We start from the raw sequence: 71199 nt of genomic DNA, 5'->3' as shown, positions 1-71199 counted from the left end.
TTTGTTCTTTCAGCATTGTAGGTCTTTCGAACTCTCTTTCCCGCAGACCAATGGAGGCAGAGATATTGAATATTTTTGAGGCACAGACAGAAGTTTCATAAATAACAACGGAGTCGAGGATTATCGGGGATTGGCAGGAATGTGCGGTGTGGGGGGAAATGTAGACAATGGTACCAAATGACACGGCTCTAGAAAATTCATTAATAAAGTGCAAAACGAAATTAAAATGCTGATAAAATTTTAAAGGGGAATCCAAGATGGCCACGATCCAGAAGGTCTGCTTTGCTGGGCTTTGCATCACAGAACGGGCAAAGTGGTACTCTAACCCACTCCATCCCAGCCATTTACTTAAAATTAAACAATAAAAGAACTATAGAATCTTTATTAATCCCGGTTTATCAAGTAGAAATGACAAAACATGGGAGAGAATCGAGTAAGTCCCAACACACGGTGCACCCATCAGAAGCATCGAGCATGCCTGAGGCTGTCGCTGCAACCCAGTCTGCTCGTTCCATGGACCCAGTTACTCACCAGACCTTGGTCACTGAATTCACCAAGTTATGTGAAATTATTGAAGGCATGATTAAAGAAAAGTTCAGCAGTATCCTCGAGCCATTCTCAGCCGTGCTCCAAAAACATGACTTGAAAGCCTTGGAAACAGAATGGATGAGTTTGAGCGCCGAACTGCAGTGGCAGAGACTACAACTGATTTCTCCAAGGAGCGATGCTCGCCCTTGAAAAACAGGTCTGCACCTGAACGAAACACGACGTTGAGAACAGGGGCAGGATGAAAAATGTTCACATCGTCGGTCTGCTGGACCAGACGGCAGGTGGTCAGCCAGTGAGGATTTTCGAGAACTGGCTGCAGCGATTCCTTCACTTCGAAGCTGAAGAGAGACGGGTGAAGAGTGAGACAGTTCATCGGGTTATGGCGTGGAGGTCAGGCTCAGACCAGTACCCTCGCTCTGTCCTTGAGCGATTACATAGTTATGGGGACAAACAAAGACTGATGGAAACTTCCAGAACACAGGGGAATGATCCAATGGTTTTAATTTACGAGAGCTCCAGGATTATGATCTTTCAGGACATTTCAGCAGCGTTCATTCAAGAAAGAAAATCTTTTGATGATATCAAGAGAAGAGTAAGGGAACTCAGGATTCAGTATTCCTTATGGTTCCCAGTGGTGCTCTGTATTGCTTTGAATGGATCCGTGAACCCGTCTGACTCTCCAGAGTAAGCGAAAACTTTGTGGATATTTTAAAGTAAGCTGGATGTTTAGACAATCATGTTTCTCTCTTAAAGACATTTTCTTGGATTTTTCTGGTAGTAACCAGTGTTTAATTATAGTCGGGGATGGGTAGAGTAGTCACTTCTAACTTCTTCATTCGTATTACTACTCACTTTCTCTTTATTTGCTCAGTGCCCACAGGCAGTTCAAGCTGGATTTTTGTTGTTAATTGCCCTGGATGCCATATTGGTAATGGGCAGAAGATAAAGTTTTGTGATATGTCAACGTCCCCGGTGGGCAGGGGTGGTGTGACAGTAAATTACCCTATCAAGTGTCATTGGCACTTTGGTCTTTGTTTCGTTCTTTGGTTTTTTTATGTGTTTAGCTTTGGAAAGTTTTGAGAGCTGGTTATGTGTAGTAGTTTTAGTTTGTACAGTTTTTAGGCTCTATGAGTCTTTTTTCATTAATGATCAGTGATGTGTAATTCGATGTGAAACTCGAGAGTTGAAATGTTGTTACATTGTGTTATAGATAATGATGTGCTTAAATGGCATACCTGGAACATTAAGGGGAGCCATCTGCCAGTCAAGAGGAAAAATATACTTTCTAGTCTTAAAAAGGAGAGGGTGAATGTTGTCCTATTGCAGGAGGTGCATCTTGATGACAAGGAACATTTGACGTTACAGCAGGGCAGGTTTGATTGGGTTTATTTCTCATCTTTTAATACCAGGAGCAGGGGAGAAGCCATACTGGACAGGAAGAATCTACCATTTAAATTATTAGATTGTTTTGGACACTCACGGGAGGATCATAATCCCTAAAGCCTTGAACTATGGGAAATAATACAGTATTTTGAATGTTTATTCCCCTCCCCCCCCCCCCCGCCCCGCCCAGCGCACCCTCTTAAAATCCTGGTAATTGCATTTGCCAAATTAAGTTATCTTGCAACGTGGCACATTATTGTAGAAGGAGATTTCAACTGTGTTATGGACCTCATGATGGGCAGAATGTTCAAACGGCCCCCAAAATCCCCGTTATAATGTAAGCAATTAGTGGATGTGTGTGCAGAACTAGATGTCTGGAGGCAGATCTACCTCACAAGTAGGGATTTTATTTTCTTCTTTAACCCGCAGAAATACTACACGAGGGTTGATCTCTTCCCCATCACTACAACAATCTTAAATTCGGTGGCATCCTGCACAATTGGGAATGTTACCCCAACATGCCTGGTCCAGAAGTGAGATAGATGCCACATAATATTATGTTGGAAACAGGTGAGGATCTTATGTTTCTGTCAAATCCCACAATTTCAGCCGTGATGTAATGCATTAATTCGCTTGTCGCCTTTTCGGGCTATAAGATTAATTTTACAACGTTGGCGGCCATGCCTATGGGAGGCCTGAGGGAAATACCTGATGAGGGCAAATCCTGGTTTCCTTTTAAATGATCATGGTGGGGGCGGGGGTTTCTCTATTTCGGTATATTCATTACATCTGTCTTTGATAATGTATTTAACGTGAACTATGTCCATGTGTTTAACAAAATTAAACAAGACCTTCAAAGATGGGAGGCACTTCCAATATCCTGGCTAGGTCGAATAGCTCTTATTAAAATGAATGTCCCTCCTCATTTACTATACCCCATGTGAATGCTTCATTTGGTGTTTCCCAGACAGATATTTAGGAGACATAATGGCTGGTTTAGCTCTTTTATTTGGCACCATAAGCAACTCTTTATCAACCTAACCAAATTGTAACTTCCCCCAGATTGTGGGGATTAGATCTCCCAGATTAAAAGCTATCAATTGAGCTCTTTTTATCATACATTAGTGCTCAGCGTCAATACGGTTAGATATTGAACCCTCTCAGACAAAATGAACTCTTATTGCTAGATTATTACAGTGTGGAAACAGGCCCTTCAGCCCAACAAGCCCACACCGACCCGCCACCCACCCAGGCCCATTCGCCTACATTTACCTCATCACCTAACACTACGGGCAATTTAACAAGGCCAATTCACCTGACCTGCATATTTTTTGGACTGTGGGAGGAAACCGGAGCACCCGGAGAAGACCCATGCAGACACGGGGAGAATGTGCAAACTCCACACAGTCAATCGACTGAGGCGGGAATTGAACTCGGGTCTGGTGCTGTGAGGCAGCAGTGCTAACCACTGTGCCACTGTGCGGCCCATGGTTGTTCTTAGGCAAAATGATAACATTTATGGAGTATTGTCATAACCCAATAATTATCAATACTGTTAAAGCATGAGTGACAATGCATCAGATCGAGGGCAATACAACCAAAATCATGTTTCTTACCCCTGTAATTGGTACACTGTGTTGTCATCCGGGGATAATGGATTCCAGGTTTAAACTGTGGGCAGCAAGGGCTGTACCTTGCTTGAGTGATTTAGAATTAGTAGAATCCCTACAGTGTGGATGCAAGACGTTGGGCCCAGCAAGACCACTTCGACCTTTTAAAGAGAAACCCACCCAGACCCAATCCCCTACCATCCTATATTTACCCTGATTAATGCCCAAACCTACACATCCCTAAACACTATGGGTGATTTATCAATGACCAATTCATCTAACATGTGCATTTTTGTACTGTGGAAGGAAACGCACACAGACACGGCGAGAATATGTTAACTCAACACAGCCAGTCATCCAAGGCCAGAACCAAAGCCAAGACCCTGGTGCTGTGAGGCAGCAATGCTCACCACTGAGCCACCACGTGTTATTTGATGGAGAAACAATGATGTCATTTGATCAAATAACTCGTACGTATGGACTACCTAGTAGAGACCTCTTCTGTATTTTTTCCAGATCAGAGATTCGATTGAAAAAAAAACACACTTTTACCACACTCATACAGATCCGATAAAGGGAAGTGGGCGCTTATTGCTTCGAATACACTCTCTGTCAGTACCCTTTATCATTAGTTGGAGAGTGTCCCCTCAGACGAGACTGTGCAGCTTTGTGTTGTCTGCGAGAGAGTTGGGGGTTCAGAACACTTCCGAGACATGGGAGGATATTTGTGAAAATGCTTGAAGGATTTTGCTCTGTAAGAGGACCCATTCCATGCAGTTGAAAATTCTCCGTAGGATCTATCTGACCCCAAATTGTCTCTCAAAATTCAAAGTGGGATTATCTTCAGCATGTCCTAAATGCAGAATGACTACAGGCACTCTTACTCATTGCTTGTGGTTCTGCTGCAGACTTCATCTATATTGGAGCACTGTGTCAGATGTGATAGAGTGGGTAATTGGGACTGAATTGGAGATGGACTTGGTTTCTGTTTTCCTGGGCCTGCCCAAGGTACTTTCCACAGATGAATATGGGAAAAAATATATATCCTTACAATCCGTACTTTCTGTGCTAGGAAAAATATTCTATTGTTTTGGATGTCTGAACTCCCCCACCCCCAGAGAGGAAGAACTGTGAACATAAAAATGTGTATCAGTTAATGCTCTTGATGAACGAGAGCTATCCTTTTGTTATGCTAAGCTGTATTATTTATTCCTTATTTATTGTTTAGTTTTGTTTTTTTCTTCTGTCTGTGTAGTTTTTTAACTTGTTTTGCATGTACATGCAATTGGATGTAATTTTTTTCAGATATTTGAGTTGTGTTGTTATTGGTTTATTATAATATTAAAAATCTCTTTTTAATTTTTTTTAATTAAAATGCTAACATTGATAGAATACAGTCCCAAAAACTCTCATTAGAGAGCCCACTCATGGTGGTTTATCCTGAGGATCCCCACATCTCGGGTGATGGGGTGAGGCTGAGAGAGTGTCCCCTTCATGGTAATCTCTGTCAGTGTAAGGAACTGAACCTGCGCTGTTGCCCTGCCTCAACATCACAAACCGGCCGTCCTGCCAACTGAGTGGGAGACTGCGTAACTGTTACAGACAGAAACAGTCACAGACAAAGGGTAAGAGAAACGTTCATAATAAGGAAAGTGTTACAGTTCAGATAACAGTCAAGATAACACCTGTGGGTAAAAATGTTCTCTGCTCGAAATTGTGTTTATAACATGACGTGTTTAGAAGTTATTTTTGGTTTAATATCATTAAGGTGAGTCAAGTGAATCTTTTGTGTTACACACTGGGACGCTACCATTTTCCTGAAACTGGAAAATAATTGGAACATTTTCTGGAACATTCTATAATCGGCATTCTCCAGAATATTTTATGACTGTGTGGGAGGTATTTCAAAGGAGAGAGAGAGAGAGAGAAGGTGTTGCATGCAGTAGTGAGAGTGGGGGACCATGAGCCTTTTTCGGCAGTAGTTGCAATCACAGATATACAGTGTTTGTGAGGGAGCAGACAGAATACGGTGACCCTTATCCTGACAGAGCGGGGAAGGATATTGATGCTTGTCCTGTATTGCTGGACATTTCTTCAGACATCAAATACTGCACTGAACTCGGTAGTGAGCACAGACCATGCTCGGTGGGTCTGGTGGTGTGGCACCCTCTGGGATGGGAATCTTCCCCCTCTGTACTCACCCGTCCAATACGTCCACCGTGCTCCGTCAACAAACCATGGTGTAATTGCCCCTTATCTACCAATCTGCCATTTCCCTGCCTTTGCTCTGTATCCATCTAATCCTTTCCTATCTGTGTATTTGTCCAATTGCCTTTTCAATGTTGTTAGTGTGCCCACTTCAACCACTTCCACGGGCAGCTCAGTCTAATTTGTCAGTTCACCTTGGATTCCATGCGATCTAACCTTCTAGAGAGACCTACTATGTGGAACCTTAGCAAAGGCCTTACTGAAATCCATATAGAATATGTCTACAACCCTGCTCTCATCGACCTTCCTCGTCACTTCCTGAAAAATCTCTAACAAAATTTGTAAGGCATGATCCACCAGGCACAAAGCCATGCTGACTGCTCCAAGTCAAACTCTGTCTTTCCACATGCATGCACATCTTATCTCTCAGAACCTTCTCAAGTGGTTTACCGAAAACAGGGGTGAAGCTTACTGGTCTATATTTCCTAGGCTTTTCTTTGCAGCCCTTCTTGAATAAGGGCACAACATTTGCTACCGCCAAGTCTTCCGGGATCTTGGTCCCTAAGCTTTTTCTCTCGCCTCTTACAGTGCTCTTAGATATATCTGGTCAGGACCAAGACATTTGTCTGATTTTGTGCATTCTAATATGTCCAACAACAACTCTACTGTGATATGGACAGTACCAAGATATGACAACTAACCAACAAAGGTCACAGGTCTTCATGTCTTTCTTCATGATAAACACAGAGGGGAAATTGAGGACTTCATCCATCTCTTGAGGTTTTACACATGCATGCCGGTTTTGGATTTTAAAGCATCCTATTCTCTCTCTCTAGTTGTTCTTTATCTTTCCTATACTGAATTTGGATTCACTCTAATCTTCTCAGCCAAGACTACCTCATACCCCCTTATGGCCTTGCTGATATCCTTCTTCAGTAAACTCCTCTATCCCCTGTATATACCTCCAGGGATTCCCTTGATATGAGCTGCCTGAACATGAGCCACGCCTCCTTTTTTCTGGTCAAAGCCTCAATATCTCTTGACATCCAGAGTTCTCTCTTCCAGTCTCACATAACCTTCACCCTCACAGGAAAATGGAAACCTTGAAGTCGAGCTATCTCACTTTTAAAGCCCTCCCACTTGCCCGGGATCCTTTAACCTGGAATCAAACTACTCCAATCATCCCCTGCAATCCACTGTCTAATTCCATCAACATACGCCTTGTCCCAATTTAGAACTTGAATCTGTGGACCAATTTTGTCCCTCCCATACCTATTTTAACATTAATACAGCTCTGGTCACTTTTCCCAAAATGCTCCCCCCACTTTATCTCCTTCACCTATCTTGCCCTATTTCCCAACAGTAGGTCGTGTTTGTCCCTTCCCGAGTACGATACTCTATATATTGATTGTGGAAACTTCGCTGAACACACTTAACAAATTACGTTCCATCTAAGTTCCTTACCATCTGGAAACCCCAATCTATGTTAGGAAGATTAAAATCACCTATTATAACAACCCTATTGTTCCTGCAAGTCTCCTCAGTCCCCCTGCATATTTGTTCCTCTAATTCGCATTGTTGATTATAATGCAACCACTATAGCATTACCATCCCCCTCGAAGTATTTTGCACCATTCACGAAACCTCATTGGATATTATCTCAGGTATTTCAAATTTAAATACTGGTGTGATACTCGCCTTAATCAGAACTATTGGTATTTAAACTGTTTCCATTTACATCTCTACATCGCTGTGATGTTCACATCCATGGCACGCCTTGTCAAGGTACAGTGGAGTTATGGAGCTGTAAATGGATGGGAGCTGCACATCTTGTCACTTCCAACATTGGCTGCAAGTTTCCCCACACTGGGCAGTGATCTAACACAGTCTTACTGAACAATGCAACAATCTGTGTTTATATATGAATGAACCAGTGCGGTCTGCACAGCCCCCCATGCTGGACATTTAGCCCAGGATTATAGATCCAGCATTGGTGTGGGCTGCACAGAGTTCCATTCTGGACATTGCTGGGTTGTATCCTGCAGTACGCTCGCCATATCAACACAGTGTTCCATCCTGAAAGTATAATGGACGGGCTGGTTATGTGAGTTGGATTGTGAATGTGAGAGAACTAAACATTTGCCATACCTTTATTTTGTGTTTTCATTCTTGTGATTGGACCCTTCAAATCCAGACTCATCCGGTTTGACCCGACCCTCTGGATGAGTCATGGTGACTGTTGTTACAGTATCTGTGTCGGCAACATGACCAACAAATGGAGCAGGAGCTGCAGAGAGGACAGTCTCCGGAAAATGGAATGAGGGAATCACAATCAGATCAGCCGTGGTCTTAGTGAATGTTGGGGCAGGATTGTGTGGACCTCGAATGCAACTTATTCATATATTTGCGTTTATTCCAAGCAAACTCCCCTTCTCTCCCAGTGTCCCATACTGGTGGCGACTTAGTCCCCTCCTCCTGTTCCTGCGTAACAGGATCTTTGGGCCTCACTAGCCTCCAGATTTCCCTGTGTCCCAGTTTCGAGCAGTTGAGTGACTCCCTCCTGTCCCTGTGTCCCAGCCTCAAGCAGTTAAATGACTCCCTCCTGATCTTGTGTCCCAGTCTCGAGCAGTTGAGTGACTCCCTCCTGATCTTGTGTCCCAGTCTTCAGCAGCTGAGTGACTGTCTCCTGTTCCTGTGTCCCAGTCTCGAGCAGTTGAGTGACTCCCTCCTGTTCCTGTGTCCCAGTCTTCAGCAGCTGAGTGACTGTCTCCTGTTCCTGTGTCACAGTCTCGAGCAGTTGAGTGACTCCCTCCTGTTCCTGTGTCCCAGTCTTCAGCAGCTGAGTGACGCCCTCCTGTTCCTGTGTCCCAGTCGCGAGCAGTTGAATGACTCCCTCCTGTTCCTGTGTCCCAGTCTTCAGCAGCTGAGTGACTGTCCCCTGTTCCTGTGTCCCAGTCTTCAGCAGCTGAGTGACTCCCTCCTGTTCCTGTGTCCCAGTCTTCAGCAGCTGAGTGACTGTCTCCTGTTCCTGTGTCCCAGTCTTCAGCAGCTGAGTGACTCCCTCCTGTTCCTGTGTCCCAGTCACGAGCAGTTGAGTGACTGCCTCCTAATTGAAGTTTTGTGAAAGTAGATGTCCTCCTCCTGCTCCTGAGTAACAGGCTCCAATAGCTCTGTGCTCACCTGCTGCTCCTGTGGAATGGAGGTGAGGGACTGAATGGCCTCTTCACATTCTTTACAGCTTTTCTTGACTGAAAGCCTTTCTCCTGTTTCTGTAAAACACCATCAAAATCTGAATGATGTATTTTTGTATTTGACTCTCAGTAATTGAGCAAACAAGCCGATTGGCAAAATTCAGATGCTGAATAGCCTCCTCCTGTTCCCGTGTTAAACACTGCAGAGTCAATAGACTCTCAGAGATGTATAGCCTGGAAAAAGATCCTTCGGTCTGGTCATCCATACCAACCAAATATCCTAAATTGATCTTGTCTCCCTTGCCAGCACTTGGCCCATCTCAATCTAAACCCTTCCCATGCACATACCCATCCAAATGCCTTTTAAATGGTGTAACTGTGCCTGCCTCCACCACCTCTTTTGGCTGTTCAATCCATACACACAGCGGTCCCTGTGTGAAAATGTTGTCCCTCACGTCCCTTTATAAATCTTTCTCCTCTCACCTTAAGCCTTTATATTCTATATTTGGAATTGTCTATCCTGGGAACATACATTGACTGTTTACTTCTTCTATGCCCCTCCTGATTCTATAAACTTATTTAAGGTCCACCCTCAGCCTCAACACTTGAAAATACTCCCAGCCTATTCAAACTCTCCCTGTAACTCCAACCCTCCAACATCTGCAACCTTCTTTTAAATCTCTTCTGCACCCTTTCAAGTGTTTGACAACATCTTTCCAACAGCAGGTTGACCAGAATTAAAGGCAATATTACAAAAGTGGCCAAACCAATGACCTGTACAGATGAAACATGTCATGCAAATGCTTCTACTCAAAGCATGCACCAATAAAGGGAAGATCACCAAGTGCCTTCTTCACTGCGCTGTCTACGTGTGACAGCACTTTCAAGGAATGGAGAACCTGCACCACAAGATGCCTCACAGGGCAGCGATTGGGGTTTAATTCCATCCTTGAATGACTGGCTGTGTGGAGTTTGCACATTCTCCCCGTGTCTGTGTAAGTTTCCTCCGGGTGCTATGTTTCCCTCCGACAGTATAAAGATATACAGATAAGGGTAGGTTGGCCATCCTAAATTGTGCATAGTATGCTTGGATGTGAGGGCAAGGTGCATGAGCCATGGAAAATGCAGGCTTAGAGGGATAGGGGAGGGGTTTGTCCAGTGGGATACTGTTTAGAGGGACGGTGTGGCCTCAATCGGCCAAAAATCCTGTTTCCTAACTGTAGGGATTCTATAATTTCTATGGAGCTCTCCTTGATTGGCAACTTTCGACAGGATCCTACCTATATGTCTGGCCCTGATTTGTCTTGCCAAAATGCAACACCTCACATTCATCTAAAATAAACTCCATCTGACACTCCTCAGTTCACCTAATGAAGTTCCCATTATATTCTGAGAGATCATTCTTCACTGTCGACTACACCACCAAATTTGGAATTATCTATAAACTTACTGACCATACTTCATACATTCAAGTGCAAACGATTTGTATAAGTAACAAAAGGCAGTGGACCCACTATTAATCTTTGCGAGCAGCGCCACTGGTCACAGGTCTCCAAGTTTAATGAACAAATGACAACTGTCACACCCTGTCTCCGATATTCAAGAAAAGTTTGGACCTAAATGGCGAGCTTTCCCTGGATCGCAGGCAGCCTAACCTTGCTAACCAGTCTACTATGTAGAACATTTTGGTTTTCTTACTGAGTTCCATGAAGACAACATCCACTGTCCTGCCTTCATCAATCATCTTCTTCACTTCCTCAAAACATTCCACCCAGTCAGTGAGACGTGATCTCCAATGTACAAAGCCGTCTTCTGTCCTTGTTTTTCCAAATGCATTTACATCGTTTCCCTCAAAATCCCCTCCAACAATTTAGTCACCATTGATGTCAGAGTCACCAATCTATAGTTACCTGGGTTTTCCTTAATTTCTGAAATAATGACACTATGTTAGCAACCCTCCACTCTTATGCCACCTCACCTGTGGAAATCAATGTTACAGGAATATCAGCAAAAGGCTGAGCAATGTCTTTCCTAGCTTCCCACAATATTCTGGGATCCAACTGATTCGGTCCCAGGGATTCGTTCACCTTCATATGTTTTAAAATGTCCAACATCTCCTTGTACTATAGATACTTTTCAAGATATCACTATGTATTTCTTCATTCGCTCGCTCTTGTAACCTCTTCTAATTAAATACTAGGATAAATACTTGTTTAGTATCCCTTCCACCTCCTATGGTTCCACACATACATAGCCTTACTGATCTTTAAGGTGCCCTATTCTCTCCCTAGTTAATATTTTGCTATTAAAGAATGTGTAGAGCTGCTTCAATGCCTCGTTAATCCTATTTCTAAAGCCATCTCATGTCCACATTTTTCTGGCCCGAATTCCCCGTTGACTATACACTTATTGCCCTTATACACCTCTCGGGATTCACTTGATCTCAACTCTGTTTACCTGAAATATGCCTCCTTCCTTACCTTGACCATAACATCAATATATCTAACCATCCAGCACTCCCTGCACCCACCAGCCTTGCCCATCTCACTAACAGGAACATGTTGGCTCTGGACTCTCTGAAGCCAGGATTTGATGGCCTTGCATTTTCCAACCATCCCTTTACCTGTGAATAGGGTATTCCAATCAGCCTTTCACAGGGCTCGCCTAACACTTTCAAAATCGGCCTTGTTCAAAGTTAGAACTTTAATGTTGACATCAGGTCTTTCCTATTCCACAACTAATTTAAAACTAATATTTACGTGTAACAGACTTGAATGTTAAATAAACATTTCCTCCCCTCTGTAACAGGTTCGAGAGGCTGAATAGGCTCCTCCTGTCCCTCTGTAATAGACTGGAGAGGTTTCATGGCCTCCTCTTGTCCCTCTGAAATAGAATCAAGAGGCTTCATGGCCTCCTCCTGTCCCTGTGTAACAAGTCTGAGACATTAACTGACACAGCAACCCGTGGATTACGAGCAGCCGTTAAACTATATCTGATGGAGGTCCATCCTTTCTCAGTTACAGAAACACAACTAACACAATGTACTCCAGGTGCCCTCTCAGTAACACCTCATACAGCTGCAGCGACACATACCTTTGTTCTGAATGATTCTGTTGACAAAATGTGCCAATATTCCAGCTTTACACCTTTTCAAGTAGCAACAGGCTAATATGGGCTGAATGGCCTTCTCCTATCCCTCTGTAAGAGTCCCATTGGGATAGAATTGCTTCGGCCTGTTCCTGAGCAGCAGTCTCAATGCTCTGTCTCAAGGTTATGAAAGGATTTGATAACAGGGCATTAAAACCAGGAGTGGCCGCACACTGGTCAATAAGTACTGTACTTTGTGTTCAGGTATCGAGAAACTTACCCACCCGACGTTTTTTATGCAGCCGATCTGTTATTTTATAATTGCCTCCTTTCATAAACAGACTGGAACATATATAGACGCATGCAGTGTCCTGTTATTACTCTCATATACAAGTTAATAAAAAGATATAAAGGATTTAAAGATTTATGATCCATTCCTCAGCAACCCTCATCCATTCCATCCAAAACCAGGAAATGAAAAGTGATGTTTTGAACAGGTTAATTGAGTCTATTTGTTGAGTGACTGCGATTAATGCCAATCTCCATGGATTCCAATTATCCCAGTGGAGGGTTTCCATCTTTTAATGATAAATGGGCTCCGTTCAATGTGTCAACCCATAACATGAGCGGAACCATCACCGACAGCACTGACAGGGATCAGCAGATCCAGAGAGAGGGGGAGGAGAGATCAGAATCTGAGAACATTAGACTGGAATGTTCCAGCAATATACAGGAGCTTATCCGATTATGTTTGGAATCTTTCTGCATTTTATTGTTGGTCATTATCATCGTAGATCTATTACACTTTTCTCATTATTCAATATTTTTATTATCCCTTCCTGGCTGTCATTGGTGTTCCTGGTGATTGTCACTGTCCAGATTTTGTTTTCTATAAACCAGTTATGACTGTATTATTGTTTTTTCATATAGTCTACACATCTTGTCACTGTTATTTTTTTCCTGTTGAATCTCTCAATCCAGATATTCACTCTACAGACCACTACTAACTACATTAATGAACGTGTTCAATTACTTCTTGCTCTCTGCTCTGACAGTGCTACTCACGGGTCTCTATGTTGAACTATTCAGTTTCATGGGAGAACCACAATGCATCGTAACATTGCCTTTGCTGTTAAGAGCATGGAGGTCACCGTCTACTGCTCTGGTTACAAACTCCACTTCCTTCCACTGTTTCCATCCCATCCCTGGCCAATATCTGCAGCTGAAGCAGACAAGTCACAACTGTGGGAGATCCCTTTGACAATGAGCTGATTCTTGACACCATGCCCTGACCATTTCTAACTTGAAATACTCACCACCCCAGAATATATCTCACTGGTTTATTCCATCTGCTGTTTGAACCTTGAGCTATGAAATACTGTCTTAATGAAGTTAATAATCTGCTGCTGACGCTCCGGCTTCAAACCTGCCGAAGCAAATCTGATTCAAACTCACACCAAACTCCCATCCCTCTGTCATTCATGTGCACACTGATTTATATTGCTGTTGAGTCTGGCAATGACTTTATTTTAACATTCTCAAACACTTTATCTCATCTATCCTTGATATTCCCCTCGTTCTCTGTGTTGATTAACAAAAAGCTTGCCAGTTGTTCGTATTTAAAATAGTTTCCTCCATCTGCGTTCGTTCTCAAACAATGAGTTTCGCATTCAAACACACACACACGCACACACACACACACACACACACACACGTGTTTTGGTGATGTTAATAGATTGAACAGTTCATTTGTAGAACGTACTGTATCCATTATTCGGTTAAGGTTTCCAATAGTTACGTTATTCTAAATTCCTCTTCATTTTGTATGGATTTTCATTCGACGATAGTGAGGTAGAGCAACCCTATGGCAGCCAAAGGCCTGATCAGGATCTGTTTAAATACATCCAGGCATTATCTAAATTTGATGAGAATGATGGGGTAGCCTTTTTAATTTCATTTCAGAAAGTGGCTAAACAAGTGCAGTGGCCAGAGAACATGTGGATTTAGTTTATCCAAACAAAGCTGATAGGTATTTGCATCCCTATCGGAGGAGGTGAAGAAAGCCATCTGAAGTGCATATGAGCTTGTGCCAGAAGCCGACAGTGTTTCAGGAATCTAAAATAGCGTCCGTGGTTAAACACATATTGTGTTTGAAAGAATAAAACAAAGTAATTTTGAAAGGTGGGTAAGGGTATTAAAAACAGAGCAAACCTATGACACACTGAGAGAGACTCTAATTTTGGAGAAGTTCAACAATTCACTTCCTGCAGTCATGAGAACTCATGTGGAAGAGCAGAGAGTTACAATGGCAAGGTTAGAAGCTGAAATGGATGATGATGATTGGGTTCAGAAATCAAAGTTTGGTTTCTGTGAAGGATTGAGAAGAACGTGTGAGATCTTCTTAAAACTTATACCCGTGAGAGTAAGGTTTACTGGTATAGGCCAGGAGTAGCAGGTGAAGAGGTTATAGCATTAAGAGTAAAGAAGGATGTAATTCTTTTATGCTGAGACATGAGGAGCTATGCCATTCAGAGGGACTATTGGAGAGATGAGAAGTGCTCCGTTACGTAACGTGTGGTTGGAGTGTCCAGTTGAAACACCAACAGATTTATTCCACAATGGGGAAGGAGGCCTTGAGCTTGGTGTTGGCGTTACAACACTTTGGCATTTAAATTACGAATAACGTACATGAGACAAATCTTTCTCACTGATCATGACCCCTTAAAGTTTTTGGAGAAATTTAGGGAGAAAAGTACCAGTCTGTTTCGACTGAGCTCATTCCTGCGGCCATTCAATTTGAAATTATAAAGTTGACAGGGCGAGGAAACTTAAGTTTTGACACGTTGAGGAGACTTGGATGAAGAAAGACAAAGGCATTCTGTGGCAGGAGTAAAATGACTGAAATCTAAACTAGTTGTGAACATTTGTATGCTCACAGTCAATGTAATGTATATGCATTTCAGTCTACTAATAGTGGAAGATTAGGAGATCGAAAATGAATCCATCTTTGCATATTGATGTATTATTTTATTACAGATGGAGTTGTGAGGATACTATCACTGTAAAAAGGTTATTTTCTCTTCGATGTTTCTTTGAAGAGAGATTTTAAAGGCAGAGGTGCAGAACTACTGTCTAAACACATTTTAAGTACATAACTGAGAAAGCCTTTAGGTTTTATTAAAACGGTGGTAACAATGGAAGGGCAGTGGCCAGCTCTCCCAGACCAGGTTTCCTCGTTTTGTTTTTAGCTGCAGCATTCAGAAGCTGTTCGGGTCCCAGAATGGTTGGAAGTCTCAATACATGATCCCTCACTGCCTTTTTCTCTGAGATCTCTGTTGATGTTCATTTCTCCTGGATAAGAAATTTGCATGTAAGAATCTGTATTTGAATATATCTTTCTGCCAAGCAGTGTATACCAAGAAGGTACTGTATCTATTGTTTGTGTAAGTGTTCCACATATAAGCCATCCTGAAATGTTCTTTTCTTTGATTGCATATTAACTAAAGCATTTAAATAGATTATACTTTGCTTAATGTCGAGTGGTTTGACCAGTCACAACATATCTGGAAAGCACACTTCACATCTATATTCGAATTAAGGAAAGGTTTGGGTCTAAGCGGCCTTCTTAAAATATTTTGCAGGAATCTGGTCTGGTCCACAACACTTATAGACGAGGGGTTTCTGACTGACTCCTGTTATTGAAAAGTTAGTGCAGCAGCAGGGGATGGTTTGCTGGAGGTTGTGCTGTGAGCTGCCTCAAACATTCAGGGAGACCTGAGGATTTGGTGACCGAACTTTGGATGGAGCATGGGGACTGTAGTTACAACATCTGGGTCTGCAACATGAACAACAAATGGAGCAGAGGCTGCAGAGAGGGGAAGCTTTGAAACCACACAGTGAGTGTTTGTGGGGAAAGGGATCTGCTGTGTCCACCACGGATTTTCCAGGAACAGTTTCCCAAGCTCCACTAGACCCAGGAGCAGAGTGTAAGGGATAACTGATTGAACAGGGAGTTGGTCACAGAGCGGTGTCACCTCCTACAACACGACCTGCAGCTTCACACCAGGGGGAGGATGGTGCTGCCAGTGGCTGTTCGGGTCACAGTTTCATTCAGCTTCTATGTTCTGGAACTTTTCAAACAGAACTGGGTGACATATCCATCATCTGCCAGTATGTTGCCATCAATGTAACCATTCAGTGACAGAGGATATATATGGGGGATGAGGTAAATACATTGTTTCACCCTCAGCAGGTGTATCCATAATAGTAGGATTCCCAATGGTGTACATGGCATCTGCGGAGTCGCCATGTCAATGGGGAGAGGTAGAGGAACTGAAGGAGCACTCTCTGTATTAATCTTGCAGCATGCCCATCACAGTACATAATGTTGGAGAATACCCCTGTCCAGACAGCAACCACAGCCTCTTCATTCACAAGCAGGCAGCCATTCCCATCGTCTTCGCGTCTCCATGTAGGAAGGAGTGAATGTATCTTGGATAAAGGCCAACCCCTTGATACACGTTTGAAAACAGCATCCCCCATCACCAACCAAACACTTCAAAACATTCCATGTGTATGGAGAGCAATGGGGTCACTTGGAGCATCAAGGAGCAGATGATCAGGGATAGAGCAAAACCTCCCATGTCTGAACGGGTCTGAGTGAACCCCCCCAGTACACAGGATCATTAATCCCCGTAATCCCTCTCCATTTCAGTAACATACTGCCTTCCATTATTCCTGTAAATGAAATGACAGATTATATCATGTTATATTGCAGCTGCCAAATTATTCTCCATTGCCTTTCCCTCTCTGCATCGATCTGTAGACCCTCCACTCTCTCTTGATAATTTAATCTCTTGCTTATCACAGCAACATGACCAAACTCAGCATCTGTATATCTGTTCCATCCTCCTGATCATTGATATAGATTGTAAATAGTTGAGGACTCGGCACTGGTCACTGTGTGACTCCACTGGTGACGTTCTGTCAAACTGATTAAGACTGATTTATCCGGAGTACCTGCTTCCTGTTTGATACATAATCCTCCCCCATTACTGTGTAACACAGTCGTAAAGCTGAATATGAACAAGGAACATCTGTCAGGAATCCAACCCTTCGAACCTGCTCCGCCATGGAATACAATCATGGCTGATGTCATCGTGGCCTCTGTTCCACATCCCTGCTATCTCTCAATTCTCAAACTGTCGTCTGTTATTGTAGACTGCGCCACATGAAAAAATATCCACTCCACAGCTACACTTTCAATGATTTTTAGCATTTTACAGACCTCAATGAGCTCTCCTATGGTTCTTATAAACTCGACAGTACAGGCCTAAACTGCTCAATGTCTCTTCATAAGACAAACACTTCAAATATGGAATCAATCTAATGAAGCTCTTCTGAATTGCCTCCAATGGAAATACCTCATTCTGCAGGACACCCAAACTGTACTCCAGTTGCAGCCTCACTAATGCCTTACATAGCTACAGTAACACTCCCTACCTTTCTACTCTATCCTTTTACAAATAAATGATGAAGTTATACTTGTATTCCTCATTACTTCAAGTACCCGCAAGCAAGTTTTCTGTGATATGCATGCAGGCACCCAGCTCCCTCTGCACCTAACCATATTGAAGTTTCTCTCCATTTAGATAATCATTTGCCTTTTTATTAGACTGGCCAACTTGAATAACCCCATATTTATCCACTTTAATTTTCATTGCCAAATGTTGGCCCATTCACCCAGCCTATCCATATAGTTTTTAAATCTCTTGCATAATCATTCCGAGGTAATTTCCCACCAATGTTAGTGTCATCTGAAAATGTGACTATAGTATTTTCTGGAGCTCAAAACGTGATGCTGGAAAAGTGCAGCAGGTCAGCCAGCATCAAAGGAACAGGAGAATCGACGTTTCGGGCATCAGCCCTCCTGTTCCTTGGATGCTGCCTGACCTGCTGCGCTTTTCCAGCAACACATTTTCAGCTCTGATCTGCAGCATCTGCAGTCCTCACTTTCTCCTCCCTATAGTATTTTCTATCCCGTCAACCGAGTAATAATGTCGATCACAAATGGTTGAAGCATGAGAACTGAAATCTATGGCATCCAACAAATTGCATTTTCCAATAGAAAATGACACAGCTAATTCATCTGACTGCATTTTGTTGGTTAACCAATCCTCCATCCAAGCCAATAAATTACTCCTAAACTGATGCTGTCTGATCTTACCACTCACTCTTTGGAGAAGGGACGTATCTGAATCCTTCACGAAGACCAGATATATTCCATTTCCAGGATTCCCACCATCCACCTTGTTTGTCACATCTTTAAATAACTCAACAAAACACTTCAATCATAATTTATCTTTTGTAAAACCATATTGATTCAGATGAATTGTGGTTTATGTTTGCAAATGTCCACAACAATGGATTCTAATAATTTGCCTTAAATTACAATACTTTATTGTTCCATTTTACTCCCTGATGTATTAAGTTATGATAAATTCTTCCCTTTCTAAAACATTTACGTTTTCTTTGAATTCCTGTTTGATGGACAAAAGGGTTTTAAGAGATGTGCTCCAATTGCTGTATAAGTGGTATGTGTGGCTGACTGGACTCATCATCCTGCTGGTGTACAAAATCGATGGGATGAAGTCTTTCTGGTCTTTCCATGTTGTCATCTCCGAGGCCAGAATGACCACCTCCTGTTGATGCGTTAGAGGGGTGGGGGATTATGGAATCTTCCCGTTACTGTGTAACATTTTGAGGGGCTGATGGGTCTTCTCATATTTCTCCATAATCGGTGGAGATACTGAACGGTCTCCTCATGTATCCCAGAGATGGGACCAAGGGAGCGATTGGTCTTCTCTTGTTCCCACACAACAGACACGTGTCTGAATTACCTCCTCCTTTCTCATGAAATAAGTCTCAGATAGTTTTTATCCTTATCCAATTCTCTTGCAACAGACTGGGTGGGTCTGAATGGCCTCCTGTTATCCCAGTGTAACAAATCTACAGTCACTGTGTGACCGCTTTTAGTTCCTATGTCACCGACTTGAGGTGGCTGAATGGACTGATCCAGTTGCTGTGTAATAGGATACAGGTGCTGCATGGCCAACTCTGGGGCCAGTGTTCTCGATTCAAGGGGCTGATTGGCCTCCTCCTGTAAATATACATTCAGCTCCAGGGGCTGAACAGCCTCGTCCTCTTCTAGTGTAATCGGGTCAAAGGCCTGAATATCCTTGTGTTGTTCCTGTGTAACAGGCTGGAGAACGGAATGGATTCCTCCATTATCTGTGTAATTCTCTTCAGTTGATGACTCCTTCCTGTCATCTATGTTGAAATAAGATCTTCTTTCATTTTTGTAAACTCCAATGGCTATTGGATCAACCATCTCTGAGCTGCTTCCAATATAACAACATCCTTTCTTCATTGAAGAGATTAAATCTGTACACCCTACTCCAGATGTGATTTCACTAAGATCCTGTACAGCAGCAGCAACACTTTATCAGCCTGCTGTAAGGTTCCCAACCAGGTTAGAGCTGTCTCAGCTCTCTGGGGGAAAACAGAGCATTTATGAACGATCATTGTTCTCTACTCCACTAGCATAACGGGAGATCAGGAGAAAATGTCACAATGGGGCTGAAGAAGATCATAAATGATGTGGCAAGATGATCTTTAACATTAATCTCAGCAAATCCCACGTCACTCAGATTCTACAGAATCTTGTAATGTAGAGCGTAAAAACAGCAAGGAGGAGCAAACATTGATGAGAGTTATATATCAAAGTGAAAGCTGCAATACAAATGCTGGACATGTTATAAAACAGGAAAATGAGATATACACATTTGTGGCTACTGCTGTAATAAGGTCCTGTTTACATTATATCTAAACTGTGTTAACCCAACTGAATGCTAATGCTGGGAAAAATGGATTTCATGAGCATGTGTTAGATAGCTGGCATTAACATTTTGTCGAGCACGGAGCGAGAGATCAGGTTATTTAGGAATTGGTGTTGGATGATCAGAAAAGCTAATTGGAAACTTTGCTGTAATGGACCTTTTGGGAACAGTGACCACAATGCATTGGTTTTCTTTTATGCTGTTTGAGTACACGGTAGTGTTTGTTTTATTTGAAGTCACTGTTATAAATCTGAATCATGCAAGCCCTGAAGGTGTGAGGAGAAAGTGGGCACTGCAGCTGCTGGTGATCAGTGGCGCTGGAAAAGCACAGTCAGGCAGCGTACTAGGAGCAGGAGCATTGTCGTTTCGGGCACAACCCTTTATCAGGAATGAGGCTTCTGGGTCAAGGGAGCTGAGAGATAAATGAGAAGGCGGTGTGGCAGGAGGGAGGGAGCTGGGAATGCGATAGGTAGATGAAGGTGGTGTTGAAAGTGATAGGTGATGAAGGAAGGCCTCATCTACTGCATCCTTTAAACTCACGGTGGTCTTCTCTACATTGGCGAAACATACGTGGATCATTTCAGAGAACATCGCTGGAACAGCCACATTGACCAACTCCACCACCTTTTGGCTAAACACTTGAACTCTCCTTTCCACTCTGCCAAGGACATGAGAGTCCTGGGCCTCCTCCATCGCCAAACCCGAACTACCCGAAGCATGGATGAAGAAAGCTTCCTCTTCTACCTTGGGACCCTCCAACCACAGGGGATTAATGTAGATTTCACCAGTTTCCCCATTTCCCCTAACTCCACCTTATCCCAGTCCAATCTTCCAACTCAGCACACTCCCCCTTTTGAACGTTCGTGTGTGTTCATCTTCCTTCCCATCAATCTGGCCCACCCTCCTCTCCGACCTAACCCTTTCAGCCTCACCTTTAACCACCTATTAGGTCAAAGGAAGCAGCTTAGAAAAGTGCCAAGTGTTGTAGTAAGGTAGTGGATTCGGAGAAATGTAGGACCCAGCAACGGATGACCAAGAAACTGAGAAGGAAATCAAAAAGCGAAACAGCATGCAAACAAAATAAAAACATAAAGACTGCTTAAAAGAAACCATAAAGACTGCTAAAAAAACATAAAGACTGCTTAAAATAAAACGTACATCAGTGTATGAAACAAAAGTAAAAACAAGGTCAAATGTGGAACAGTGGGTGTGAGGACAGGGTAATTTATTGTAGAGAACAGAGAAATCACAGGGTAAAGAAACTGTTTCTTTGGGTCTATCTTCAAGGCAGAATATCCAGAAATTCTCCCAGAAATACCAAGTAACCATGGGACTTGTGTATTTAAGGTCTAAGATCATTCTTATCAATGTTGAGGTCATCTTTGAAAAGAATGCTGGATTGAGTATTTATAAATCTGACAGATCAGATGTACTTCATACAAGAATTTCAGAGGAAGCAGCAATAGAGGTATTGATTGCATCGCAGATTTTCATGTTATTTTCCAATACATTCCGGAAAGATATTTAGCCAATCTGGATATGGCAAAAGTCATAAATTTTATCCAATAGTTTAAGAAAGGATGAAGATGGAGAGTGGTGAACTACAGACCAGTAACTTGTCATCCGCGGTCGGGTGTCTCTTGGGCTGAATTACAAAGAACGCGTTCCTGGATATATAGAAGGTAATTGGAAAACTGGGGAGGATGATAATGCATCATTTAATGAAAACCATAAGTGGCAAACATTTTTTGGAATGGTTTGAAGATGATTCTTGTGGACGTAGGCAACGAGGAACTAATGGATAACATATCGTTGGATGTTCAGGAGGATCTTTTTTTTAAGAACTCTCTCACTATCATCATAAGAAAAGTTAAAGTGAAAGGAATTGGGAAGAACGCATGTTGCTGGGACATACCTCTGCAACAGGCAGGACTTGAATCCAGTCCTACTAGTCCAGAGCTAGGAACACTCCCACACAAGTTCAGGAATTGAAATCAAATCCAGAGCTCTGGCTCAGAGGCAGGGACACTACCCACCACACTATCAGACCCAGATTTTGGGTCATATTTTAGTGCCCACTTTCAGTTCAGTGTGGATTTATTATAATCAGGTTACCATTGCTATAAACATCTTTAATCACTATTATCTGTAGTCTGCAATATTAAGGAAAGAAATCCTGCAGACACACTCTGCCCAATGAAGAGTCTCAAACAGATATTTATTACTGAACACCAGAGACGAAGGTAGAGCTTAATTTCTGGTCCCAAAACACCGATCATTCTTACCCACCTCTAACGTGCGACTGCCCTCTTCCTAAAACCATGAAGCGACACCATGCCGCTGATTACTGTCCTGCCTCTCCTCCCCACTGACTGTGTCTGTAATCTGTCCCTCCTCCCCCTAACCACACAAGACAACCCAAGCTCAGGGTCTTTGTGAAAATCAAGGCTGGCGTGTGCAGGCCTCCTGGACAGGGATGGGCGTTTTAAAATTGAAGGGGGAGGGGGAGGTGGCAGTAATATCACACACTGGGCTGGGGGGTGGCAGATGGAGTTCAGTTTGGATTAATGCGAGGCATTGGATTTGGTAAATCAAACAACAGCAGGACCTATACAATTAAAAGTAGGGTCTTTGGCAGTGTTGTGGAACAGAGACCTAGGCCGTCAGGTATAATTCTTTAAAATTTTCATCTCATATAGATAGTGCGATTAAGGAGGTGTTTAAAACACTTGTCTTCATTGGTCAGACCTTTGAGTATCGGAATTGGGACGTCAAATCTTGTGGTTGTACAGGACATTAGTGAGACCTCTTCTGGAATACTGTGTCCAGTCTGGTCATCCTGCCCGCCCATTCCATAGGCATACCTCCCTCTGGGTGAAAAAGCTGCCCCTAAGATCACTTTTAAATGTTTCCCCTCTCACCTTAAGTCTATGTCCTCTAATTTTGGACTCCCTGTGCCCTAAGAAAATACCTTGACTCTTCACTTTAATATTACTGACCTTGATATTATTAAACTGGAGAGGTTTCAGAAGAGTTTAACCTGGATGTTGCTGGGAAAGGAGGGATTGAGCTATAAGGAGAGGCTGTATAGGCTGGGATTTTTTCACTGAAGAATATGAAATTAAGCGGTAACTTTACAGAGGTTTATAAAATATTGAGGGGTACAGATAAGCCGAAGGGCTGATGTCTTTTCCCTAGAGTTGGGGATTCAAAACTGAGGGATATTTTAAGGTGCGAGGAAAAAGATTTACAAAAGTCAGGAGAGGTAATTATGTAAGACAGAATCTGGCTTGTGTGTGGAATGAACTTCCAGATGAAGTGGTGAAAGCAGGAACAGTTACAACGTTTAAAGGACATTTAGATCAGTCCATGGATAATACATCAGTTTGGATGGTGCTGTGAGCAGCTGCCCTCTCCCTCCCCCTCTCTGAAAGTATCCCTGTTGGTTTTCACCCTCTGCAAATGCCTGTGCAGTGGCGTGGGGAGGCCAGCAGAGGGTGGCATTGCATCACTTTAGGCACCACAGAGACTGGCAGACCTGCCCCACACAGAGACACACAGATACACACAGCAATTGTTAGGACACAACAGTGAGTTCATCTGGTAATATAAACTAAACATAAAGAAATGCTCAATTTGTCTTGTAAACTGTTAAAATATGAGTGACAGAAAACTCCCAAATTCCACTGTTTAAACAAAAATATCAATTTATTTTTTAACTCTGAAAGTTAACATTTTACATCAACTGTTCACAACTCTGAGACCCTATTTCTCTAAACTGCTTAATACCCTACTCCAACTCTACAGTAATGTACTGTTTCAAAAATACACTTATTAAAATTACATAAATGTAATTTCAAAACCACACAGCAGCGGTTGTTTCATCTGACCTCACACCAAAATCCTTTTTTCCCATCTTTCCTGGGAAGACAGGCTCATGTTACAGGATGCTATCGAAGTGTCTACATTTCAGCATTCTGCAACCTGGGAACACATCTTTCCATGACACTGTGTCTCAGTGTCCCCATCTTTGTCTATACACCAAACCCGTCCCATGTGGTGATATTTAAACTGATTCCCCCGCCGTGTCTCTGTGGCAGTGATGTTCACACCCACAGCACCCCCTTGTCAGGGCAACAATGGAGAGTTCGAGCTGTAAATGGGAGGGAGCTGCACATCCTGTCACTTCCAGCCCGGGCTGCAAGTTTCCCCACACTGGTCAGGAATCTCACACAGTGTTACTGAGGAATGCACTGGGGTGGTATACACAGTCCTACATGCTGGGACGGTAACTGCTCCTGGGTTACAGATCAATGCACTGGGGTGGTATACACAGTCCTACATGCTGGGACGGTAACTGCTCCTGGGTTACAGATCAATGTACTGGGGTGGTGTACACAGTCCTATATGCTGGGAGGGTAACTGCTCCTGGGTTACAGATCAATGCACTGGGGTGGTATACACAGTCCTACATGCTGGGACGGTAACTGCTCCTGGGTTACAGATCAATGCACTGGGGTGGGGTACACAGTCCTACATGCTGGGAGGGTAACTGCTCCTGGTTTATAGATCAATGCACTGCTGTGGTCTGCACAGCTCCCCATCCTGGACAGATATCTAGTCCGAGTTTATATATCAATGCACTGCTGTGGTTTACACAGCTTTCGTCCTGGACAGATAGCCGGTTGCTGAAAAGGGCTTATGCCCGAAACGTCGATTCTCCTGTTCCTTGGATGCTGCCTGACCTGCTGCGCTTTTCCAGCAACACATTTTCAGCTCTGGACAGATATCTAGTCTGGGCTTATAGATCAATGCACTGCTGTGGTCTGCACAGCTCCCTGTCCTGGACAGATAACTAGTCTGGACTTATGGATCAATGCACTGCTGTGGTCTGCACAGCTCCCCGTCCTGGACAGATATCTAGTCCGGGTTTATAGATCAATGCACTGCTGTGGTCTGCACAGCTCCCCGTCCTGGACAGATATCTAGTCCGGGTTTATAGATCAATGCACTGCTGTGGTCTGCACAGCTCCCCGTCCTGGACAGATATCTAGTCCAGGGTTATAGATCAATGCACTGCTGTGGTCTGCACAGCTCCCCGTCCTGGACAGATATCTAGTCTGCGTTTATAGATCAATGCACTGCTGTGGTCTGCACAGCTCCCCGTCCTGGACAGATATCTAGTCTGCGTTTATAGATCAATGCACTGCTGTGGTCTGCACAGCTCCCCGTGCTGGACAGATATCTAGTCCAGGGTTATAGATCAATGCACTGCTGTGGTCTGCACACCTCCCCGTGCTGGACAGATATGTAGTCTGGGTTTATAGATCAATGCACTGCTGTGGTCTGCACAGCTCCCCGTCCTTGACAGATATCTAGTCTGGGGTTATAGATCAATGCAATGCTGTGGTCTGCACAGCTCCCCGCCCTGGACAGATATCTAGGCCGGGTTTATAGATCAATGCACTGCTGTAGTCTCCACAGCTCCCCGCCCTGGACAGATATCTAGTCCGGGTTTATAGATCAATTCACTGCTGTGGTCTGCACAGCTCCCTGTCCTGGACAGATATCTAGTCCGGGTTTATAGATCAATGCACTGCTGTGGTCTGCACACCTCCCCGTCCTGTACAGATATCTAGTCTGGGGTTATAGATCAATGCACTGCTGTGGTCTGCACAGCTCCCCGTCCTGGACAGATATCTAGTCCGGGTTTATAGATCAATGCACTGCTGTGGTCTGCACAGCTCCCCGTCCTGGACAGATATCTAGTCTGGGTTTATAGATCAATGCACTGCTGTGGTCTGCACAGCTCCCCGTCCTGGACAGATATCTAGTCCGGGTTTATAGATCAATGCACTGCTGTGGTCTGCACAGCTCCCCGTCCTGGACAGATATCTAGTCCGGGTTTATAGATCAATGCACTGCTGTGGTCTGCACAGCTCCCCGTCCTGTACAGATATCTAGTCCGGGTTTATAGATCAATGCACTGCTGTGGTCTGCACAGCTCCCCGTCCTGTACAGATATCTAGTCCGGGTTTACAGATCAATGCACTGCCGTGGTCTGCACAGCTCCCCGTCCTGGACAGATATCTAGTCTGGGTTTATAGATCAATGCACTGCTGTGGTCTGCACAGCTCCCCGTCCTGGACAGATATCGAGTCTGGGTTTATAGATCAATGCACTGCTGTGGTCTACACAGCTCCCCGTCCTGGACAGATATCGAGTCTGGGCTTATAGATCAATGCACTGCTGTGGTCTGCACAGCTCCCCGTCCTGGACAGATATCGAGTCTGGGTTTATAGATCAATGCACTGCTGTGGTCTGCGTTGCTTCCCATGCTGAATACTTGCTGGAGGAACACAGCAATCCAGGCAGCATCAGAAGGTATAGAATTTGATGTTTCAGGTGTAACCCTCCTTCAGGATTCTTACAGAATGGTTCCACCTCCTGATGCTGTCAGCATTGCTGTGTTCTCCCACCTTCCTGCCTGTCTACTTTGGACTCTAGCATCTGCAGCTTTTCTGTCTCTATCACAGCTTCCAAAACTGGACAGATGTCTAGCCTGCGTTTGAAGATAAGTGCCCTGACATGATCTGTGTGCAGTGTTCCACTCTGGCCAGATTGCTGGATTGTATTGACCAGTGTAATGGATGAATCTGGACAGATTGCTGGGTTGTACTGAGCAGGACACTGGCCTGGTCTGTACAGTGTTCCACGGTGAACAGATATCTCCTCTGGGTGTATGGTGTCTGGGCTGGTTCTGGGAGGTGGATTGAGAATGTGGTATATCTCACCATTTCAGCTGATCTGGCAATGCCTTTCGTTCCCGTTCCTGTGATTGGACCCTCCGTCTCACACCCCATTAATGTTACAGTGTGTCCAGGCACAGGACAACATGTTGGTGGGGTGGGTAGGGGGGAAAGGTCATGGATAGGTCAAGGGGTTACCCGGAACGTTCTGTCCCCAACATTCTGTAACTGCCATTCCCCGGAACGTTCTGTCCCTGACATTCTATAACTGACATTCCCCGGAACGTTCTGTCCCTGACATTCTATAACTGCCATTCCCCGGAATGTTCTGTCCCTGACATTCTATAACTGACATTCCCCGGAATGTTCTGTCCCTGACATTCTATAACCGACATTCCCCGGAATGTTCTGTCCCTGACATTCTATAACTGACATTCCCCGGAACGTTCTGTCCCCGACATTCTATAACTGACATTCCCCGGAACGTTCTGTCCCTGACATTCTATAACTGACATTCCCCGGAACGTTCTGTCCATGACATTGTTTGTGAACGGCAGGACGTCAGTGAATTGAACAAACGATAAGATCCCGAGGGAAGAGATCCCGTTCCAGGGAGAAGGAGACACTGTTCCGAAGGCCCCTCAGGCAGTTAAAGGGGTGAATACGTTTTCCCTGCATTGACATTTCTTCCCGACACAGAATCGACCACAATTTAGACCAAAATACAGAAATTCCCAAACTCCGTTTGTCTTCAGGAAACTGGGAGAGAATCCTTCAGGACAGCAACGTTTCCACCCTCTGTATTAGGAACTGGGAAGGAGTGACCTGTGTCTGCTCTCGAGTGATCGAGTGTGTGGGAATGTTCTAGAAACCATCTGTCCTTATGGATGTGTCTCTGTGTGTTTGGGGAGGGAGGGTTTCTTGTGGCTTATGTCACATTTTCGTCAATAATTCAGACCTTCCCATTTGTTATTCCAGCTCCAATTATTTTAATAAAGCCCTGAATACAGGGACACATTTGAAAATCTCATTGGGTCCCCGATCAAACGGGTCCCTTTGCCTCCAGGCTGATGGATAATGGGTTTGTTTTCCTTCCTCACAGTTAACGTAGTGACCATCTACGTCCTGCTTTATAAAGATTGTGGATTATCTCCATGTGTCAGACGTTACCTGGGGGCCATGGCAGTGGCGGATCTCCTGGTCATTATCCTCGACCTGATCCTGAGACACATTCCCATTGTTTATCGGGAACAGTTTTATTTCCTGTACTCCGTCCAGGTGTGTAATATCCACGCCGTCCTACTTTATGCAGCCACTGACTGCTCTGTCTGGTTCACCGTCACTTTCACCTTTGATCGGTTTGTGGCCATTTGTTGCCAGAAGCTGAAAAGTAAATATTGCAGTGAGAAAACGGCGGCTGTGGTTCTGGGAGCAGTGACTGTGCTGAGCTGTTTAAAGAACATTTCCCGGTATTTTATGCTCGAGGCTCGGTACTGGCTGGGGAACACCCCCTGGTTTTGTGATGTAACATACGCTGTTGTATTCTCCAGTGTCTGGGCCACAATCGAGTTCCTCCACTACATTCTAACCCCGTGTGTCCCATTTCTCCTGATTCTGCTGCTCAATGTTCTCACCGTCAGACACATTTTAGTGACCAGCAGAGCCCGCAGGAGACTCCGCGCTCACACCAATGGGGACGCTCAGTCTGACACTGAAATGAGAAACCGAAAAAAATCCATCATTTTACTGTTTGTGATCTCGGCCAATTTCATCCTGTTATGGTCAACGTTCATGCTGTTTTCTATATGGAACCGGATGGATGATATTGGGTATTACTCTGTGTATCTCGATCCCTTTGTGCAGGATTTGGGCTTCATGCTGCAGCTCCTCAGTTGCTGCACAAACACCGCGATTTATGCCGTGACCCAGACTAAGTTCAGGCAGCAGCTGAAGAATGTGCTGAAATATCCCTTCACCCAAATCCATCCATCCATCAAATTCCCTCATTAATCAATCCATCCGGGATTTTCTCATTTCAGTTCAGTGTTTCAGCGATGGAGCAGCCTGTCGCTATGGTAACAGACTGAGGGTAGCGCTGGTTTCTCCATCCTTATCCCACAGGGGGGTTACAGGGAAACATTTCAATGTTTCTCACAACTCAGGGGCCAGTGAGAAAAGGCACCATCCCACTGACTGTAGCCATCACTTCCATTTGTAACCAATAAAAATGTTGATTAAAGCGTGCCGAGCAGCAGAGTGACCGATGTTGTTGTGTGTCTTTGTGTTGGAGAAGCTGAGCTGGAGAGAGACAGACTCAGCCCCAAGTCCTGGGCCTCAGGGAAGGGGAGGGCACCGCGCCCTGAGCTCAGGCGCTGGGTTTAACTCCCTCTGTACCCCCCCTCCAACCTGGACTCCCCATTTCCTCTCCCCTACCCTTTCTCCTTATTGCTCTCCCTCTCTATCTCTGCATACTCTTTCCTTCTCAACACCTCTCCTTTTCACTCTCACTCATTCCCCCGTCTCTATCACACACACCCCCAATCCCGGTTTCTCCACCTGCCTCCACTCTTCCCTCTCTCCCTCCTTGAGAGAGAGAGAGAGGAGATAGGAATGGAGTTGAGAGAGGGAACGAGAGAGGGGCAAACAGAGGGGGCAAGAGAGGGAGGGAGATGGCAGCAAGAGAAAGAGAGAGAGAGACAGGGGCGAGAACGAGAGAGAGGGGGAGGAGAGAAAGGGAGATGAGGCGACAGTGATTCGAGAGATTGTGAAAGAGCAGGGAGAGACAGGGTGGGGGGACGAGAGACAGGGGGGTGAGAGAGAGGGGCAAGAGAGAGAGAGGAGGCAGGCGAGAGAGAGAGGGGGACAGACAAAAGGGTTGGGAGAAACAGGGGGTGCGAGAGAGAGAGGGGCGCGATAGAGGGGAGACCGAGAGAGGGGGGGGCGAGAGAGGAGGCAAGAGAGACAGGGGTGCGAGAGAGGGGGGATGAGAGAGAGGGGGCAAGAGAGAGAGGCGCTAGAGAGACAGAGTGGTGAGAGAGAGAGGGGGGCGACGAGAGACTGGAGGTGAGAGAGAGAGGTTGACGAGAGACCGGGGGTGACGAGCGAGACTGGGGGTGAGAGAGACCGGGAGTGATAAGAGAGACTGGGGGTTGAGAGAGACCGGGAGCGAGAGAGAACAGTGGCGAGAGAGAGACCTGGGGTGAGAGAGAGGGGTTGACATGAGTAGACCGGGGGCAAGAGAGACTGGGGGCAAGTGAGACTGGGCGTAAATGAGACCAGGAATGACGAGAGACCGGTGGAGAGAGAGACCGGGGGTGACGAGGGATACCAGGGGTGAAGAGAGAGACCGGGGGGTGAGAGAGACTGGGGCGATAGACCGAGGGCAGAGAGAGACTTGGGGGGGATGAGTGACCGAGGGCGAGAGAGACCGGGGGGAGGTGAGCGAGAACAGAGGCGAGAGAGAGTTGGTGGGGGGGTGGGGGGGAGGGTGCAGCGAGAGACAAGGGAATGTGAGAGAGATCAGGGGTGAGAGACGCGGGGGGTGCAAGAGAGACCAGGGGCGATGAGAAAGACTGGGGCGAGAGGAACCGGAGGATGAGAGAGAGACCAGGGGAGAGAGAGAACAGAGGCAAGAGAGACCGGGGTGGGGGGGGGTGTGAGAGAGACAGTGGGGGGGGGGGGGGGAGGGTGAGACAGTCCTGGGGCGAAAGAGAGACAAAAGGCGAGAGAGAACAGGAACAAGAGAGACCCGGGGGGCGAGAGCGATCAAGAGGAGAGAGAGACCCGGGGAGATGAGAGACCAGAGGTGAGAGAGACCGGGGCGAGAGAGACCGGGGAGAATTAGAGACAGGGGGCGAGAAGAGAGACCGGGGGGTGACCAAGACAGGAGCCAACGAGACAGACAAGGAGCAAGAGAGACTGGGGGCGAGAGAGGCCGGGAGCAAGAGAGAGGGGCTGATGAGTGACCGGGGATGACAAGAGAGACTGGGGGTGAGAGAGACTGGGGGCGAGAGAGAACAAGGACAAGAGAGACCCAGGGGGTGAGAGAGATCGAGGGGAGAGAGAGACCGGGGCGATGAGAGACCGGGGAGAGTTAGAGACAGGTGGCGAGAGAGACCGGGGAGAGTTAGAGACCGGGGGTGAGAGAGACTGGGGAGGGTTAGAGACAGGGGGCGAGAGAGACTGGGGAGAGTTAGAGAGAGGGGGCGAGAGAGACTGGGGAGAGTTAGAGACAGGTGGCGAGAGAGACTGGGGAGAGTTAGAGACCGGGCGCGAGAGAGACCGGGGAGAGTTAGAGATAGGTGGTGAGAGAGACCAGGGAGAGTTAGAGACAGGTGGCAAGAGAGACTGGGGAGAGTTAGAGACCGGGCGCGAGAGAGACCGATGAGAGTTAGAGACCGGGGCCGAGAGAGACGGGGGAGAGTTAGAGACCGGGGGCGAGGAGAAACCGGGGAGAGTTAGAGACCGGGGGAGAGAGAGACCGGGGAGAGTTAGAGACAGGTGGTGAGAGAGACCGGGGAGAGTTAGAGACCAGGGGCGAGATAGACCGGGGAGATTTAGAGATCGGGGGAGAGAGAGCCCGGGGAGAGTTAGAGACGAGGGGAGAGAGAGACCGGGGAGAGTTAGAGACAGGGGGCGAGAGATACTGGGGAGAGTTAGAGACTGGGGGCGAGAGAGACCGGGGAGAGTTAGAGACTGGGGGCGAGAGAGACCGGGGAGAGTTAGAGACAGGGGTCGAGAGAGACCGGGGAAGAGTTAGAGAACGGGGGCAAGGAGAAACCGGGGAGAGTTAGAGACCGGGGGCGAGAGAGACCAGGGAGAGTTAGAGACCAGGGGAGAGAGAGACCGGGGAGAGTTAGAGACCGGGGGCGAGGGAGACCGGGGAGAGGTAGAGACCAGGGGAGAGAGAGACCGGGGAGAGTTAGAGACCGGGGGCAGAGATACCGGGGAGATTTAGAGACCGGGGGAGAGAGAGACCGGGGAGAGTTAGAGACCGGGGGAGAGAGAGACCGGGGAGAGTTAGAGACCGGGGGCGAGAGAGACCGGGGAGAGTTAGAGACAGGGGTCGAGAGAGACCGGGGAAGAGTTAGAGACCGGGGGCAAGGAGAAACCGGGGAGAGTTAGAGACCGGGGGCGAGAGAGACCGGGGAGAGTTAGAGACCAGGGGAGAGAGAGACCGGGGAGAGTTAGAGACCGGGGGCGAGGGAGACCGGGGAGAGTTAGAGACCAGGGGAGAGAGAGACCGGGGAGAGTTAGAGACCAGGGGAGAGAGAGACCGGGGAGAGTTCGAGACCAGGGGAGAGAGAGACCGGGGAGAGTTAGAGACCGGGGGCAGAGAGACCGGGGAGATTTAGAGACCGGGGGAGAGAGAGACCGGGGAGAGTTTGAGATATTGGGCGAGAGAGAGACAGGGGAGAGTTAGAGACAGGGTGCGAGAGAGAGACCGGGGAAAGTTAGAGACCAGGGGCGAGGAGAAACTGGGGAGAGTTAGAGACCGGGGGCGAGAGAGACCGGGGAGAGTTAGAGACCGGGGGTGAGAGAGACCGGGGAGAGTTAGAGACAGGGGGTGAGAGAGACCGGGGAGAGTTAGAGACCGGGGGCGAGAGAGACCGGGGAGAGTTAGAAACCAGGGGAGAGAGAGACCGGGGAGAGTTAGAGACCGGGGGCGAGAGAGACTGGGGAGATTTAGAGACCGGGGGAGAGAGAGACCGGGGAGAGTTAGAGATCGGGGGCGAGAGAGACTGGAGAGAGATAGAGACAGGGGTCGAGGAGAAACCGGGGAGAGTTAGAGAGCGGGGGAGAGCGAGACCGGGGAGTGTTAAGGACCAGGGGCAAGAGAGACCAGGGGAGTTAGAGACCGGTGGCGAGAGAGACTAGAGAGAGATAGAGACAGGGGGCGATGAGAAACCGGGGAGAGTTAGAGACAGGGGGCGAGAGAGACCGGGGAGAGTTAGAGACCGGGGGGCGAGAGAGACCAGAGGAGAGTTAGAGACAGGGCGCGAGAGAGACCGTGGAGAGTTAGAGACCGGGGCCGAGAGAGACCGGGGAGAGTTAGAGACCGGGGGCGAGGAGAAACCGGGGAGATAGAGACTAGGGGAGAGGGAGACCGGGGAGAGTTAGAGACAGGTGGTGAGAGAGACCGGGGAGAGTTAGAGACAGGTGGCGAGAGAGACCGGGGAGAGGTAGAGACCAGGGGCGAGATAGACCGGGGAGATTTAGAGACCGGGGGAAAGAGAGACCGGGGAGAGTTAGAGACCAGGGGAGAGAGAGACCGGGGAGAGTTAGAGACAGGGGGCGAGGAGAAACCGGGGAGAGTTAGAGACCGGGGGTGAGAGAGACCGGGGAGAGTTAGAGACGAGGGGAGAGAGAGACCGGGGAGAGTTAGAGACAGGGGGTGAGAGAGACCGGGGAGAGTTAGAGACGAGGGGAGAGAGAGACCGGGGAGAGTTAGAGACAGGGGGCGAGAGAGACTGGGGAGAGTTGGAGACCGGGCGCGAGAGAGACCGGGGAGAGTGAGAGACCGGGGGCGAGAGAGACCAGGGAGAATTAGAGACAGGGGGCGAGGAGAAACCCGGGAGCGTTAGAGACCGGGGGCGAGAGAGACCGGGGAGAGTTAGAGACAGGGGTCGAGAGAGACCGGGGAAGAGTTAGAGACCGGGGGCAAGGACAAACCAGGGAGAGTTAGAGACAGGGGGCGAGGAGAAACCGGGGAGAGTTATAGACATGGGGCGAGAGAGACCGGGGAGAGTTAGAGACCAGGGGAGAGAGAGACCGGGGAGAGTTAGAGACCGGGGGCGAGAGAGACCGGGGAGATTTAGAGACCGGGGGAGAGAGAGACCGGGGAGAGTTAGAGACCGGGGGCGAGAGAGACTGGAGAGAGATAGAGACAGGGGTCGAGGAGAAACCGGGGAGAGTTAGAGACCGGGGGAGAGCGAGACTGGGGAGAGTTAAAGAACAGGGGCGAGAGAGACCAAGGGAGAGTTAAAGACCGGTGGCGAGGGAGACTGGAGAGAGATAGAGACAGGGGGCGATGAGAAACCGGGGAGAGTTAGAGACCGGGGGCGAGAGAGACCAGGGGAGAGTTAGAGACTAGGGGTGAGAGAGACCGGGGAGAGTTAGAGACCGGGCGCGAGAGAGACCGGGGAGAGTTAGAGACAGGTGGTGAGAGAGACCAGGGAGAGTTAGAGACAGGTGGCAAGAGAGACTGGGGAGAGTTAGAGACCGGGCGCGAGAGAGACCGATGAGAGTTAGAGACCGGGGCCGAGAGAGACCGGGGAGAGTTAGAGACCGGGGGCGAGGAGAAACCGGGGAGAGTTAGAGACCGGGGGAGAGAGAGACTGGGGAGAGTTAGAGACAGGTGGTGAGAGAGACCGGGGAGAGTTAGAGACCAGGGGCGAGATAGACCGGGGAGATTTAGAGACCGGGGGCGAGGGAGACCGGGGAGAGTTAGAGACCAGGGGAGAGAGAGACCCGGGAGAGTTAGAGACCAGGGGAGAGAGAGACCGGGGAGATTTAGAGACCAGGGGAGAGAGAGACCGGGGAGATTTAGAGACCGGGGGAGAGAGAGACCGGTGAGAGTTTGAGACAGTGGGCGAGAGAGGGACAGGGGAGAGTTAGAGACAGGGTGCGAGAGAGAGACCGGGGAGAGTTAGAGACCAGGGGCGAGGAGAAACTGGGGAGAGTTAGAGGCCGGGGGTGAGAGAGACCGGGGAGATTTAGAGACCAGGGGAGAGAGAGACCGGGGAGATTTAGAGACCGGGGGAGAGAGAGACCGGTGAGAGTTTGAGACCGGGGGAGAGAGAGACCGGTGAGAGTTTGAGACAGTGGGCGAGAGAGGGACAGGGGAGAGTTAGAGACCGGGGGCAAGGACAAACCGGGGAGAGTTAGAGACCGGGGGCGAGAGAGACCGGGGAGAGTTAGAGACCGGGGGAGAGGGAGACCGGGTAGAGTTAGAGACCAGGGGAGAGAGAGACTGGGGAGAGTTAGAGACCAGGGGAGGGAGAGACCGGGGAGAGTTAGAGACCAGGGGAGAGAGAGACCAGGGAGAGTTCGAGACCAGGGGAGAGAGAGACCGGGGAGATTTAGAGACCGGGGGAGAGAGAGACCAGGGAGAGTTAGAGACAGGGGGCGATAGAGAGACGGGGGAGAGATAGAGACAGGGTGCGAGAGAGAGACCGGGGAGAGTTAGAGACCAGGGGCGAGGAGAAACTGGGGAGAGTTAGAGACCGGGGGCGAGAGAGACCGGGGAGAGTTAGAGACAGGGGGTGAGAGAGACCGGGGAGAGTTAGAGACAGGGGGTGAGAGAGACCGGGGAGCGTTAGAGACAGGGGGCGAGGAGAAAGCGGGGAGAGTTAGAGACCGGGGGCGAGAGAGACTGGAGAGAGATAGAGACAGGGGTCGAGGAGAAACCGGGGAGAGTTAGTGACAGGGGGCGAGAGAGACTGGGGAGAGTTCGTGACCGGGGGCGAGAGAGACCGGGGAGAGTTAGAGACTGGGGGTGAGAGAGACCGGGGAGTGTTAGAGACAGGGGGTGAGAGAGACCGGGGAGCGTTAGAGACAGGGGGCGAGGAGAAAGCGGGGAGAGTTAGAGACCGGGGGCGAGAGAGACTGGAGAGAGATAGAGACAGGGGTCGAGGAGAAACCGGGGAGAGTTAGTGACAGGGGGCGAGAGAGACCGGGGAGAGTTCGTGACTGGGGGCGAGAGAGACCAGGGGAGAGTTAGAGACTGGGGGTGAGAGAGACCGGGGAGTGTTAGAGACCGGGGGTGAGAGAGACCGGGGAGAGTTAGAGACCGGGGGCGAGAGAGACCGGGAAGAGTTAGAGACCGGTGGCGAGCGAGACCGGGGAGCGTTAGAGACAGGGGTCGAGAGAGACCGGGGAGAGATAGAGGCAGGGGGCGAGGAGAAACCGGGGAGTTAGAGACCGGGGGCGAGAGAGACCGGGGAGAGTTAGAGACCGGGGCTGAGAGAGACCGGGGAGAGTTAGAGACAGGGGGCGAGGAGAAACCGGGGAGATTTAGCGACCGGGGGAGAGAGAGACCGGGGAGAGTTAGAGATCAGGGGAGAGAGAGACCGGGGAGAGTTAGAGACCGGGGGCGAGAGAGACCGGGCAGAGTTAGAGACCGGGGGGTGAGAGAGACCAGGGAGAGTTAGAGACAGGGGGCGAGGAGAAACCGGGGAGAGTTACAGACCGGGGGAGAGAGAGACCGGGGAGAGTTAGAGACGGGGGCGAGGAGAAACCGGGGAGAGTTAGAGACCGGGGGCGAGAGAGACCGGGGAGAGTTAGAGACCGGGGGAGAGAGAGACCGGGTCGAGAGACTGCGTGTGATGAGAGACTGGGTCGATGAGAGGCTGACGGCGATGAGACACCGGGGTTGAGAGAGACCGTCGGCGAGAGAGACCGGGGTGTGAGAGAGACCGTGGGCAAGAGAGACACGGGGGGTCAGAGAGACTGGGGGCGAGAGAGACCGGGAGCAAGAGAGGTGGGTGTCAAGAGAGACGGGGGACGAGAGAGACCCGGGGAGAGAGAGACTGGGAATGGGAGAGAGAGACCGGGGGGGCAAAGAGAGAGAGACTGGGGGCGAGAGAGAGACTGAGGGTGAAGAGAGACCAGGGGCGTTGAGAGAGAGTGTTGGCGAGAGTGACCAGGGGGCGATAGACCGAGGGCAAAGAGAGAGACCGGAGGTGAGAGAGACCGGGGGTGAGAGAGACCGGGGGTGAGAGAGAAGAGAGACCGGGTGTGAGAGAGAGAGACTGGGGGTGAGACAGACCGGGGGTGAGAGAGACCGGGGGTGAGAGAGACCGGGGGTGAGAGAGAGAGACTGGGGGTGAGAGAGACCGGGGGTGAGAGAGACAGGGGGTGAGAGAGACCGGGGGTGAGAGAGACTGGGGGTGAGAGAGACCGGGGGTGAGAGAGACGGGGAGGGTGGGGGCGAAGAGAGATTGGGTGCAAGACACCGGGGGCGGCAACAGAGAACGGGGGGGTGAGAGAGATGCAGGCAAGAGAGAGGGGGTGACAAGAGAGACTGTGGGCAAGAGAGAGATGGGGAGAAGAGAGACTGGGGGCAAAACACCGGGTGGGACGACAGACCGGGGGCAACAAGAGAGACAGGGGGTGAGAGAGACCGGGGGCAACGAGAGAGACCTGGTGCGTGTGAGACCGGGAGGCGAGAGAGAGACTGGGGCGAGAGAGAGTGGGGGGGTGAGAGAGAGACCAGGGGTGAGAGCCCGTGGCGAGAGTGACCAGGGGGTGACGGGGCGGTGAGAGAGACCGGGGGCAATGAGAGAGACCTGGTGCGAGAGAGACCGGGAGGTGAGAGCAAGAGAGAGTGGGGGGCGAGAGAGAGAGATCGGGGGGGGGGGAGGTGAGAGAGACCGGGTACGAGAGAGACTGGGAGGTGAGAGAGAGACTGGGGCGAGAGAGACCAGAGGGCGAGAGAGAGACTGGGGGCTAGAGAAAGGGGATGACGAGAGAGACCTGCGGGGTGAGAGATTACCGGGGGGTGGCATGAGACTGGGGGCGAGAGAGACTGGTGGGGGAGCCAAAAGAGAAAGGCGGCAAGAGAGACTGGGGGGCTTGAGACTAGGGGGGGTCGGGGGGGTGGGAAGCGAGAGAGCACTGGGGCGAGAGACACTGGGAGCGAGAGAGGCCGGAGGTGACGAGAGACAGGGGGCAACAAGAGAGACCGGGGGTGAGAGAGACTGGGGGCGAAAGTGACTGGGGACAAGAGAGACCAGGGACGAGAGAGCAGGGTTGACAAGAGAGACCAGGACGACGAAACAGACCAGGGACAAGAGAGAGACCGGGAGGTCGATAAAACAGACTGGGGGTGAGAGAGACTGCGGGTGAGAGAGACCGGGGAGCGAGAGAGACCGAGGAGCGAGAGAAACGGGTTTGCGAAAGAGACCAGGGGGCTAGAAAGACCGGGGGCAAGAGAGAGACCAGGAACGAGAGAGGCTGAGAAGTGAGAGAGGCCAGGTGCTAAAGAGACTGTGGGCAATGAGACACACCAGGGGCAAGAGAGACTGTGGGTGAGACACCTGGGGTGATGAGAAACGAGTGTAAGAAAGACTGGGGGTGAGTGACTGGGGCGAGAGGCCGGGAAGCAAGAGAGGCCGGGTGCAAGAGAGACAGGGAGCAATGAGATAGACCGGAGGCGAGAGAGACTCTGGGTGAGAGAGACTGGGGGAGAGACACCGGGGGTGATGAGAGACTGGGGGCAAGAGAGACCGGGAGTGAGAAAGAGGGTGTGACGAGAGAGACCGAGGGTGAGAGAGACCAGGGGCAAGAGAGAGAGATGGGGGCAAAGGGAGACAGGGGGCAAGACAGACCGGAGGGGGCGAGAGAGACCAGGGGCGAGAGAGAGAGTGGGAGAGAGAGAGAGACCGGGGGCGAGAGAGGCCGGGGGGGCAGCGAGAGAGACCGGGGGCGGCAAGAGAGACTTGGGGTGAGGGAGACCGGGGGGGGGGGTCAAAGAGAGTGACCGGGGGTCGAGAGAGAGAGACCGTGGCGAAAGAGACGTGGGGGCGATAGGGGGCGAGAGAGAGACCGGGGGCGAGGAGAGAGACTGTGCGCGAGTGAGATCGGGGGCGACATAACAGACCGGGGGCGAGAGAGACCGGGGGCGAAAGAGACCGTGGAAGAGAGAGACTGGGGGGTTGGGGTGCGAGAGACCTGGGGGGCAAAGAGAGAGACTGGGGGTGAGAGAGACCGGGGGGCAAAGGGAGAGACCAGGATTGAGACAGACCCGGGGGGCAAAGAGAGAGACTGGGGGTGAGATAGACCGTGGGGGGGGGGGGGGGCGAGAGAGATCGGGGCGAGACAGGCCAGGGTTTAACAGAGAGACCTGGGGCAAGAGAAACTGGGGACGAGAGAGGGAGTGACGAGAGAAACTTGGAGCGAGTGACCGGGGCGAGAGAGACAGGTGGGGACGAGACACCAGGATTGACGAGAGACAGGGGGCGACAAGAGAGACCGGGGGCGAGAGAGACCAGGGGGCGAAAGAGACCGTGGAAGAGAGAGTCTGGGGGGTTGGGGTGCGAGAGACCTGGGGCGAGTCAGCCCGGGGGCGAGAGAGACCGGAGGGGGCAAAGAGAGAGACCTGGAGTGAGACAGACCCAGGGGCCAAAGAGAGAGACTGGGGGCGAGAGAGACCGGGGGGCCAAAGAGAGAGACAGGGGGCAAGAGAGAGACTGGGGCGGCGAGAGAGACTGTGAGTGAGTGAGAGAGACGGGGGGGGGGGCAAAGAGAGAGACCGGGGCGGCGAGAGAGACTGTGGGTGAGAGAGACGGGGGGGGGCAAAGAGAGAGACCGGGGGCAAGAGAGACTGGGGGCGGCGAGAGAGAACGGGGGCAAGAGAGACTGGGGGCGGCAAGATAGAGACCAGGGGCGGGGAGAGAGACCGGGGGTGAGAGAGACCAGGGGCGAGTGAGACCCGGGGTGGGGGGCAAAGAGAGACCGGGGGAGAGGGAGATGGGGGGGGGCAAAGAGAGAGACCGGAGGCGAGAGAGACCGGGGGTGAGAGAGACCAGGGGGGCAAAGAGAGAGACCAGGGGCGAGAGAGACCGGGGCGGCGAAAGAGATCGGGGGCAAGAGAGACCGGGGGGGCAAAGAGAGAGACCTGGAGTGAGACAGACCCAGGGGCCAAAGAGAGAGACTGGGGGCGAGAGAGACCGGGGGGCCAAAGAGAGAGACAGGGGGCAAGAGAGAGACTGGGGCGGCGAGAGAGACTGTGAGTGAGTGAGAGAGACGGGGGGGGAGCAAAGAGAGAGACCGGGGCGGCGAGAGAGACTGTGGGTGAGAGAGACGGGGGGGGGGCAAAGAGAGAGAACGGGGGCAAGAGAGACCGGGGGCGGCGAGAGAGAACGGGGGCAAGAGAGACCGGGGGCGGCAAGATAGAGACCAGGGGCGGGGAGAGAGACCGGGGGTGAGAGAGACCAGGGGCGAGTGAGACCCGGGGTGGGGGGCAAAGAGAGACCGGGGGAGAGGGAGATCGGGGGGGGCAAAGAGAGAGACCGGAGGCGAGAGAGACCGGGGGTGAGAGAGACCAGGGGGGCAAAGAGAGAGACCAGGGGCGAGAGAGACCGGGGCGGCGAAAGAGATCGGGGGCAAGAGAGACCGGGGGGGCAAAGAGAGAGACCGGGGGCGAGAGAGACCGGGGGGGCAAAGAGAGAGACCGGGGGCGAGAGAGACCAGGGGGGCAAAGAGAGAGACCGGGGTCGAGAGAGACAGGGGGCGGCGAGAAAGACACGGAGTGAGACAGACCAGGTGGCAGCGAGAGAGACCGGGGGCGAGAGAGACCGGGGGCGAGAGAGACCGGGGGCAAGAGAGAGACCGGGGGGTGAGAGAGAGACCGGGGGTGATGAGAGAGAGACCGGGGGCGAGAGAGAGAGACTGGGGGGGGCAAAGAAAATGACCAGGGGTGAGAGAGACCGGGGGCAAGAGAGACCGGGGGGGCAAAGAGAGAGACCGGGGGCGAGAGAGACCGGGGGGGCAAAGAGAGAGACCGGGGGCAAGAGAGACCGGGGGGGGCAAAGAGAGAGACCGGGGGCGGCGAGATAGAAACCAGGGGCAGGGAGAGAGACTGGGGGGGGCAAAGAAAGAGACCAGGGGCGAGAGAGACTGGGGGTGGGGGGCAAAGAGAGAGACGGGGGGCGAGAGAGACCGGGGTGAGAGAGACTGGGGGGGGGCAAAGAGAGAGACTGGGGGCGATAGAGACCAGGGGAACAAAGAGAGAGAACGGGGACGAGAGAGACAAAGGGGGGCAAGGAGAGTGACGGGGGCGGTGAGACAGACAGGGGGTAAAGAAGACCGGGGGGGGGCGGGTGGCGAGAGAGACTGGTGGGGGTCGGCGAGAGAGACCGGGCGCGATAGAGAGACCGGAGGCGAGAGAGACTGGGGGCGCCGAGAGAGACCAGGGACAAGAGAGACTGGGGGCGAGAGAGACTGGGGGGGCAGCGAGAGAGACCGGGGGTGAGAGAGAGAGACCGGAGGCGAGAGAGAGACCGGAGGCGAGAGAGACTGGGGGCACCGAGAGAGACCAGGGGTGGCGAGAGAGACCAGGGGCACTGAGAGAGACCGGGGGCGGCGAGAGAGACCGGGGGCGAGAGAGAGACCGGAGGCGAGAGAGACTGGGGGCGCCGAGAGAGACGGGGGACAAGAGAGACTGGGGGCGAGAGAGACTGGGGGGGCGGCGAGAGAGACCGGGGGCACCGAGTGAGACCGGGGGTGGCGAGAGAGACCAGCGGCACTGAGAGAGACCGGGGGCGGCGAGAGAGACCGGGGGCGAGAGAGAGACCGGAGGCGAGAGAGACTGGGGGCGCCGAGAGAGACGGGGGACAAGAGAGACTGGGGGCGAGAGAGACTGGGGGGGCGGCGAGAGAGACCGGGGGCACCGAGTGATACCGGGGGTGAGAGAGAGACCGGGGGTGAGAGAGAGACCGGAGGCGAGAGAGAGACCGGAGGCGAGAGAGAGACCGGGGGTGAGAGAGAGACCGGAGTCGAGAGAGAGACTGGGGGACAAGAGAGACCGGGGGCAGCGAGAAAGACCGGGGCTGGCGAGAGAGACCGGGGGCACCGAGAGAGACCGGGGGTGAGAGATACTGGGGAGGCAAAGAGAGAGATCGGGGGCGAGAGAGACCGGGGACAGCGAGAGAGACCAGGGGTGAGAGAGACCGGAGGCACCGAGAGAGACCGGGGGCGAGTGAGACCGGGGGCGAGAGAGACCGGGGGCGAGAGAGACCAGGGGGCAAGAGAGACCGGGGGCGAGAGAGACCGGGGACGAGAGAGACTGAGGGCGAGAGAGACCAGGGGGCGAGAGAGACCGGGGGTGAGAGAGACCAGGGGACGAGAGAGACCGGGGGGGCGAGAGAGACCGGGGGTGAGAGAGACCAGGGGGCAAGAGAGAGACTGGGGGTGAGAGAGACCGGGGGACGAGAGAGACCGGGGGTGAGAGAGACCGGGGACGAGAGAGACTGAGTGCGAGAGAGACCAGGGGGCGAGAGAGACCGGGGGTGAGAGAGACCAGGGGGCGAGACAGACCGGGGGGGCGAGAGAGACCGGGGGTGAGAGAGAGACCGGGGGCGAGAGAGACTGGGGGTGAGAGAGAGACCGGGGGTGAGAGGGAGACCGGGGGGTGAAATAGAGACCGGGGGCGAGAGAGAGACCGGGGGCGAGAGAGACTGAGGGCGAAAGAGAGACCGGAGGTGAGAGAGACCAGGGGTGAGAGAGACCGGGGGCGAGAGAGACCGGGGACGAGAGAGACCAGGGGTGAGAGAGACCGGGGGCGAGAGAGACCGGGGGCGAGAGAGACCGGGGACGAGAGAGACTGAGGGCGAGAGAGACCAGGGGGCGAGAGAGACCGGGGGTGAGAGAGACCGGGGGCGAGAGAGACCGGGGATGAGAGAGACTGAGGGCGAGAGAGAGACCGGGGGTGAGAGAGACCGGGGGTGAGAGAGACACCGGGGGTGAGAGAGACCGGGGGTGAGAGAGACCAAGGGGGCGAGAGAGACCGGGGGTGAGAGAGACCGGGGGCGAGAGAGAGACCGGGGGTGAGAGAGACCAGGGGTGAGAGAGACTGAGGGCGAGAGAGACCAGGGGGCGAGAGAGACCGGGGGTGAGAGAGACCGGGGGTGAGAGAGACTGGGGGCGAGACAGACTGAGGGCGAGAGAGACCAGGGGGTGAGAGAGACCGGGGGTGAGAGAGACTGGGGGCGAGAGAGAGACCGGGGATGAGAGAGAGACCGGGGGCGAGAGAGAGAGACTGGGGGTGAGAGAGACTGAGGGCGGGAGAGACCAGGGGGTGAGAGAGACCGGGGGTGAGAGAGAGAGACTGGGGGGGGCAAAGAAAATGACCAGGGGTGAGAGAGACCGGGGGCAAGAGAGACCGGGGGGGCAAAGAGAGAGACCGGGGGCGAGAGAGACCGGGGGGGCAAAGAGAGAGACCGGGGGCAAGAGAGACCGGGGGGGGCAAAGAGAGAGACCGGGGGCGGCGAGATAGAAACCAGGGGCAGGGAGAGAGACTGGGGGGGGCAAAGAAAGAGACCAGGGGCGAGAGAGACTGGGGGTGGGGGGCAAAGAGAGAGACGGGGGGCGAGAGAGACCGGGGTGAGAGAGACTGGGGGGGGGCAAAGAGAGAGACTGGGGGCGATAGAGACCAGGGGAACAAAGAGAGAGAACGGGGACGAGAGAGACAAAGGGGGGCAAGGAGAGTGACGGGGGCGGTGAGACAGACAGGGGGTAAAGAAGACCGGGGGGGGGCGGGTGGCGAGAGAGACTGGTGGGGGTCGGCGAGAGAGACCGGGCGCGATAGAGAGACCGGAGGCGAGAGAGACTGGGGGCGCCGAGAGAGACCAGGGACAAGAGAGACTGGGGGCGAGAGAGACTGGGGGGGCAGCGAGAGAGACCGGGGGTGAGAGAGAGAGACCGGAGGCGAGAGAGAGACCGGAGGCGAGAGAGACTGGGGGCACCGAGAGAGACCAGGGGTGGCGAGAGAGACCAGGGGCACTGAGAGAGACCGGGGGCGGCGAGAGAGACCGGGGGCGAGAGAGAGACCGGAGGCGAGAGAGACTGGGGGCGCCGAGAGAGACGGGGGACAAGAGAGACTGGGGGCGAGAGAGACTGGGGGGGCGGCGAGAGAGACCGGGGGCACCGAGTGAGACCGGGGGTGGCGAGAGAGACCAGGGGCACTGAGAGAGACCGGGGGCGGCGAGAGAGACCGGGGGCGAGAGAGAGACCGGAGGCGAGAGAGACTGGGGGCGCCGAGAGAGACGGGGGACAAGAGAGACTGGGGGCGAGAGAGACTGGGGGGGCGGCGAGAGAGACCGGGGGCACCGAGTGAGACCGGGGGTGAGAGAGAGACCGGGGGTGAGAGAGAGACCGGAGGCGAGAGAGAGACCGGAGGCGAGAGAGAGACCGGGGGTGAGAGAGAGACCGGAGTCGAGAGAGAGACTGGGGGACAAGAGAGACCGGGGGCAGCGAGAAAGACCGGGGCTGGCGAGAGAGACCGGGGGCACCGAGAGAGACCGGGGGTGAGAGATACTGGGGAGGCAAAGAGAGAGATCGGGGGCGAGAGAGACCGGGGACAGCGAGAGAGACCAGGGGTGAGAGAGACCGGAGGCACCGAGAGAGACCGGGGGCGAGTGAGACCGGGGGCGAGAGAGACCGGGGGCGAGAGAGACCAGGGGGCAAGAGAGACCGGGGGCGAGAGAGACCGGGGACGAGAGAGACTGAGGGCGAGAGAGACCAGGGGGCGAGAGAGACCGGGGGTGAGAGAGACCAGGGGACGAGAGAGACCGGGGGGGCGAGAGAGACCGGGGGTGAGAGAGACCAGGGGGCAAGAGAGAGACTGGGGGTGAGAGAGACCGGGGGACGAGAGAGACCGGGGGTGAGAGAGACCGGGGACGAGAGAGACTGAGTGCGAGAGAGACCAGGGGGCGAGAGAGACCGGGGGTGAGAGAGACCAGGGGGCGAGACAGACCGGGGGGGCGAGAGAGACCGGGGGTGAGAGAGAGACCGGGGGCGAGAGAGACTGGGGGTGAGAGAGAGACCGGGGGTGAGAGGGAGACCGGGGGTGAAATAGAGACCGGGGGCGAGAGAGAGACCGGGGGCGAGAGAGACTGAGGGCGAAAGAGAGACCGGAGGTGAGAGAGACCAGGGGTGAGAGAGACCGGGGGCGAGAGAGACCGGGGACGAGAGAGACCAGGGGTGAGAGAGACCGGGGGCGAGAGAGACCGGGGGCGAGAGAGACCGGGGACGAGAGAGACTGAGGGCGAGAGAGACCAGGGGGCGAGAGAGACCGGGGGTGAGAGAGACCGGGGGCGAGAGAGACCGGGGATGAGAGAGACTGAGGGCGAGAGAGAGACCGGGGGTGAGAGAGACCGGGGGTGAGAGAGACACCGGGGGTGAGAGAGACCGGGGGTGAGAGAGACCAAGGGGGCGAGAGAGACCGGGGGTGAGAGAGACCGGGGGCGAGAGAGAGACCGGGGGTGAGAGAGACCAGGGGTGAGAGAGACTGAGGGCGAGAGAGACCAGGGGGCGAGAGAGACCGGGGGTGAGAGAGACCGGGGGTGAGAGAGACTGGGGGCGAGACAGACTGAGGGCGAGAGAGACCAGGGGGCGAGAGAGACCGGGGGTGAGAGAGACTGGGGGCGAGAGAGAGACCGGGGATGAGAGAGAGACCGGGGGCGAGAGAGAGAGACTGGGGGTGAGAGAGACTGAGGGCGGGAGAGACCAGGGGGTGAGAGAGACCGGGGGTGAGAGAGACCGGAGGCGAGAGAGAGACCGGGGGTGAGAGAGACCGGGGGTGAGAGAGACTGAGGGCGAGAGAGACTGAGGGCGAGAGAGACCAGGGGGCGAGAGAGAGAGACCGGGGGTTAGAGAGACTGGGGGCGAGAGAGACTGAGGGCGAGAGAGACCAGGGGGCGAGAGAGAGAGACCGGGGGTGAGAGAGACTGGGGGCAAGAGAGAGACCGGGGGTGAGAGAGACCGGGGGTGATAGAGACCGGGGGTGAGAGAGACCGGGGGCGAGAGAGAGACCGGGGGTGAGAGAGACCGGGGGCAAGAGAGACTGAGGGCGAGAGAGAGAGACCGGGGGCGAGAGAGACCGGGGGCGAGAGAGACCGGGGCGAGTGAGACCGGGGGCGAGAGAGACCGGGGGGCGAGAGAGAGAGACCGGGGGTGAGAGAGACTGGGGGCGAGAGAGAGACCGGGGGTGAGAGAGACCGGGGGTGAGAGAGACCGGGGGCGAGAGAGAGACCGGGGGTGAGAGAGACCGGGGGTGAGAGAAACCGGGGGCGAGAGAGAGACCGGGGGTGAGAGAGACCGGGGGCGAGAGAGACTGAGGGCGAGAGAGAGAGACCGGGGGCGAGAGAGACCGGGGGCGAGAGAGACCGGGGGCGAGTGAGACCGGGGGTGAGAGAGACCGGGGGCGAGAGAGACCGGGGGCGAGTGAGACCAGGGGCGAGAGAAACCGGGGGCGAGAGAGACCGGGGGCGAGTGAGACCGGGGGCGAGAGAAACCGGGGGCGAGAGAGACCGGGGGTGAGAGAGACCGGGGGTGAGAGAGACCGGGGGTGAGAGAGACCAGGGGGCGGCAAGAGTGACACCGGGGTCGGGAGAGACTGGGGGTAAGGGAGACCGTGGGGGCGGGCGGCGAGAGAGACTGGTGGGGGGCGGCGAGAGAGACCGGGCGCAAGAGAGAGACCGGAGTCGAGAGAGACCGGGGGGCAAAGAGAGAGACCGGGGTGGCAAAGGGAGAGACCGGGGGCAAGAGACATCGGGGGCGGCAAGAGAGACTGGGGGCGAGAGAGACTGGGGGTGGGGCAAAGAAAGTGACCAGGGGCGAGAGAGACCTGGGGGTGAGAGAGTCCGGGGGGTGCAAAGAGAGGGACTGGGGGCGAGAGAGACCGGAGGGGGGCAAAGAGAGCGACCAGGGGCAAGAGAGACCGGGGGTGAGAGAGACTGGGGGTTGCAAAGAGAGAGACCGGGGGGTGAGAGAGACCGGGGGTGAGAGAGACCGGGGGGTGCAAAGAGAGAGACCGGGGTGTGAGAGAGACCGGGGGTGAGAGAGACCGGGGGGGGGGGGCAAGAGAGACCGGGGGTGAGAGAGACCGGGGGGGGGCAAAGAGAGAGACCGGGGGCGATAGAGACCAGGGGAGCAAAGAGAGAGAACGGGGACGAGAGAGACCAAGGGGGGCAAGGAGAGAGACGGGGGTGGCGAGAGAGACCGGGGGCAAGGGAGACCGGGGGGGAAGGCAGCGAGAGAGACTGCTGGGGGGCGGCGAGAGAGAGACCGGGCGCGAGAGAGAATGACCGGAGGCAAGAGAGACTGGGGGCGAGAGAGACTGGGGGGGCAAAGAGAGAGACCGGGGGTGAGAGAGTCTGGGGGGGGCAAAGAGAGCGACCGTGGTCGAGAGATCCCGGGAGCGGCAAGAGAGACCGGCGGGGGGGGGCAAAGAAAGTGACCAGGGGCGAGAGAGACCGGGGCGGGCAAAGAAACTGACCAGGGCGAGAGAGACCGGGGGTGAGGGGCAAAGAGAGAGACCGGGGGCGATAGAGACCGGGGGGGGGCGAGAGAGACCGGGGGTGAGAGAGACCGGGGGTGAGAGAGACCGGGGGGGGGCAAAGAGAGAGACCGGGGGCGAAAGAGACCAGGGGAGCAAAGAGAGAGGACGGGGACGAGAGAGACCAAGGGGGGCAAGGAGAGAGACTGGGTTGGCGAGAGAGACCGGGGGCAAGGGAGACCGGGGGGGGAACGCAGCAAGAGAGACTGCTGGGGGGCGGCGAGAGAGACCGGGCGCGAGAGAGAATGACCGGAGGCAAGAGAGACTGAGGGCGAGAGAGACCAGGGGGCGAGAGAGACCGGGGGTGAGAGAGACTGGGGGCGAGAGAGAGACCGGGGATGAGAGAGAGACCGGGGGTGAGAGAGAGAGACTGGGGGTGAGAGAGACTGAGGGCGGGAGAGACCAGGGGGTGAGAGAGACCGGGGGTGAGAGAGACCGGAGGCGAGAGAGAGACCGGGGGTGAGAGAGACCGGGGGTGAGAGAGACTGAGGGCGAGAGAGACTGAGGGCGAGAGAGACCAGGGGGCGAGAGAGAAAGACCGGGGGTTAGAGAGACTGGGGGCGAGAGAGACTGAGGGCGAGAGAGACCAGGGGGCGAGAGAGAGAGACCGGGGGTGAGAGAGACTGGGGGCAAGAGAGAGACCGGGGGTGAGAGAGACCGGGGGTGATAGAGACCGGGGGTGAGAGAGACCGGGGGCGAGAGAGAGACCGGGGGTGAGAGAGACCGGGGGCGAGAGAGACTGAGGGCGAGAGAGAGAGACCGGGGGCGAGAGAGACCGGGGGCGAGAGAGACCGGGGCGAGTGAGACCGGGGGCGAGAGAGACCGGGGGGCGAGAGAGAGAGACCGGGGGTGAGAGAGACTGGGGGCGAGAGAGAGACCGGGGGTGAGTGAGACCGGGGGTGAGAGAGACCGGGGGCGAGAGAGAGACCGGGGGTGAGAGAGACCGGGGGTGAGAGAGACCGGGGGCGAGAGAGAGACCGGGGGTGAGAGAGACCGGGGGCGAGAGAGACTGAGGGCGAGAGAGAGAGACCGGGGGCGAGAGAGACCGGGGGCGAGAGAGACCGGGGGCGAGTGAGACCGGGGGCGAGAGAGACCGGGGGCGAGAGAGACCGGGGGCGAGTGAGACCGGGGGCGAGAGAAACCTGGGGCGAGAGAGACCGGGGGCGAGTGAGACCGGGGGCGAGAGAAACCGGGGTCGAGAGAGACCGGGGGCGAGAGAGACCGGGGGTGAGAGAGACCAGGGGTGAGAGAGACCAGGGGGCGGCAAGAGTGACACCGGGGTCGGGAGAGACTGGGGGTAAGGGAGACCGTGGGGGCGGGCGGCGAGAGAGACTGGTGGGGGGCGGCGAGAGAGACCGGGCGCAAGAGAGAGACCGGAGTCGAGAGAGACCGGGGGGCAAAGAGAGAGACCGGGGTGGCAAAGGGAGAGACCGGGGGCAAGAGACATCGGGGGCGGCAAGAGAGACTGGGGGCGAGAGAGACTAGGGGGGGGCAAAGAAAGTGACCAGGGGCGAGAGAGACCGGGGTGAGAGAGACCGGGGGGGGCAAAGAGAGAGACCGGGGGTGAGAGAGACCGGGGGGTGAGAGAGTCCGGGGGGTGCAAAGAGAGGGACCGGGGGCGAGAGAGACCGGAGGGGGGCAAAGAGAGAGACCAGGGGCAAGAGAGACCGGGGGTGAGAGAGACTGGGGGTTGCAAAGAAAGAGACTGGGGGGGTTAGAGAGACCGGGGGTGAGAGAGACCGGGGGGTGCAAAGAGAGAGACCGGGGGGTGAGAGAGACCGGGGGTGAGAGAGACCGGGGGGGGGTGGGCAAGAGAGACCGGGGGTGAGAGAGACCGGGGGGTGGCAAAGAGAGAGACCGGGGGCGATAGAGACCAGGGGAGCAAAGAGAGAGAACGGGGATGAGAGAGACCAAGGGGGGCAAGGAGAGAGACGGGGGTGGCGAGAGAGACCGGGGGCAAGGGAGACCGGGGGGGAAGGCAGCGAGAGAGACTGCTGGGGGGCGGCGAGAGAGAGACCGGGCGCGAGAGAGAATGACCGGAGGCAAGAGAGACTGGGGGCGAGAGAGACTGGGGGGGCAAAGAGAGAGACCGGGGGTGAGAGAGTCTGGCGGGGGCAAAGAGAGCGAGCGTGGTCGAGAGATCCCGGGAGCGGCAAGAGAGACCGGGGGGGGGGGCAAAGAAAGTGACCAGGGGCGAGAGAGACCGGGGCGGGCAAAGAAACTGACCAGGGCGAGAGAGACCGGGGGTGAGGGGCAAAGAGAGAGACCGGGGGCGAGAGAGACCGGGGGGGGGGCGAGAGAGACCGGGGGTGAGAGAGACCGGGGGTGAGAGAGACCGGGGGGGGGCAAAGAGAGAGACCGGGGGCGATAGAGACCAGGGGAGCAAAGAGAGAGAACGGGGACGAGAGAGACCAAGGGGGGCAAGGAGAGAGACGGGGGTGGCGAGAGAGACCGGGGGCAAGGGAGACCGGGGGGGGAACGCAGCGAGAGAGACTGCTGGGGGGCGGCGAGAGAGACCGGGCGCGAGAGAGAATGACCGGAGGCAAGAGAGACTGGGGGCAAGAGAGACTGGGGGGGCAAAGAGAGAGACCGGGGGTGAGAGAGTCTGGGGGGGGCAAAGAGAGCGACCGTGGTCGAGAGATCCCGGGAGCGGCAAGAGAGACCGGCGGGGGGGGGCAAAGAAAGTGACCAGGGACGAGAGAGACCGGGGCGGGCAAAGAAACTGACCAGGGCGAGAGAGACCGGGGGTGAGGGGCAAAGAGAGAGACCGGGGGCGAGAGAGACCGGGGGGGGGGGCGAGAGAGACCGGGGGTGAGAGAGACCGGGGGTGAGAGAGACCGGGGGGGGGCAAAGAGAGAGACCGGGGGCGAAAGAGACCAGGGGAGCAAAGAGAGAGAACGGGGACGAGAGAGACCAAGGGGGGCAAGGAGAGAGACTGGGTTGGCGAGAGAGACCGGGGGCAAGGGAGACCGGGGGGGGAACGCAGCGAGAGAGACTGCTGGGGGGCGGCGAGAGAGACCGGGCGCGAGAGAGAATGACCGGAGGCAAGAGAGACTGAGGGCGAGAGAGACCAGGGGGCGAGAGAGACCGGGGGAGAGAGAGACCAGGGGGCGAGAGAGACCGGGGGTGAGAGAGACCGGGGGTGAGAGAGACTGGGGGCGAGACAGACTGAGGGCGAGAGAGACCAGGGGGCGAGAGAGACCGGGGGTGAGAGAGACTGGGGGCGAGAGAGAGACCGGGGATGAGAGAGAGACCGGGGGCGAGAGAGAGAGACTGGGGGTGAGAGAGACTGAGGGCGGGAGAGACCAGGGGGTGAGAGAGACCGGGGGTGAGAGAGACCGGAGGCGAGAGAGAGACCGGGGGTGAGAGAGACCGGGGGTGAGAGAGACTGAGGGCGAGAGAGACTGAGGGCGAGAGAGACCAGGGGGCGAGAGAGAGAGACCGGGGGTTAGAGAGACTGTGGGCGAGAGAGACTGAGGGCGAGAGAGACCAGGGGGCGAGAGAGAGAGACCGGGGGTGAGAGAGACTGGGGGCAAGAGAGAGACCGGGGGAGAGAGAGACCGGGGGTGATAGAGACCGGGGGTGAGAGGGACCGGGGGCGAGAGAGAGACCGGGGGTGAGAGAGACCGGGGGCAAGAGAGACTGAGGGCGAGAGAGAGAGACCGGGGGCGAGAGAGACCGGGGGCGAGAGAGACCGGGGCGAGTGAGACCGGGGGCGAGAGAGACCGGGGGGCGAGAGAGAGAGACCGGGGGTGAGAGAGACTGGGGGCGAGAGAGAGACCGGGGGTGAGAGAGAGACCGGGGGTGAGAGAGACCGGGGGCGAGAGAGAGACCGGGGGTGAGAGAGACCGGGGGTGAGAGAGACCGGGGGCGAGAGAGAGACCGGGGGTGAGAGAGACCGGGGGCGAGAGAGACTGAGGGCGAGAGAGAGAGACCGGGGGCGAGAGAGACCGGGGGCGAGAGAGACCGGGGGCGAGTGAGACCGGGGGCGAGAGAGACCGGGGGCGAGAGAGACCGGGGGCGAGTGAGACCGGGGGCGAGAGAAACCGGGGGCGAGAGAGACCGGGGGCGAGTGAGACCGGGGGCGAGAGAAACCGGGGGCGAGAGAGACCGGGGGCGAGTGAGACCGGGGGTGAGAGAGACCGGGGGTGAGAGAGACCAGGGGGCGGCAAGAGTGACACCGGGGTCGGGAGAGACTGGGGTAAGGGAGACCGTGGGGGCGGGCGGCGAGAGAGACTGGTGGGGGGCGGCAAGAGAGACCGGGCGCAAGAGAGAGACCGGAGTCGAGAGAGACCGGGGGGCAAAGAGAGAGACCGGGGTGGCAAAGGGAGAGACCGGGGGCAAGAGACATCGCGGGCGGCAAGAGAGACTGGGGGCGAGAGAGACTGGGGGGGGGGCAAAGAAAGTGACCAGGGGCGAGAGAGACCGGGGTGAGAGAGACCGGGGGGGGCAAAGAGAGAGACCGGGGGTGAGAGAGACCGGGGGGGTGAGAGAGTCCGGGGGGTGCAAAGAGAGGGACCGGGGGCGAGAGAGACCGGAGGGGGGCAAAGAGAGAGACCAGGGGCAAGAGAGACCGGGGGTGAGAGAGACTGGGGGTTGCAAAGAGAGAGACTGGGGGGGTGAGAGAGACCGGGGGTGAGAGAGACCGGGGGGTGCAAAGAGAGAGACCGGGGGGTGAGAGAGACCGGGGGTGAGAGAGACCGGGGGGGGGGGGGCAAGAGAGACCGGGGGTGAGAGAGACCGGGGGGTGGCAAAGAGAGAGACCGGGGGCGATAGAGACCAGGGGAGCAAAGAGAGAGAACGGGGACGAGAGAGACCAAGGGGGGCAAGGAGAGAGACGGGGGTGGCGAGAGAGACCGGGGGCAAGGGAGACCGGGGGGGGAACGCAGCGAGAGAGACTGCTGGGGGGCGGCGAGAGAGACCGGGCGCGAGAGAGAATGACCGGAGGCAAGAGAGACTGGGGGCAAGAGAGACTGGGGGGGCAAAGAGAGAGACCGGGGGTGAGAGAGACTGGGGGGGGCAAAGAGAGCGATCGTGGTCGAGAGATCCCGGGAGCGGCAAGAGAGACCGGGGGGGGTGGGCAAAGAAAGTGACCAGGGGCGAGAGAGACCGGGGCGGGCAAAGAAACTGACCAGGGCGAGAGAGACCGGGGGTGAGGGGCAAAGAGAGAGACCGGGTGCGAGAGAGACCGGGGGTGGCAAAGAGAGAGACCGGGGGCGAGAGAGACCGGGGGGGGGCAAGGAGAGAGACCGGGGGCGAGAGAGACCTGGGGGGTCAAAGAGAGAGACCGGGGGCGACAGAGACCGGGGGGGGGGGGCAAAGAGAGAGACTGGGGGCAAGAGAGACTGGGGTGGCAAAGAGAGAGAGACCAGGGGCGAGAGAGACCGGGAGCGAGAGAGACTGGGGGTGAGAGAGACTGGGGGTGAGAGAGATTGGGGGGCGCGAGAGACCGGTGTGGCTAATAGAGTGACCAGGGGCGAGAGAGACCGGGGGCGAGAGAGTGACCGGTGGCGAGAGACACCGGGGGGCGAGAGAGACAGGGGTGGCAAAGAGAGTAACCAGGGCGAGAGAGAGACCGGGGGGGGGCAAAGAGAGAGACCGGGGTCGGGAGAGACTGGGGGGGGCAAAGAGAGTGACCAGGGGCGAGAGAGACCGGGGGCGAGAGAGACTGGGGGTGAGAGAGATTGGGGGGCGAGAGAGACCGGGGTGGCAAAGAGAGTGACCAGGGGCGAGAGAGACCAGGGGCGAGAGAGATCGGGGATGAGACAGACCAGGGATGAGAGAGACCGGGGGTGAGAGAGACAGGGGTGGCAAAGAGAGTAACCAGGGGCGAGAGAGACCGGAGGCGAGAGAGGAGACCGGGGGTGAGAGAGATCGGGTGTGAGAGAGACCGGGGGGTGAGAGAGACCGGGAGCGAGAGAGAGAGACCGGGGGCGAGCGAGCCCAGTGGGGAGAGAGGCAGGGGACGGGAGAGACCAGGGGCGAGAGAGAGACCGGGGGGGAAAAGAGAGAGACTGGGGTGGCAAATGACAACAGGGGCGAGAGAGACCGGGGGTGAGAGAGACCGGGGGGGCAAGGAGACAGACGGGGGCAAGAGAGACCGGGGGGGGGCGATAAAGGCTCGGAGCGAGAGAGACCGGGGGCGAGAGAGACCGGGGGGCGAGAGAGACCGGGAACGAGTGAGACCGGGGGGTGGCGAGAGAGACCGGGGTTCAAAGGGACAGACCGGGGGTGAGAGAGAACAGGGGCGCCAAGAGAGAGACCGGGGGGCGAGAGAGACCGAGGGGGGCAAAGAGAGAGACCGGGGGCGAGAGAGAGACCGGGGGTGATAGAGACCAGGGGGACAAAGAGAGAGACCGGGGGTGAGAGAGACTGGGGGGGGATAAAGAGAGAGACCGGGGGTGAGAGAGAACGGGGGGGGCAAGGAGAGAGACGGGGGTGAGAGAGACCGGGGGTGGGGTCAAAGAGAGACACCGGAGGTGAGAGAGACTGGGGGGCGAGAGAGACTGGGGGGGATAAAGAGAGAGACCGGGGGGAGAGAGACCGGGGGTGGGGGGCAAAGAAAGACACCGGGGGCGAGAGAGCCCGGGGGTGAGAGAGACCGGGGTGGCGAGAGAGACCGGGGGTGAGAGAGACCGGGGTGGCGAAAGAGACCGGGGGCGAGAGAGACCGGGGTGGTGAGAGAGACCGGGGGCGAGAGAGACCGGGGGGTGAGAGAGAGCGGGGGTGGCGAGAGAGACCGGGGGTGAGAGAGACCGGGGGGGGGTGAGAGAGACCGGGGGTGGCGAGAGAGACTGGGGGGGGTGAGAGAGACCGGGGTGGTGAGAGAGACCGGGGGCGAGAGAGACCGGGGGCGACAGAGACCGGGGGGAGCAAAGAGAGAGACTGGGGGCAAGAGAGACTGGGGTGGCAAAGAGAGAGACCAGGGGCGAGAGAGACCGGGGACGAGAAGGGCCGGGGACGAGAGAGATCGGGACGAGAAAGACCGGGGACGAGAGAGAGACCGGGGACGAGAGAGACCGGGGTGGCAAAGAGAGTAACCAGGGGCGAGAGAGACCGGGGGCGAGAGAGAGACCGGGGGGGGGGGCAAAGAGAGAGACCGGGAGCGAGAGAGACCGAGGGGGGCAAAGAGAGAGACCGGGGGCGAGAGAGACCGGGGGGGGGCAAAGAGAGAGACCGGGGGCGACAGAGACCGGGGGGGCAAAGAGAGAGACTGGGGGCAAGAGAGAGTGGGGTGGCAACGAGAGAGACCAGGGGCGAGAGAGACCGGGGGCGAGAGAGACTGGGGGCGAGAGAGACTGGGGGTGAGAGAGACTGGGGATGAGAGAGACCGGTGTGGCAAAGAGAGTGACCAGGGGCGAGAGAGACCAGGGGCGAGAGAGACCGGGGGCGAGAGAGACCGGGGGGGGGCAAAGAGAGAGACCGGGGGCGAGAGAGACCGGGGGGGGGGCAAAGAGAGAGACCGGGGGCGACAGAGACCGGGGGGGCAAAGAGAGAGACTGAGGGCAAGAGAGAGTGGGGTGGCAACGAGAGAGACCAGGGGCGAGAGAGACCGGGGGGCGAGAGAGACTGGGGGTGAGAGAGACTGGGGGTGAGAGAGATTTGGGGGCGAGAGAGACCGGTGTGGCAAAGAGAGTGACCAGGGGCGAGAGAGACCAGGGGCGAGAGTGACCGGGGGCGAGAGAGAGACCGGGGACGAGAGAGACCGGGGGCGAGAGAGAGACCGGGGGGGGGGCAAAGAGAGAGACCGGGGTCGGGAGAGACTGGGGGGGGGCAAAGAGAGTGACCAGGGGCGAGAGAGACCGGGGGCGAGAGAGACTGGGGGTGAGAGAGATTGGGGGGCGAGAGAGACCGGGGTGGTAAAGAGAGTGACCAGGGGAGAGAGAGAGACCAGGGCGATAGAGACCGGGGACGAGAGAGACCGGGGACGAGCGAGACCGGAGGTAAGAGAGAGAGACCGGGGTTGAGAGAGACCGGGGGTCGAGAGAGAGACCGGGGGTGAGAGAGACCGGGGGTGAGAGAGAGACCGGGGGCGAGAGAGAGACCGGGGGCGAGAGAGAGACCGGGGGTGAGAGAGAGACCGGTGGCGAGAGAGAGACCGGGGGTGATGAGAGAGACCGGGGGTGATGAGAGAGACCGGGGGTGATGAGAGAGACGGGCGCGAGAGAGAGACCGGGGGTGAGAGAGAGACCGGGGGCGAGAGAGAGACTGGGGGCGAGAGATAGACCCGGGGGGCGAGAGAGACCGGGAGCGAGCGAGACCGGGGGTGAGAGAGAGAGAGACCGGGGGTGAGAGAGACCGGGGGCGAGAGAGACCGGGGGTGAGAGAGCCCTGATACCGGGAGCGAGAGAGACTGGGGGTGAGAGAGACCGGGGACGAGAGAGACCGGGGGCGAGAGAGACCGGGGGTGAGAGAGACCGGAGTGGCGAGAGAGACCGGGGGGCGAGAGAGACCGGAGTGGCGAGAGAGACCGGGGGGGGGGGGAGAGAGACCGGGGGTGAGAGAGAGAGACTGGGGACGAGAGAGAGACCGGGAGCGAGAGAGACCGGGGGGGGGGGCAAAGAGAGAGACCGGGGGGGCAAAGAGAGAGACTGGGGTGGCAAAAGACAACAGGGGCGAGAGAGACCGGGGGTGAGAGAGGCCCGGGGGGGCAAAGAGAGAGACCGGCGGTGAGAGAGACCGGGGGGGGCAAGGAGAGAGACGGAGGCGAGAGAGACCGGGTGTGAGAGAGACCGGGGGTGAGAGAGTCCGGAGGTGAGAGAGAGAGACCGGGGGCGAGCGAGCCCAGTGGTGAGAGAGACAGGGGACGAGAAGACCAGGGGTGAGAGAGAGACCGGGGGGGCAAAGAGAGAGACCGGGGGGCAAAGAGAGAGACTGGGGTGGCAAAAGACAACAGGGGCGAGAGAGACCGGCGGTGAGAGAGACCGGGAGGGGCAAGGAGAGAGACGGGGGCGAGAGAGACCGGGGGTGAGAGAGATCGGGTGTGAGAGAGACCGGGGGTGAGAGAGTCCGGAGGTGAGAGAGAGAGACCGGGGGCGAGCGAGCCCAGTGGCGAGAGAGACAGGGGACGAGAAGACCAGGGGCGAGAGAGAGACCGGGGGGCAAAGAGAGAGACCGGGGGGCAAAGAGAGAGACTGGGGTGGCAAAAGACAATAGGGGCGAGAGAGACCGGGGGTGAGAGAGTCCGGGGGTGGCAAGGAGAGAGACGGGGGCGAGAGAGATCGGGGGGGCAAGGAGAGAGACGGGGGTGAGAGAGACCGGGGGTGGGGGGCAAAGAGAGAGACGCGCGGGCGAGAGAGACCGGGGGGGGACAAAGAGAGAGACCGGGGTCGAGAGAGACCGGGGGGGTGTGGGGGAGAGAGACCGGTGGGTGCGAGAAAGGCTCGGAGCGAGAGAGACCAGGGGCGAGAGAGACCGGGGGGGCAAAGAGAGAGACCGGGAGCGAGAGACACCGAGGGGGGGGCGAAAGAGACCGGGGGCGAGAGAGAACGGGAGCGAGAGAGACCGGGGGCGAGAGAGACCGGGAGCGAGAGACACCGGGGGGGTGAGAGAGACCGGGGGGGTGGCGAGAGAGACGGGGGGGGGGGCGAGAGAGACTGTGGGGGGCGAGAGAGACTGGGAGCGAGAGAGACCGGGGGGTGCAAAGAGAGAGACCGGGGTCGAGAGAGAGACCGGGGGGTGCAAAGAGAGAGACCAGGGGCGAGAGAGACCGGGGTGGGGGGGGAGAGAGAGACCAGGGGCGAGAGAGACCGGGGGGGTGTGAGAGAGACCGGGGGCGGTGAGAGAGACCAGGGGCGAGAGAGACCAGGGGCGAGAGAGACCGCGGGGGCAAAGAGAGAGACCGGGAGCGAGAGACACCGGGGTGGGGGGGGGGGCGAGAGAGACCAGGGGTGAGAGAGACCAGGGGTGAGAGAGACCAGGGGGGCAAAGAGAGAGACCGGGGGGTGAGAGAGACCGGGGGGGGCAAAGAGAGAGACCGGGGGTGAGAGAGAACGGGGGCGGCGAGAGAGACTGGGGGTGGCAAGAGAGACTGGGGGTGAGAGAGACCGAGGGGGGCAAAGAGAGAGACCGGGGGCGAGAGAGATCGAGGGGTCAAAGAGAGAGACAGGGGGCAAGAGAGAGCGGGGGGGCAAAGAGAGAGACCGGGGGTGAGAGAGACCAAGGGGGCAAAGAGAGAGATTGGAGGCGAGAGAGACCGGGGGCAAGAAAGACAGGGGGCGGCGAGAAAGGCTCTGAGCGAGAGAGACCGGGGGGGCAGCGAGAGAGACCGGGGGGCGAGAGAGACTGGGGGTGAGAGAGACCGGGGGGGCAAAGAGAGAGACCGGCGGTGAGAGAGACCGGGGGGGCAAAGAGAGAGACCGGCGGTGAGAGAGACCGGGGGGGGCAAGGAGAGAGACGGGGGCGAGAGAGACCGGGGGTGAGAGAGATCGGGTGTGAGAGAGACCGGGGGTGAGAGAGACCGGGAGCGAGAGAGAGAGACTGGAGGCGAGCGAGCCCAGCGGTGAGAGAGGCAGGGGACGAGAAAGACCAGGGGCAAGAGAGAGACTGGGGGGGCAAAGAGAGAGACGGGGGTGGCAAAAGACAACAGGGGCGAGAGAGACCGGGGGTGAGAGAGACCGGGGGGGGCAAGGAGACAGACGGGGGCGAGAGAGACCGCGGGGGCGAGAAAGGCTCGGAGCGAGAGAGACCGGGGGGGCAGCGAGAGTGACCGGGGGCGAGAGAGACCGGGGGTGAGAGAGACCGGGGACGAGAGAGACCGGGGGCGAGAGAGACCGGGGCGAGAGAGACCAGGGGTGAGAGAGACCGGGGGCGAGAGAGACCGGGGGGAGAGAGACCGGGGGCGGGAGAGACCAGGGGCGAGAGAGACCGGGGGGTGGCGAGAGAGACCGGGGTTCAAAGGGACAGACCGGGGTTGAGAGAGAAAAGTGGGGCAAAGAGACAGACCGGGGGCGAGAGAGACCAGGGGGGGCAAAGAGAGAGACCGGGGGCGAGAGAGACCAGGGGGGCAAAGAGAGTGACCGGGGGATGAGAGACCAGGGGGGCAAAGAGAGAGACCGGGGGCGAGAGAGTCCAAGGGGGCAAAGAGAGAGATCGGGGGGCGAGAGAGACCAGGGACAATAGAGACCGGGTGGCAAAGAAAGAGACTGGGGGCAAGAGAGACCCGGGGGGGGGAAAGAAGACCGGGGGCGAGAGAGACCGGGGTGCAAAGAGAGAGACCAGGGGGGGACAGAGAGAGAGAACGGGGGCGAGAGAGACCGGGGGGACCAAGAGAGAGACCAGGGGGGACAGAGAGAGAGAGACCGGGGGTGAGAGAGACCAGGGCGGCGAGATAGAGAACAGGGGTGGTGAAAGAGACCGGGGGTGAGAGAGACCGCGGGGGCAAAGAGAGAGACTGGGGTGGCAAGAGACACCGGGGGTGAGAGAGACCGGGGTGAGAGAGACTTGGGGGGGATAAAGAGAGAGACCAGGGGTGAGAGACTGGGGGGGATAAAGAGAGAGACCGGGGGTGAGAGAGACTGGGGGGGGGATAAAGAGAGAGACCGGGGGTGAGAGAGAACGGGGGGGGCAAGGAGAGAGACGGGGGTGAGAGAGACCGGGGGTGGGGGGCAAAGAGAGACACCGGAGGTGAGAGAGACTGGGGGCGAAAGAGACTGTGGGGGATAAAGAGAGAGACCGGGGGGAGAGAGACCGGGGTTGGGGTCAAAGAGAGACACCGGGGGCGAGAGAGCCCGGGGGGTGAGAAAGACCGGGGTGGCGAGAGAGACCGGGGGGTGAGAGAGACCGGGGGTGGCGAGAGAGACCGGGGGCGAGAGAGACCGGGGGGGTGAGAGAGACCGGGGTGGCGAGAGAGACCGGGGGTGAGAGAGACCGGGGGTGGCGAGAGAGACCGGGGGTGAGAGAGAGAGACCAGGGCCGACAAGAGACTGTTGGGGGTGGGACACTGGCGACGAGAAAGATTGGGGGTGAGTGAGAGACCGGGGGGACGAAGAGAGACCGGGGACATGAGAGACCAGGTCCAACAGGCGAGACCGGGGTGGCGAGAGAGACTGGGGGCGAGAGAGACCGGGGGCAAGAGAGATCAGGGATGAGAGAGACCGGAGGCGAGAGAGATCAGGGACGAGAGAGACCGGAGGCGAGAGAGACCGGGATTGAGAGAGACCGTGGTGGTGAGAGAAAGGGGGTGACGAGACACATTGGGGGTGAGAGTGACCAGGGGTGCCAAGAGACCGGGACCGATGAGAGACTGGTGGGGGAGAGAGACCGGCGATGAGAGGCACCTGGGGTGATGAGAAAGACCGGGGACGAGAAAGACCGGGGTGTCGAGAGAGATCGGGGGCGAGAGAGACCGGGGACGAGAAAGACCGGGGACGAGAGAGATCGGGGACGAGAAAGACCGGGGACGAGAAAGACCGGGGACGAGAAAGACCGGGGACGAGAGAGAGACCGGGGACGAGAGAGACCGGGGTGGCGAGAGAGATCGGGGGCGAGAGAGACTGGGGACGAGAAAGACCGGGGACGAGAAAGACCGGGGACGAGAGAGAGACCGGGGACGAGAGAGACCGGGGTGGCAAAGAGAGTAACCAGGAGCGAGAGAGACCGGGGGTGAGAGAGAGTGACCGGGGGGGCAAAGGGAGAGACCGGGAGTGAGAGAGACCGGGGGGGGCAAAGAGAGAGACCGGGGGCGAGGGAGACCGGGGGGGGCAAAGAGAGAGACCGGGGGAGACAGAGACCGGGGGGGGGGCAAAGAGAGAGAATGGGGGCAAGAGAGACTGGGGTGGCAAAGAGAGAGACCAGGGGCGAGAGAGACCGGGGGCGAGAGAGACTGGGGGTGAGAGAGACTGGGGGTGAGAGAGATTTGGGGGCAAGAGAGACCGGTGTGGCAAAGAGAGTGACCAGGGGCGAGAAAGACCGGGGATGAGAGAGAGACCGGGGACGAGAGAGACCGGGGTGGCAAAGAGAGTAACCAGGGGTGAGAGAGACCGGGGGCGAGAGAGAGACCGGGGGGGGGGGGGGCAAAGAGAGAGACCGGGAGTGAGAGAGACCGGGGGGGGCAAAGAGAGAGACCGGGGGCGAGAGAGACCGGGGGGGGCAAAGAGAGAGACCGGGGGTGACAGAGACCGGGGGGGCAAAGAGAGAGACTGGGGGCAAGAGAGACTGGGGTGGCAAAGAGAGAGACCAGGGGCGAGAGAGACCGGGGACGAGAAAGACCGGGGACGAGAGAGAGATCGGGGACGAGAAAGACCGGGGACGAGAGAGAGACCGGGGACGAGAGAGACCGGGGTGGCAAAGAGAGTAACCAGGGGCGAGAGAGACCGGGGGCGAGAGAGAGACCGGGGGAGGGGGCAAAGAGAGAGGACCGGGAGCGAGAGAGACCGGGGGGGCAAAGAGAGAGACCGGGGCGAGAGAGACCGGGGGGGGGCAAAGAGAGAGACCGGGGGCAACAGAACCCGGGGGGGCAAAGAGAGAGACTGGGGGCAAGAGAGAGTGGGGTGGCAAAGAGAGAGACCAGGGGCGAGAGAGACCGGGGGCGAGAGAGACTGGGGGTGAGAGAGACTGGGGGTGAGAGAGATTTGGGGGCAAGAGAGACCGGTGTGGCAAAGAGAGTGACCAGGGGCGAGAGAGACCAGGGACGAGAAAGACCGGGGATGAGAGAGAGAGACCGGGGACGAGAGAGAGACCGGGGGGGGGGGGGCAAAGAGAGAGACCGGGAGTGAGAGAGACCGGGGGGGGGCAAAGAGAGAGACCGGGGGGCGAGAGAGACCGGGGGGGGCAAAGAGAGAGACCGGGGGGCGACAGAGACCGGGGGGGGGGCAAAGAGAGAGACTGGGGGCAAGAGAGACTGGGGTGGCAAAGAGAGAGACCAGGGGCGAGAGAGACCGGGGACGAGAAAGACCGGGGACGAGAGAGAGATCGGGGACGAGAAAGACCGGGGACGAGAGAGAGACCGGGGACGAGAGAGACCGGGGTGTCAAAGAGAGTAACCAGGGGCGAGAGAGACCGGGGGGCGAGAGAGAGACCGGGGGCGAGAGAGAGACCGGGGGCGAGAGAGAGACCGGGGGGGGGCAAAGAGAGAGACCGGGGTCGGAAGAGACTGGGGGGGGGGGCAAAGAGAGTGACCAGGGGCGAGAGAGACCGGGGTGGGGGGGGAGAGAGAGACCAGGGGCGAGAGAGACCGGGGGCGAGAGAGATCGGGGGGGTCAAAGAGAGAGACCGGGAGCGAGAGACACCGAGGGGGGGGAGGCGAGAGAGACCGGGGGCGAGAGAGAACGGGAGCGAGAGAGACCGGGGGCGAGAGAGACCGGGGAGCGAGAGACACTGGGGGGGTGAGAGAGACCGGGGGGGGTGGCGAGAGAGACCGGGGGTGGGGCGAGAGAGACTGTGGGGGGCGAGAGAGACTGGGGGCGAGAGAGACCGGGGGGGTGCAAAGAGAGAGACCGGGGTCGAGAGAGTCCGGGGGGTGCAAAGAGAGAGACCAGGGGCGAGAGAGACCGGGCGCGGGTGGGGGGGGAGAGAGAGACCAGGGGCGAGAGAGACCGGGGGGGTGCGAGAGAGACCGGGGGCGGTGAGAGAGACCAGGGGCGAGAGAGACCAGGGGCGAGAGAGACCGCGGGGGCAAAGAGCGAGACCGGGAGCGAGAGACACCGAGGGGGTGGGGGGCGAGAGAGACCAGGGGTGAGAGAGACCAGGGGCGAGAGAGACCAGGGGGCAAAGAGAGAGACCGGGGGTGAGAGAGACCGGGGGGGCAAAAAGAGAGACCGGGGGTGAGAGAGAACGGGGGCGGCGAGAGAGACTGGGGGTGGCAAGAGAGAGACCAGGGGCGAGAGAGACCGGGGACGAGAAAGACCGGGGACGAGAGAGAGATCGGGGACGAGAAAGACCGGGGACGAGAGAGAGACCGGGGACGAGAGAGACCGGGGTGGCAAAGAGAGTAACCAGGGGCGAGAGAGACCGGGGGCGAGAGAGAGACCGGGGAGGGGGCAAAGAGAGAGACCGGGAGCGAGAGAGACCGGGGGGGCAAAGAGAGAGACCAGGGGCGAGAGAGACCGGGGGGGGCAAAGAGAGAGACCGGGGGCAACAGAACCCGGGGGGGCAAAGAGAGAGACTGGGGGCAAGAGAGAGTGGGGTGGCAAAGAGAGAGACCAGGGGCGACAGAGACCGGGGGCGAGAGAGACTGGGGGTGAGAGAGACTGGGGGTGAGAGAGATTTGGGGGCAAGAGAGACCGGTGTGGCAAAGAGAGTGACCAGGGGCAAGAGAGACCAGGGGCGAGAGAGACCGGGGGCGAGAGAGAGGACCGGGGGCGAGAGAGAGACCGGGGGCGAGAGAGAGACCGGGGGGGGGGCAAAGAGAGAGACCGGGCTCGGGAGAGACTGGGGGGGGGCAAAGAGAGTGACCAGGGGCGAGAGAGACCGGGGGCGAGAGAGACTGGGGGTGAGAGAGATTGGGGGGCGAGAGAGACCGGGGTGGTAAAGAGAGTGACCAGGGGAGAGAGAGACCAGGGGCAAGAGAGACCGGGGTGGGGGGGAGAGAGAGACCAGGGGCGAGAGAGACCGGGGGGGTGCGAGAGAGACCGGGGGCGGTGAGAGAGACCAGGGCGAGAGAGACCAGGGGCGAGAGAGACCGCGGGGTAAAGAGAGAGACCGGGAGCGAGAGACACCGAGGGTGGTGGGGCGAGAGAGACCAGGGGTGAGAGAGACCAGGGGCGAGAGAGACCAGGGGGCAAAGAGAGAGACCGGGGGTGAGAGAGACCGGGGGGTCAAAGAGAGAGACCGGGGGTGAGAGAGAACGGGGGCGGCGAGAGAGACTGGGGGCGGCAAGAGAGACTGGGGGTGAGAGAGACTGGAGGGGGGGGGCAAAGAGAGAGACCAGGCGCAAGAAAGAGACCGGGGGCGAGAGAGAACGGGGGGCGGCGAGAGAGACTGGGGGTGGCAAGAGAGACTGGGGGTGAGAGAGACCGAGGGGGGCAAAGAGAGCGACCGGGGGCGAGAGAGATCGAGGGGTCAAAGAGAGAGACCGAGGGCAAGAGAGAGCGGGGGGGCAAAGAGAGAGACCGGGGGTGAGAGAGACCAAGGGGGCAAAGAGAGAGATTGGAGGCGAGAGAGACCGGGGGCGAGAAAGACAGGGGGCGGCGAGAAAGGCTCAGAGCGAGAGAGACCGGGGGGGGCAGCGAGAGAGACCGGGGGCGAGAGAGACTGGGGGTGAGAGAGACCGGGGGTGAGAGAGACCGGGGGTGAGAGAGACCGGGGGTGGCGAGAGAGCCCGGGGTTTAAAGAGACAGACCGGGGGTGAGAGAGAACGGGGGCGAGAGCGATGGGGAGCAAGAGAGACCAGGGTGGAAAAGAGAGAGACTGGGGCCGAGAGAGACCAAGGGGGCAAAGAGAGAGACCGGGGGGCGAGAGAGACCAGGGACAATAGAGACCAGGGGGCAAAGAGAGAGACCGGGGGCAAGAGAGACCGGGGGGAAAAGAAAAGACCGGGGTCGAGTGAGACCGGGGTGCAGAGAGAGAGACCGGGGGGGACAAAGAGAGAGAATGGGGTTGATCGAGACCAGGGGGACAAAGAGAGAGACCGGGGTGCGAGAGAGACCAGGGACAATAGAGACCAAGGGGGCAAAGAGAGAGATTGGAGACGAGAGACACCGGGGCCGAGAGAGACCAGGGGGTCAAAGAGAGAGACCGGGGGTGAGAGGGACCAGGGGGTAAAAGAGAGAGACCGGGGGTGAGAGAGACCGGGGGCGGCGAGAGAGACTGGGGGTGATAGAGACCAGGGTGACAAAGAGAGAGACCAGGGGTGAGAGGGACCAGGGGCGGCGAGATAGAGAACGGGGGTGGCGAAAGAGACCGGGGGCGAGAGAGACCGGGGGCGAGAGAGACCAGGGGGGAAAAGAGAGAGACCGGGGGTGAGAGAGACCGGGGGCGGCGAGAGAGACTGGGGGTGATAGAGACCAGGGGGACAAAGAGAGAGACCAGGGGTGAGAGAGACCAGGGGCGGCGAGATAGAGAACGGGGGTGGCGAAAGAGACCGGGGGTGAGAGAGACCGCGGGGGCAAAGAGAGAGACTGGGGTGGCAAGAGACACCGGGGGTGAGAGAGACCGGGGTGAGAGAGACTGGGGGGGGGGATAAAGAGAGAGACCGGGGGTGAGAGAGAGACCGGGGGGGCAAAGAGAGAGACCGGGGGCGAGAGAGACCTGGGGGGGCAAAGGGAGAGACCGGGGGCGAGAGAGACCGGGGGGGGCAAAGAGAGAGACCGGGGGCATGAGAGACCGGGGGGGGCCAAGAGAGAGACCGGGGGCGAGAGAGAGACTGGGGGGCAACGAGAGAGACCGGGGGCGAGAGAGCTTGGGGGTGAGAGAGACCGGGGTGGCAAAGAGAGAGACCGGGGGCGACAGAGACCTGGGGGGGCAAAGAGAGAGACCGGGGGCGAGAGAGACCGGGGCGGGGGCAAAGAGAGAGACCGGGGGCGAGAGAGACCGGGGGAGGCAAAGAGAGAGACCGGGGGCGAGAGAGAGACTGGGGGGGCAAAGAGAGAGACCGGGGTCGAGAGAGATTGGGGGCGAGAGAGACCGGGGTGGCAAAGAGAGTGACCAGGGGCGAGAGAGACCGGGGGCGAGACAGAAACAGGGGCGAGAGAGTCCGGGGGCGAGAGAGACCGGGGGAGATAAGAGAGACCGGGGGAGACGTGAGAGACTGGGGCGAGAGAATCCGGGGGCGAGAGATACCGGGAGCAACGAGAGAGACCGGGTAGAGAGAGTCCTGGGGCGAGAGTGATCGGGGGCGAGAGAGATCGGGGGCGACGTGAGAGACCGGGGACGACGTGAGAGAACGGGGACGAGAGAGTCCAGGGGCGAGAGAGACCGGGAGCGAGAGAGATCCGGGGCGACGTGAGAGAACGGGGGCGACGTGAGAGATCGGGGACGAGAGAGTCCAGGGGCGAGAGAGACCGGGAGTGAAAGAGATCGAGGGCGACGTGAGAGAACGGGGGCGACGTGAGAGATCGGGGACGAGAGAGTCCAGGGGCGAGAGAGATCGGGGGCGACGTGAGAGAACGGGGGTGACGTGAGAGACCGGGGACGAGAGAGTCCAGGGGCGAGAGTGATCGGGGGCGAGAGAGATCGGGGGCGACGTGAGAGAACGGGGGCGACGTGAGAGATCGGGGACGAGAGAGTTCAGGGGCGAGAGAGATCGGGGGCGACGTGAGAGAATGGGGGCGATGGGAAAGACCGGCGGTGACGAGAGAGACTGGGACGAGAGAGAGAGAGAGGGAGTGACAAGAGTCCGGCGGCAATGAGAGAGACCGAGGACGAGAGAGACTGGGGGTGACGAGAGTGGCTGGGTGTGACGACAGAGACCAGGAGGGTGAGAGAGACTGGAGGCAAGAGAGACCAGGTGCGAGAGAGACTGGGGGCGAGACATCGGGGGTGACAAGAGACCAGGGGTGACAAGAGAGACCGGGGGCAAGAGAAAGGGGATGACGAGAGATACTGGGATGAGAGAGACCGGGGGCGAGAGTGTCCGGGGGCAAGAGAGAGACCGGAGACGAGAGAGACCGGGGGCAAGAGAGACCGGGGGCAAGAGAGAGACCGGAGGCGAGAGAGACCGAGGGAGAGAGAGACCGGAGGCAAGAGAGAGACCGCAGGCAAGAGAGACCGAGGGAGAGAGAGACCGGGGGCGAGAGAGACCGGGGGCAAGAGCGAGACCGGAGGCAAGAGAGACCGAGGGAGAGAGAGACCGGGGACGAGAGAGACCGGGGGCAAGAGAGAGACTGGAGGTGAGAGAGACCGGGGGCAAGAGAGAACGGGGGCAAGAGAGAGACCGGAGGCGAGAGAGACCGAGGGAGAGAGAGACCGGGAGCGAGAGAGAGACCGGGGGCAAGAGAGAGACTGGGGGCAAGAGAGACCAGGGGTGAGAGAGACCGGGGGCAAGAGAGAGACCGGAGGCAAGAGAGACCGAGGGAGAGAGAGACCAGCGGTGAGAGAGAGACCGGAGGCGTGAGAGAGTGGGGAGCGAGTGAGGCCAGGTGCGAGTGAGATCGAGGGCGAGATGCTGGGGGTGACGAGAGACTGGGGGCAACAAGAGAGACCGGGGGCGAGAGAGATGGGGGGAGCGAGAGAGACTGGGTGCGAGACAGGCCGGGTGTGAGTCAGTGGCCGGGGGCAAGAAAGACTGGGGACGAGAGAGAAGGAGTGACAAGAGAGACCCAGGACGAGAGAGATCGGGGGCGAGAGAGATCGGGGGCGAGAGACCGGGGGTGACCTGAGACCGGGGCTGATTAGAGACCAGAGGGTGAAAGAGACCGGGGGCAACGAGAGAAACCAGGGCGAGACACCGTGGGGTGAGAGAGACCTGGTGGCGCGAGAGAGACCGGGGGTGACGAGAGATACCATGGGCAACGAGAGGTTCCCGGTGGGGGGGGGGGGCGACGCGAGAGACCGGAGCCGAGAGAGACAGAGACCGGGGGTGACGTGAGAGTCCAGGGCCGAGAGAGTCAGAGACCGGGGGTGACGTGAGAGTCCGGGGAGCAAGAGAAATCGGGGGCGACGAGAGCGACCGGGGGCGACGGGAAAGACTGGTGGTGATGAGAGAAACCGCGGTGAGAGAGAGAGAGACATGGGGTGAAGAGAGAGACATGGGGTGAAGAGAGAGATGGGGGGTGAAGAGAGAGACGGGGGGGTGACGAGACAGACCGGGGGCGAAAGAGAGACTGTCGCAAAAGAGAGACAGGGGGCGAGAGAGAGACCGGGGGCGTCGAGAGAGACTGGACGCGAGAAAGTTCAGGAGTGAGAGACCGGGGTTGACAAGAGATCAGGGGCAACGAGAGAAACCAGACGCGAGAGAGACCAGAGGCGACAAGAGACGGGGGCGAGGGGAGGAGAGAGACTTGGGACGAGAGAGACCGGGGGGTGAGAGAGAGGGGGTGAGAGAGACTGGGGGCGAGAGAGACCGGGGGGCGAGAGAGCGGGGGTGAGAGAGACTGGGGGCGAGACAGACCGGGGGGCGAGAGAGACCAGGAGTGACGAGAGACAAGGGGGGGCTGAGAGCAACCGGGGCGCAAGAGAACGGGGGTGATGAGAGACCGGGAGGGAGAGAGACCGCGAGCGTGAGACCAGCGGTGATGAGAAACCGAGGGGGCAAGAGAGAGGGGTTGACAAGAGAGACTGGGGCGATGAGACAGACTGGGAGTGTGAGTGTGACCGTGGCGAGATGGTGACCGGGGTGAGAGACCGGGGATGACGAGTGATCAGGGGCGACGAGAGACTGGGAGCGACACTAGAGACCGGGGGCAAGGGAGTGAGGGGGGCAGAGACCGGGGTCAAGAGAGACCCGGGGATGACAAGAGACCAGGGGTGAGCGAAACCGGGGGCGAGAGAGAGAGACCAGGAGCGAAGAGAGACCGGGTGAGGCAAGAGAGACCGGGGGGGCGAAAGACACCGGGGGCGAGAGAGATTGGGATAGAGAGAGACCCAGGGGTGACGAGAGACCAGGGACAACGAGAGAGACCGGGGGCGAGAGAAACTGGGGACGAGAGAGAACCGGGGGTGACAAGAGACCGATTGCGACAATAGAGACCGGGGGCAAGAGAGAGCAGGGGGGCGAGAGAGAGCATGGGGACGAGAGAGTGATACCAGGGGTGAAGAGAGACTGGGGACGAGAAGGAGATCGAGAGTGAGATGGAGGGGGTGACGAGAGAAACCGGGGGTGAGATACCGGGGGGTGAGAGAGAGAGAGACAGGGGGTGAGAGAGACCGGGGGGGTGAAAGTCTCCGGGGGCGAGAGAGATTGGAGTGGAGAGAGACCCGGGGGTGACGAGAGACCAGGGACAACGAGAGAGACCGGGGGCGAGAGAGACTGGGGAACAATAAGGGAGACCAGGGGGCGAGAGAGACAGGGGACAAGAGTGAGACTGGGGGCGAGAAAGCGACCAGGGTTGAGAGGGAGGGGGTGAAGAGAGAGACCAGGAGCGAGAGATACCGGGGGCGAGAGAGAGAGATCAGGGGTGAAGAGAGACCGGGGGCGAGAGAGAGTCCAGGGGCAAGAGAGACGGGGTGACGAGAGAGACCGGGGGTGAGAGTGACCAGGGGCGAGAGAGACCGGGGGTGAGACAGAGAGACCGGGGACAACAGAGACCGGGGGGGGGGGGGGCGGCGAGATAGACCGGGGATGTGAGAGAGAGAGACCGGGGACGAGAGAGACCGGGGGGGGGGCGGAGAGATAGACCGGTGGGGCAAGAGAGACCAGGGGCGAGAGAGACCGGGATGCAAAAGAGACCTGCGGTGAGGGAGACCAGGGGCGAGAGACAGGGGGAGACGAGACACACCAGGGGCGATGAGAGAGATTGGGGGCGAGAGAGAAAGTGGGGTCAAGAGAGACCGGGGCCGAGAGTGACTGGGGATGAGAGAGAGAGACCGGGAGCGAGAGAGACCAGGAGCGAGAGAGGCTGGGTGCGAGAGAGGCAGGGAGCAATGACACAGGCCGGGGGGCGAGAGAGACTGTGCGCGAGAAAGCCCGGGCGCGAGAGAGAGACCGGGGGTGTGGGAAGGGGGAAGAGACCAGGGGCGATGAGAGAGACAGGACGCGAGAGAGACCAGGGGCGATGAGAGACCGGGGTGGGCGAGAGAGACCGGGGAGGGACGCAAGACAGGGGGCGACAAGAGAGACTGGAGGCAAGAGAGACCAGGGACGGTGAGAGAGGCCGGGGACGAGAGAGTCGGGGATCGAGAGGGACCTGATAGGGCAAGAGAGACCAGGGACAGTGAGAGAGAGACCGGGAGAGATGAGGGAGACCGGGGGGTGAGAGAGAGAGGAAGTGACGAGAGAGACCGGGGGGTGACAAGGGACCGGGGGTGAGAGAGACCGGGGGGCGAGAGACACTGGGGGTACCTGAGTGATCGGGAACGAGAGAGACCGGAGGTGACAGAGATAGGGGGTGACGAGAGACTGTGGGTGACGAGAGAGACTGGAGGCAAGAGAAACTGGGAGCGAGAGAGACCGGGTTTGACGAGTCACCAGGGGCGAGAGAGACGGGGGGCGAGAGAGACTGGGGGTGAGTGAGACCAATGGTGAAGAGAGAGACCGAAGGACGATAGAGACTGAGGCCGAGGGAGATCGGGAGCAAGGGAGACCGGGGTTGATGAGAGACCGGGGGTGACGATAGACCAGGAGTGATGAAACAGACTGGGGGCGGGAGAGAGAGAGAGACTGGGGGCGAGAGAGAAACCAGGGGCAAGAGAGAGAGAGAGACTGGGGGCGAGAGAGAGACTGGGGCGAGAGAGAAGCCAGGAGCGAGAGAGAGACTGGGGGCGAGAGAGAAACCGGGGGCGAGAGAGAGACTGGGGGTGAGAGAGAGAGACTGGGGGCGAGAGACAAACCGGGGGCGAGAGAGAGACCGGGGGTGAGAGAAAGAACGGGGGTGAGAGAGAGTGGGGGCGAGAGAGAGACTGGGGGTGAGAGAGAAACCAAGGGTGAGAGAGAGACTGGGGGCAAGAGAGAGACTGGGAGCGAGAGAGAAACTGGAGGCGAGAGAGAGACTGGGGGTGAGAGAGAGACTGGGGGCGAGAGAGAGACTGGGGGCGAGAGAGAGAATGGGGGCGAGAGAGAGACTGGGGGCGAGAGAGAACGGGAGTGAGAGAGAGACCGGGGGCGAGAGAGAGATTGGGGGTGAGAGAGAAACCAGCGGTGAGAGAGAGACTGGGGACGAGAGAGAGACTGGGGGCGAGAGAGACACCAGGGGCAAGAGAGAGACCGGGGGGCGAGAGAGAAACCAGGGTCAAGAGAGAGAACGGGGGCGAGAGAGAGAATGGGGGCGAGAGAGAGACTGGGGGCGAGAGACAGACTGGGAGCGAGAGAGAAACTGGGGGCAAGAGAGAGGACGGGAGTGAGAGAGAAACTGGAGGCGAGAGAGCGACTGGGGGCGAGAGAGAATGGGAGTGAGAGAGAGATCGGGGGCAAGAGAAGGAACGGGGGCGAGAGAGAGAATGGGGGTGAGAGAGAAACCAAGGGCGAGAGAGAGACCGGGGGCGAGAGAGAAACCGGGGGCGAGAGAGAGACTGGGGGCGAGAGAGAAACCTGGGGCAAGAGAGGGAACGGGGGCGAGAGAGACACCGGGGGCAAGAGAGAAACCGGGGGCGAGAGAGAGAACGGGGGTGAGAGAGAGACTGGGGGCGAGAGAGACAACGGGAGTGAGAGGGAAACCGGGGACTAGAGAGAGAACGGGAGTGAGAGAGAAACTGGAGGCGAGAGAGATACTGGGGGCGAGAGAGAGACTGGGGGCGAGAGAGAGAACGGGGGCAAGAGAGGGAAACCGGGGGCGAGAGAGAGAACGGGAGTGAGAGAGAAACTGGAGGCGAGAGAGAGACTGGGGGCGAGAGAGAGACTGGGGGTGAGAGTGAGAACAGGGGTGAGAGAGAGACTGGGGGCGAGAGAGAAACTGGGGGCGGGAGAGAACGGGAGCGAGAGAGAGACCGGGGGCGAGATAGAGAACGGGAGTGAGAGAGAGACCGGGGGCAAGAGAGAGAATTGGAGCGAGGGAGACCGGGGACGAGAGAGAGACTGGGGGCGAGAGAGAGACTGGGGGCGAGAGAGAGACCGGGGTTGAGAGAGAGACTGGGGGCGAGAGAGACCGGGGGCGAGAGAGGGAACGGGGGCGAGAGAGAAACCGGGGGCGAGAGAGAGACTGGGGGCGAGACAGAGAACGGGAGTGAGAGAGAGACCGGGGGCGAGCGAGAGACCGGGGGCGTGAGAGAGACTGGGGGCGAGAGAGACCGGGGGTGAGAGAGAGAACGGGGGCGAGAGAGAAACTAGGGGCGAGAGAGAGACTGGGGACGAGACAGAGAACGGGAGTGAGAGAGAGACCGGGGGCGACAGAGACAGGGGGTGAAGAGAGTCTCTGGGTGACGAGAGAGACCGGAGGCGAGAGAAACTGGGAGCGAGAGAGACCGGGTTTGACGAGTGACCAGGGGCGAGAGAGACCGGGGGCGAGAGAGACTGGGGGTGAGTGAGACCAATGGAGAAGAGGGAGACCGAAGGACGATAGAGACTGAGGCCGAGGGGGACCAGGAGCGAGGGAGACCGGGGTTGATGAGAGATCGGGGGTGACGATAGACCAGGAGTGACGAAACAGACCGTGGGCGAGAGAGAGAGAGAGACTGGGGGCGAGAGAGAAACCAGGGGCAAGAGAGAGAGAGACCGAGGTGATGAGACAGACTGGGGGCGAGAGAGAGAGAGACCGGGGAGATGAGACAGACCGGGTGCGAGAGAAAGAGAGAGACTGGGGGCGAGAGAGAGACTGGGGGCGAGAGAGAAACCAGGGGCGAGAGAGAGACTGGGGGTGAGAGAGAGACCAGGGACAAGAGAGAGGCCGAGGGCGAGAGAGAGACTGGGGGTGAGAGAGAGAGACTGGGGGCGAGAGAGAAACCAGGGGCGAGAGAGAGACCGGGGGTGAGAGAGAGCGGGGGCGAGAGAGAGACCGG

The sequence above is a fragment of the Chiloscyllium punctatum genome, chromosome 17 (genome assembly GCF_047496795.1).
Source record: "Chiloscyllium punctatum isolate Juve2018m chromosome 17, sChiPun1.3, whole genome shotgun sequence".
NCBI classification, from domain to species: domain Eukaryota; kingdom Metazoa; phylum Chordata; class Chondrichthyes; order Orectolobiformes; family Hemiscylliidae; genus Chiloscyllium; species Chiloscyllium punctatum.
The sequence above is the reverse complement of the archived record's forward strand: the minus strand, read 5'-3'. Positions refer to the sequence as shown.